The sequence below is a fragment of the Corapipo altera genome, unplaced genomic scaffold (genome assembly GCF_003945725.1).
Source record: "Corapipo altera isolate COAL_440 unplaced genomic scaffold, ASM394572v1 92, whole genome shotgun sequence".
In the NCBI taxonomy this organism is placed as follows: Eukaryota; Metazoa; Chordata; class Aves; order Passeriformes; family Pipridae; genus Corapipo; species Corapipo altera.
This window is the reverse complement of record NW_020884994.1, coordinates 1135224-1206063: the sequence shown is the minus strand read 5'-3', so window position 1 is coordinate 1206063 and position 70840 is coordinate 1135224. Positions and strand designations below refer to the sequence as shown.

At 50.5% G+C, this 70840-nt stretch overlaps 2 long non-coding RNA genes across 2 annotated transcripts; one reads left to right on the top strand and one right to left on the bottom strand.

Moving 5' to 3' along the window:
* Window positions 1–23319: 23319 nt before the first annotated feature.
* Window positions 23320–52438, top strand: LOC113958352. The gene is made up of 3 exons (XR_003531491.1): window positions 23320–23330; window positions 36155–36246; window positions 52389–52438. It is a non-coding gene; the product is annotated as an uncharacterized LOC113958352 (long non-coding RNA).
* A 13383-nt stretch (window positions 52439–65821) lies between these two features.
* On the bottom strand, window positions 65822–67207 carry LOC113958353. The gene is made up of 3 exons (XR_003531492.1): window positions 67015–67207; window positions 66823–66923; window positions 65822–66023 (listed from the first exon to the last, which is right to left on the bottom strand). It is a non-coding gene; the product is annotated as an uncharacterized LOC113958353 (long non-coding RNA).
* Window positions 67208–70840: the final 3633 nt, after the last annotated feature.

The following is a 70840-nucleotide window of genomic DNA, read 5'->3' as shown; positions in this document are numbered from 1 at the left end:
TCCAAACCTCCCTGGGCAGCCCCTTCCAAGGCCTGACCACCCTGTCAGTGGTGGGAGTGGGACCTGCAGAGCACCTTCAGAGCTCTCTGAGTGCTGGGGCTCATCTGTTCATCCACACCCTCCTTTCCTTTTGGGGTGGCACCTCAGCTTCTTGCAGGTCCAGCACTGAGTGCATGGACTGACAGAATGGTTTGGGTTGGAAAGAACCTTAAAGCTCATCCAGTCCCACTGGTCCCTGGGATGGCTTGTAGAAGATTTGGATTTCTGGGTTCTCCAACGCTGGCATTTTTTAAATCAAGATGATGTTTCTTTTGAACACATTCTCTGGGTCAGTGAGGAATGAAATCCCTCCAACCTTGGGGTCTTCATCATTCAGGAAGGCAGATAAGATGCCCCATCTCCTCCTCCTTTACAGTCTGTGAATCTCCAGGCAGAGCCCAGCACTTCAAATGGGTGTTGAGATGCTGCAGAGAGAACCTTGGCAGCTCCTGAAGGGCTCACACACCCTCCAGTCCTACTCATTGGCACAACCTCTGCCAGCAGGGAGCAAAAACATCCCTGGTGCTCTTCCCAAGCCGTGGGCTGGGCTGTGTGGAGAGGACAGGGCTGCTCAGAGGGCTCATCAATGTAAATCGATGTCAAAAATTGCAGGAGCTCCCCAGTTCCTGTCCCAGTCACCCAACTGGTTCACCAGGAACTGGTGCTGTGGGGTCCACAGCCTTTAACCTGATTGTTGGAGCTCCAGGGAAACTGAGACCTGCAATTATTAATTAAATCAGAACAGAGAATGAGTTCAGACCTTCAGATAAGTGAAATTCTCTGTGGTGAAGCATTTCTGGGGCACTCTGTCAGCTTGGCAGGATTTGTCTCCAAGGAAGGACAAATCTTGACACCAAAATTTATTAGGAAAAAAAAAAAACCAAATCAAATCAACATTTTTAAAGGGGGAAATGAGGTTTTTTTATTGTGAAAATGTCAGATTTCTTTCTCACAATCTCCTAAGATAAATGAAAGAAAAATATGCAAAATATTTCTGACCTGATGTGTTGGGTCGTGGCTTCACTTGGCTCCCCAAAAATCTGTAGGGATTTGTGCTGGTTATGGATGGGAGCTCAGGTGTCACTGTTTTTCTTGGTGCAGCCATCACTAGAATTGTTATTCCTGTGTAAATCATGGGCTTAGAACAGGCCTCCTGTTTCCACCTGGAAAGATAATCCAAATTCCCCGTGGAATCTGGTTCCGGAGCCCAGTTTCCTGTGGGTGTTGGGTGACACCAAGCACAGCTGGTGAGGACACTGAGGGTGCCCTGACAGTGACACTCTGACACAAGGATTACTCACCATGGAGCAGCTTTGTGACCACCACAGATCACCTGGTGTCACCTGAACCTCCTTCAGCTCCCAGGGTGGGACACTTGGTCCAACACAGGCCACTGCTCTGTGTGTCCCCAGGGATGTGATGGAACCACCCACTGCTTGGGCAGATTTGGACGGCAGATGGTTTTCTCCAGTCCCAGAGCCCACAACATCTCTGAAGTGCTCAGATTGCTCCACCAAACTGCAGGAGTGAGGGATCCCTCTGGCAGCAGGGGAAGATCTGGAGAGCTCCTCTCCCAACAGACAGCAAAGGGTGTGTGGAGAGCACAGAGACCCTGGAATAGGAATGAAAGCAATGCCTTCTCCAGCACAGAGACCCTGGAATGGGAATGAAAGCAATGCCTTCTCCAGCACAGAGACCCTGGAATGGGAATGAAAATAATGCCTTCTCCAGCACAGAGACCCTGGAATGGGAATGAAAGCAATGCCTTCTCCAGCACAACCTCTTCTCCAGTGGGCTTTGGTTCAAGCTCCTCCAGCACCTCTGAGTGAGAGCCAAGCAAAGCAGACCAGGCCCATGTTGCTTTTTGCAGCTGGTGATGGCACTGATGTATCTCCAGGAGAGGTTTAACCTGCCCTCAGCCTCCTAAAGAGCACCTTGGCATGCTTGGCATCCACATGGAAAAATGCCTGCTGTTCTCCAAGCCTGGCTCAGCCTGGCCCCGGGAACACCGAGCCCATGGCAGGAGTTGTGGCACCCACAGCCAGGCCATGCAGAGAGAAACATGAACCAGGAGCCAAGTCTGGTACAAAAGCTCAGCCACTGCTCCTGCCAGGCCCAGGAACAAGCACATGCAGATCAGCTGGAGCCCCAAATCCAGTTGTTGAAGACACACATTAACTCCACTGCATTCCCAAGGGATTTTCATCAGGCTTCCGTTTCTGTTCTGTCTGTCCATCACCAGCATCCCTCTGCAGGGACTGCCACTCCTGCCTGCTCAGAGGGGCACTGCAAGGAGCGAAAATATTATCTCCCAGCCTAACAGAGCAGCTCATTTTTCATTCATCTTGCTGTCCTGGCAGTCAGACCCATATTTTTCCATGGATGTAGAGGATGGATCATTATCTTTGCGAAACAAAGGTCTCAGACCAATGCCACAACCTCCTGCTATGTCCAGGGTTATTCCTGGAGCGACTTGAATATTCCAAGCTGCAGTCCTGAGTTCACTGCCCTTCGATGCACTTTGGCCAAGTCAATATTCAGCTGCATCCAGAAATCCATTGCTTTTCCAGCACTGGGCCACTGAGATCTGAGATGTTCTCCCTGGCCCCTGCCCCTACATGTGCCTGTCCCTGTGCACAGGAGTCACCAGGTAATCCCTCAGCTGCTCCCACCCAGCTCCTGGAAACTGGATGTCAGGATTTACCAAAACCTGGAATACTCCAGATTTTTCTTGGCATCTGCATGGCAGAAGGGCAGAGCTGCTCAGTGCAGCAGCCTGGTTCCAGGCTGGATTTGCATCCCCATTTCCCTCACTGGGCTCAGAAATAGCTCCATGGGATTTACCCCAAACAGTCACCTCGGGGATGGGCCCAAACAGCTCCACAGTCAGGAGTGCCTGACACTGCCACAAGGAAATGCTTTGTCACCTCCCTCTGGTCTCACAAACACTGTTCCTTGTCACAGCAAGTCCTTTGTAGACACTGTGACAAACCACGGGGAACCCCAGCAGGAACAGGAGCCTGCCCTGGAGAGCCCAGAGCCTCCCCAGCCCCTGCAGCAGGTCCTGCATCAACACAAAACCAGCTGGGGAGGGGCTGCTGAGACTGCAGCCAGCACAGCTCGGGGACTTCCAGGTGGGACCTGGCCAGCACTGGCTGGGGACACTGGAAAAGGCTCTGCTGGTGCAGGGTAAAATCCCTCCTTTCAGCCACAATCGAGGGCAGGAGGGGCAGAGGGCTCCAGGTGCCTTTGGCAGCAGCATCCGAGGAGTGGGATGGAAAGGACTGGGGTGCAGAGGGGCAGGGTGAGGAATGGAGATTCCTGCACAGGAGCTGGAGCTCAGCAAGGAGAGAGGACAGCAGGAGTGCTGGATCCTGAGTGCCCTGTCCCCTGTGGGCACCAGAAGGGGGGAGCTGGTGCAATAATACAAGCACTTCACTGCTCACTTACTGGTGGTATCAAAACACAGCTTCTGGTTGGGAAGGCCAGAGAGCTCAGCACCCACATTCAGGAACCCAACTGGCAAAGCATCTAGCCAGGCTTTGGCAGCAATTGAGCTGTAACAGAGAGGGACAGGGAACAGGGATAGGGAACAGAGACAGGGAACACCCTGATGGGAGAAGAAAATAGGATTGTAAAGAACAGTCAGTTTATGCATAAACAGGTGGAGAAACTGAGGCACAGGAAAACAGCAACAACTGTCCTGCAGTGAATCAGAACCATTAAATATCCTGAGTTGGAAGGGACCCCCAAGGATCATCCAGTCCAACCCTCAGCCCTGCACAGGCCCAGCCCCAAGAGTCACCCCCTGTGCCCCAGAGGAGCAGCCAAACCCTCCTGGAGCTCTGGCAGCCTTGGGGCTGTGCCCACTGCCCTGGGGAGCCTGGGCAGTGCCCAACCAGCCTCTGGGGGAAGAACCTTTGCCTGAGATCCAACCTGAGCCTGCCCTGACACAGCTCCAGCCGTTCCCTGGGTGCTGTCCCTGCTCCCCCAGAGCAGAGATCAGAGCTGCCCCTGGGGAGGAGCTGCAGCCCCCGCTGAGCTCTGCCCTCAGCCTGCTCTGCTCCAGCTGCACACACCAAGTGAAAACTCCCACAGAGAAACAACCCCCAGTGGAGACCCCAAAACTCCTCTCTGCCACTTGCAACTTCTCTGTGCCTGAGGAGGAGGAGGTGGACGAGGAAGGCTGAACTCCTGCAGCAGCCTGAGCCCTTTGCACCACTTCTGCAAAGGGCAGGCTGAGCTGGAGCAGGGCTGGGAGGGCTCCTCAGGGTACCTGTTTGGGTGCTGGGAGAGGCTGTGATTGCTATCTGGGCGTGAAGGCATCTCGAGACAGATTCCACAGGAGACTTCCTGCTAAATTGCAGCATCTGGGGAGGATTCTGCAGCTACTTGTACCCAGCCATCATCGGAGCAGAGAACTCCTGGCTGGGACCTGAGCTGATAATTGCTCAGAAAAATTAAGGGTTGGGTAATTCCTCCTGAAATTAATTGCCTTGCTGAGGAGCCCCAGGGCAGTTACCACGAGAGGGTTTGGAGCAGATCATAGAACCATTTCCCTCTTCAGGATTAAAACCAGGAAACAGGTCACCAAAGTCCACCTCTGTCACAAAGAGCTTTTAGCTTTGGGGATTTCTCTGCTCTGAAGAATTTCTGAGCTTTTCTGGTGTTTCTGAAACAGTTCTGAGTGTCCTGAGGAGCTGAAGCATCTATGGTCACTCCTGTTTTCTGTCTCATCTGACACTACAACTCAGTTCTCTTCAGCCCCTTGCTTTGCTCATTTTAACACTTTTTATAAGCAGACACTTCTTGCAAAATGTTTACTAACAGAGAAAGGATATTAGAAGAAATTAGAAGAAATTAGAATATTCACAGTGATCTTCAGTCTTTAGTTAAAGTCAGTCTTTCTTCCCCTTTGCATGTTCTGCTCTCAGTTACCTTCCCTCTCTCAGACTGTGCTGTTGATTTGGGGTAAAATCCTTTATTTTCCCTGTACGTGTCTTGCCTTTTGTGAAAATTTCTCATTGTTCCTTCTTGTGTCTTGGCTCTGTGGACAAAGATTCCTCTGAGGAAATGGATGCTTTGCTGCCTTCTTTCACCCCCTCCCCTCACCTCCTTTCTCACCTCCTTTATGTAAAGAATATCCCTTTTCAGCAAAAGAAACCATAAGACCAGAGATTCATAAATAAATGGGGCTGACACTCCCTACCTGAGGCAGATCAACTTTATTTGCACCTGTCCCTTTTAAAATACCCCCAACAAAGAAGTTTCCACCACCCTTCCAGGGAAAATATTCCCATATATCACTTTTTCACCCATGGCAATTTTCCCTTCATTTTGTCTTTATTACCAGCCCAAATCATATGGTCTTCCCACACAATTCCCATCTTCCAAACATATTCCAACTTCTGTTGCTCCTTGTGGATGATCTCCAAGTGTTCACAGCTGCCCTGAAGTGCCATGGCCTCATGGGCACAGGACCCCTCTGGAACCCTTCCCAGGATCCTTGCAGCTCCATTACGTGGAATTGTGGAATCACAGAGTCCTGGAATGGTTTGGGCTGGGAGGGACCCTAAAGATCATCACATTCCAACCCCCAGGGACACCCATTCCCATTTGCCTTTCCCACCCCTGACACTGGTACCTCACACTGACTCTGGGATCTGCTGCAGCCTCCAGAGCCTTTCAATGCTCCTGATGCTGTTTGCTCCAGAGGACAAGCGGAATTCCCATCTGGACACCCCTTGGTGAGGTGCAGCTCTGAGTCAGTTACTCTTTGGGTCCCTCCACTCTCCTGGGAGATAAAGGCATCTCCAGATGACAGTTGATGTCATCCAGGGAGAAGTCTGAAGGCAAATCCCCCCTGGAGGCACCTTCCCCCATAGAACAGCTTTCAGGGTGGGTTTTGGTGCTGGTGCTTTGTTGGTACTTTTTTCCCCCAAAGCGTTTCTTGAGCATTTTCAATTTTGATTAAATCTTCCAACATGTTTTCAATCTCCTCCCAAATTCTTGCCATCTTCAGGTTTGCATGTTCCATTCCTTTCCTGAGGTCACCAATGAAAATACTGAGCCAAGCCCTGGAGGCACTGTTGGGTAAATCCTGATGTTTTGGGGTGTAATGGCACCAAAAGGCTCTGCAGTGCAAAGCTGTCTCAGGTGTCCCTGGCATTGCAAGGATGGGCCATGAGACTGTGAAATCCTCACTGAAGACAAGACATAAGATCTTATAACCCTGGTACAGTAAATCTCACCTGAAAGTCTCCAGCCAGGCTGCTGAACCTCTGCACCAAGAGGTTTGGGTTCCTCCTGCCCTCACCAAGAGAGGAATCCACAGAAAATACAGTTTGCACCAAGTTCCAAAGCAGCTGTAACCTCCCCTGGCAAGATCACAGTCAGGAGGAGCCTCTTCACCCAAATCTTCCTTAAGGAAGCTCCCTGTGACATTCCCTGTCCCTCCTCCTCCCTCTCCCTTCCTTCAGAGTGGAGGATGGATCTGGAAGCAGCTCCTGGATGCCAAGGGAAAGCCCTTGGAGTAAGCAGATGTTGTTTTGACTGATATTTGGATGTTTCATGTAGGGAACATCCTGGAGTTGGGGTCAGTTTGGATCCCAACTGAGAACTTTGGGGGGAATCTCAAGGATTGTTTGCTCCCAAAGCACAGGCACTGACACAGGTGTGTTCAAAGAATGTTGGTACAAAAAGTGTCCAAAACCAGGTTGGAATTGTCTTGGAGCAATCTGGAAAGTGTCCCTGCCCATGGCAGGGGGTGGAACAAGATGGGCTTTAAGGCCCCTTCCAACCCAAACCAGTCTGGGATTCTCTGATCCTAATGACAGGCTGGGAGAGCTGGGGGGGTTCTCCTGGAGCAGAGAAGGCTCCAGGGAGAGCTGAGAGCCCCTTGCAGGGCCTAAAGGGGCTCCAGGAGACTGGAGAGGGACTGGGGACAAGGGATGGAGGGACAGGACACAGGGAATGGCTTCCCAGTGCCAGAGGGCAGGGATAGATGGGATATTGGGAAGAAATTGTTCCCTGTGAGGGTGGGGAGGGGCTGGCCCAGGTTGGGCAGAGAAGCTGTGGCTGCCCCTGGATCCCTGGAAGTGTCCAAGGCCAGGTTGGACGGGGCCTGGAGCAACCTGGGCTGGTGGAAGGTGTCCCTGCCCATGGCAGGGGGTGGAACTGGATGAGTTTTTAAGGTCCCTTCCAACCCAAACCAGTTTGTGATTCCATATATCTCCAGGATTTTGTGCTCCAAAGGGATCAGGTGAGACACAGGGAGAACATCAGAGGACCCTCTCCCCTGCCTGTCTGTGTCTGTCTGTGTGAGCTCTTCCTCTTCCTCAGCCCTTTGGAATTAGGAGGCTTTTTTGTATTTCAGGAAAAGTCAAGTATTCCTGAGCCTAAGAAAATAATGGTTGTGCTCCAAAGCTGAGCTCACTGGAACAGGAGCCAGCCCTAATTGCTGTGATTCACTGCAGGTCCCAGGTCCTCCTCAGCCAGCTCCAGTCCCCCGTGCTCCTCCAGCATCCTGATTCCAGATGCACTTCAGGGAGAGCAGGAAATCCAGCTCCAGCACACAAACCCAGCGGGGGGATGAACCCAGGCCTTCTCCTGGGCTGCCCTTGTTTTTCTCCCTCCTGGTTTGGCTCAGCCCAGGCTTAATCACCAACGGCTCCGAATTCCACCCGTGAAGAGGGAAAGGGAAATGAGCAGGAGGGCTTTGATGCAGCACCAGGGCCCTGCAGGCTGCCTGAACCCCTTGCTGCTTCATTAGCTGCTGTTCCATGTTGGGAGGCAGAGGCTGCAGGAGGGACACGGAGCTGCCAAGGCCAAGAGCCAGTGCCCTTGTTGGGAGCACACAAATGCACTTTGCATTGTTCTCATTTCCCCTCATATGAATAATAAAAGCTGTTTGACAGAATCGTGGCTAAAACTATTTCTGCTATAGCTGAACCTTCACAGTTTTTACCACTTAAACCCTTAAATCCCTTTAACCCTCCTCTGTCCATCTGGCTGTAAGGAGCACATGGATTCATCAGATCATGGAATTCCTAAGGCTGGAAAACACCTTTAAGATCATCAAGTGTAACTGTCAGCCCAGCACGACCACCATGTTCACCACTGAACCCTGTCCTCAATGCCACATCCCCTTCCATGTTTCTTTGAACACTTCCAGGGATGGTGATTCCACCACTGCCCTGGGCAGCTGTGCCAGTGTTTTACAACCCTCTCCATGATTTTTTTTTTTTCTAATCTCCAATCTAAACCTCCTCTGGCACACTGTTACTTAGGAGAAGAGACGGACACCCCCCTCACTTACACCCTCCTGTCAGGGGGTTGCAGAGCCAGAAGGTCCCCCCTGAGCCTCCTTTTCTCCAGGCTGAGCCCCCCCCAGCTCCCTCAGCTGCTCCTGCTGCTCCAGCCCCTTCCCCAGCTCCCTTCGCTTCCCTGCACACTCAATGTCTCTCTTGTCCTGAGGGCCCCAGAACTGCCCCCAGGATGGGAGTGCCCAGCACAGGGATGGGCACTGCCCTGCTCCTGCTGCCACAGCAGTGCTGGCACAGCCCAGGGGCACTGGCCTTTGTGCCCATCTGGAAAGAACTCAAAGGCAGAGGTGGCCCAGAGGTGATGGACATGACACCAGCTCCTGGGACAGAGCTCAGGTGCTGAGGGGACTCTGCAGGTGTCCCTGGGGCTGCTCGTGCTGTTCCTGCCTGGAAAGCTGGATGGGACAGTGTGGAGGGGCAGAGCCTCAGGGATACACATCAGTTTTTTTCACTGTTCTACTCTGGATTTATTTCTGGAACTAGAAGAGGTTTCCTTGAAGAATGATCTGTTTATACAAGACAGTTTTTAACCTCTCTGTTGCACAAAGGCTCACTGCAGTGTACAAACAAACCTAAAGCTGAGTGTTTGCTGGGTTCCACTCAACCTTCAGGGGAGGGGGAAAGCAGAGGATGGGTGAGCAAACACTGCTCCCATTAATGCAGAATCCTTTAAGGATTGTTGGAAATGAAGAAGCAACGTTTTCAAAGGTGAGTGATAAAGGCACCAGAATCTCATTCTCTACAAGGGTGGCCCAGACTCTCAGAAGGCTGTAGGTGTCCAGCATCCCTGGATTTAGGGGCACAGTTACTTGAAGTACCTACACCAAGAAGCTCCATTTTTCTGAAGCTCAAAACTGGCTTAGCCCTTCAGTGAATTTTATGGGAGTCAAATTCCTAAGGGGCTTGTTTTGCTCAGAAGACTTTCATCTGCTCTTCCCATTGGGAACATAGCTCTGTAGAAAAATCTCTGGGTTCTTGCCAGGCAATCACTGCACCCAGCCATGGAAAAGATGTTCTCAAACATCAAATCACCCTGGTTTAGGATACCACAGGACTCAGTTTGAATCCCAAAAAGCAAATTCTCTTGGCAGAGGGCAGTGGTGGGTAACAGCATGATTGGAAAACATGTTGGGAAAAGGAAATATTTGTTATTTTTCTGTTTGTTATGGAAGTTACTGAAAGTGGGATGTTTGTGGCTTCAAATGAAGTGTCTGCAGTAGAGTCTGCTGCCTCTGCCATTGGGAAACACAACTCCTTGGTGAAGAGATGGCAACTGTGGTGTCCTGCTGGTTCCACAGCTGATCTGGACAAGGGAAGCTCTGTGTGGTCTCTGTGCTGGGTCTGATGCAGTGACAGCTCCAGGGTTTGCAGCAGAGGAGCAGCTGTGGCTCAGAGGCCCAGCCACCCTCTCGTGGGGTGGAGTTTCCTCAGTCTGAAGCAGTACAGGTTTAGATTTTGGGGTCATTCAACCTCACCTGTTACCTCAGGGACACTGAGGGAAAAAACTCAAAACCGAAGAAGATCAAAGAATCTGGAGATCCAGAGCACAGCCAGGGCAGGCTGGAGGCAGTTCCAGCTGGAGAACAGATGTGGTTTTGCTTGGCCCAACAGCAGAGCCACAGGGCCAGGGTCTGAGTGGGTTTAGGTGCCCAAACTGCCATTGAAATCATCAATCCACACTATCTGTGGATTCAGGAGTAGGAGTCAGATGTTGGACTCCTTTGGATCCTTATCCAGGAGCCAACATCCCTGCAGAGCAAAGTCTGCAGGTTTTCTCTGAGCATCCTTTTAGGGCCCTTCCTTGGCCCCAAGCTGCTGATCCTTGGAATGCTGCAGGATGAGCCCCAAGCTGCTGATCCTTGGAATGCTGCAGGACGAGCCCTGGCTGCCATGGCTGTTCTCCCTTGTGCTGCCTCTCAAACAGCTCATACAGGCTGGCACCTGCCAGGGTCCTGCCCTGGGCTCAGTGTGGGACTGCCCAGGGGGTTGGGTGTTCCTGGGCAGAGTCTTTGCCCTGTTCCCAAGCTCAGCCTCTGTTCTGACACCTCTGGCTGGAGCAGAGTGGGCTGGAAGACTAGAAGGGACAAATAATTAGTTTAATTGGTGTTATGTGGTGTTATTCAACCAGAACTCAGAGGAGATTTTCCTCTTCACATACTGGGCTGCCTTCTCTGGGGTGGAGTCACTGAGCCTGGCCCTGCTGTCCCAGTGGTGTTGCCCTGCAGCTCCTTCCATGGAATCACAGGATGGTTTGTGTTGGAAAGGACCTTAAAGTCCATCCAGTTCCACCCCCTGCCATGGGCAGGGACACCTTCCACTAGCCCAGGTTGCTCCAAGCCCTGTCCAACTTGGCCTTGGACACTTCCAGGGATTCCAGGGGCAGCCACAGTTTCTCTGAGCAACCTGTGCCAGGGCCTCCCCACCCTCACAGACAAGAATTTCTTTCTAATAACTAATCTAACCCTACTCTCTGTCAGTCTGAAGCCATTCCCCCACTCTAGGCCCTTGTAAATAGTCTCTCCCCAACTTTCTTGTGGCTCCTTCAAGGCACAGTTTGGTCACCCCAAAGCCTTTTCTTTTCCAGGCTGAAAAATCCCAAATCTCTCAGCCTTTCAGCAGGATGGGAGAAAACATCCCAGGTGCTGGAGCTTTCTCTGCAGCCTCTCCAGGATTCTTCCCTGGTGTCTCTCCCACTGCACAGGTCACTGTGACTCTGTCCTAAAACTGGGCTCAGATAGGAAATCTGACTGGTCAGATGCACCTTCCTGCAGCTCTTCCCTCCCACCTCTGCTCTGGTGCCCCAAGCTTGTGAAGAGCTCAGGGGGACCCAGTGGCTGCCCAGGCTGTACCCCCAACAGATCACCCTACCTCTGAGCTGTGCCAAATGATTTTGGGGTAGAATAATCCCTCTTTAATAGGGAATAGGGAAAGTTCCCAGAAATCAGAGAGATTCTTATGGTTGTGGACAGTGAAGTGTTTTCCTTCTCCTACCACCTTTATGATGTCAAATAATGTGATTTTGATCATTGCAGGGTAATTTTGATCTCAGATTCAGGATTTTGATCCAAGATTAGGAACCTAACACCTGGGAGATGGGAGCCTTTGGTATGAGCAGCAGGCCAGGTGAAGGAGGAGGTGCATTGTGGTGCATTCGTTGAGAAAAGGGAGTTGCTGAGACACAAAAGGTGCAGGACCACATGAAATCCTTGGATACAGAGGGAGATGCAGGCTCCTGGTCAGGAAAGTGCCATATCTCCCTCTTCAGGCTTCTGCTCTTACCTCTGCTAAGTCCCAGTTTATCTGACAAATGTCATTCACTCTGAACAACAATGTCTTCAGGAAGGAGGGAAACATGACTTTGGATAAACAGCATTCCCTGAGTGAACTTGCCCTGGGACTTTGGAATTCTGCCCTGGAGAAGGCTTACAGGGCAAAGTTCAGGGGAAGAAGAAAAGAGATAAATGCATGTTATCACCTAGGAATTATGTAATAAACAGAGGTATTGCTACCTTTGCCTCCTCTGCACCCTGCCCTTCTGCTGCTTTCTCTGGGATTTGCACCTTCCCTCAGCTAGAACAGCTCCACAGAGTGGCCAGTTTTGCAAACCAGCTTGAATTCCACGTGTTTCCCTGTTTTCCAGAATTTACCCAGAACATCCAGCCCGCTGTCCCAGGTGGGCAGGTGGGCTCTGTAACCCACTGCTCCAGGTTTCCAGGCTCTTTGGCTCTGTGACTCCAGGATCTGTGCCATTCCCAAGGATCCATGTGGGCAGCACAACTCCTCTCTTGTTTTATGTTTTTGGGAGATGTTTCTCTGTGGCAGCAGGGGGGTCACCCTGGGCTGGGGCAGCCCCTGAGAGCTGGGACAGTGCAGAGAGTCCCTCTGGAGAAGGGCTGAGCCTTCTGGGGGAGCTGCACTTGGGCAGGAACCATCCCAGACCTGAAGGAGGTTTAACAGATGGATATTTAAGAGAAGGATATTTCAAGTCAGTGGAGATAACCTGGGTCATGTCTCACAACGTGTCCTGCTGCTTTATGTCGATGTATACTCATGTCTGGAACGTCCTGAGATGACACCCAGTGAGATGGAAAAGCTGTGGGTGGAATTCCCTGCCTGAGCACACACTCTGTGGGAAAGGCTGCTGTGCAGATGTTCCTGAGCCACCAGTGGGAATGGTGCCTGCAGAGGCTTTGGGGTGACCAAACTGTGGCCTTCTAGTGCCTGAAGGAGCTACAAGAAAGTTGGGGAGAGACTATTTACAAGGGCCTAGAGTGGGGGAATGGCTTCAGACTGACAGAGAGTAGGGTTAGATTAGTTATTAGAAAGAAACTCTTGTCTGTGAGGGTGGGGAGGCCCTGGCACAGGTTGCCCAGAGAAGCTGTGGTTGCCCCTGGAATTCCTGGAAGTGTCCAAGGCCAGGTTGGACAGGGCTTGGAGCAACCTGGGCTAGTGGGAGGTGTCCCTGCCTGTGGCCAGGTGATGTCTGTGGGGGTGAGCTGTGTCTTGCTTCTCTCTTTTTTAGCCCAAAGCAGCAGTTTGGAAGAGGGGAACTCCACTGGGCCATCAGAGGTGGAGCTGCACTCCAGGATCCCCATGGACACAAGGAGCTGGACTTGGATGAAGCATTGGAACTGCAGGGACAGGAGGGAAGCCCCACAGTCACCAGGAGATCTGCCCAGATCAGCCCCATAGGCACCAGTGGGGAAGATTCTGCTGCTCCAACTAACGTGTGTCAGCTCCCAGGAACCATCCAGGAGAGCCAGGGCCACGTGGGAGACCAGCAGGGGAAGGGGGGATGCTGCAGGGTGAGGTGCTGTGTCCTGGCACGTTGGGCTGTGAGTCACAACTGAGTCTGTGGATGCTGGAGCTGGGAAGGGCCTGGGACGGTTCCTCTCGCTGGAGACCCCTGGCTGTATTTTTTATATGGAGGCACCCAACTAATGCTCTCCTGAATTCCATCAGAGGTTACTGCATCTGTCTGACAATTCTGCCCCAAGGCTCCACTGGGAACCAGGGCCAGGCTGCACCTTTGGAATGACAGCATCAAGTGGTGGAGCAGGAAAAGATCTTCTGCCTTTTGATATCTGTGGGGGATCTGGCTCCGAGTTTGTCTTTTCCTGAACTGTGTCGATTATCTGAGCCCACATCAATCCTGAAGGAGACAAGTCAGTGACTTACGCATTGGAAACCTTGAAAATTATTCTAGAAACGTTTCCTTGTCATTACTGTCACCAGGTCTCACACAGAGCTTTCAACACCAGCCAAGGGGAGGAGGCAGCTCTTGGCTCAGCAAGAACTCGAGGTCTGAGGAGGCTGAAGACAACGACAAGGAAGCTGCAGGAGGGATCAGTTACTGGAAGAAACCCAAGGATCCCCCTGTGGTACTGACTCTTGTCATTTGTCTTGTTCAGGGCACTGGGAGTAGAGTCTGGGCCAGTTTTATTCCTGGAAGCTCCATTTCTTATGGCAGTTTGGAAAGGCAGCAAATTAAGTGTAATCATGCCTTGTGTGCCAAAGGGGAGGGAGCTGCACTCAGAGAAACGGCTTAATTAGGGTGCCCTTGGCAGAGACAGGTTCTGGGGATATTCTGAAGGGTAATTATAATTTACAGCTGTCTTTTAAGGGTGGGAGAACTGGTGTGTCAGTCTGGGACTGGAGTTCACTGCAGAGAGTAAAGAAACTTCTTGTAGGATAAGGGAAAAAGCAAAAGAGACAGATGTTTCCATGTCTGGGGAAGGAGACAAGGGGTTCCTGTTCAGCTCCCAGTGTGGGAAATGAAATGGCAAAGTGGCCTTTTGGAAAAGGTTGTGCTTCTTCCCAGGAAGGCAGGAGAAACCTCAGACTGAGCAAGAGCTCAGCTGGGCTGGTCATAGAATGACAGAATTTTTAAAGGTGGAGAAATCCTCTAAGATCATAAAGTCCAACCATCAACCAGCACCACCAACACAGTCACCACTAAACCACGTCCTCAAGTGCCACATCCACATTTTTTTTGAGCACTTCCAGGGATGGGGATTCCACACTCAGCTCAGGGCACCCCAGACCTGGCCCAGACCCGGAGCAGAACTGCTGATTTCTCAGGTAGTGTGAGGACAAAGGGCCTGAACCAACCCTCTGAGAGGCTCTTCTCTGAAACCCCAGGAGCAGCACTTGCCTTCACTGGGACTTGCTCTCCTAATGTTTGTTCTAATGTTTTGATAAGTGGGAAACATATTTGAAGCCTTTCCCCAGCCTGCTCCAGACACGTCTGTGAGCTGAAAAGATGACTTTTAAACAAGCAAACAAACAAACAAACAAACCAACACATAAATAAATAAATGAAAGGACTATCACTTGTAAAACCCCAAAAGAAAATAACTTAGATAAAGTGAATGTAAGAAACTCTAGATTTAGATGGGATGTTGGGAAAAAATCCTTCCCTGTGAGGGTGGGGAGGTCCTGGCACAGGTTGCCCAGAGAAGCTGTGGCTGCCCCTGGAATCCCTGGAAGTGTCCAAGGCCAGGTTGGAGCAACCTGGGCTGGTGGAAGATGTCCCTGCCCATGGCAGAAGGTGGAATGAGATGATCTTTATGGTCCCTTTCAACCCACAACCTCTGATTCTATGAGAAGACAGAAATTCTTGTTGCAAGAACTGGGCCTGGGACCTGGGGGGATCCCATGTGATGACACGGGACAGACGAGCTCAGGCCACCCCTGCCCAGTGACCCAGCAGTGCCTGTGCAGGAACCCACAAGGTTGGTTGAATGTTTGGACTTTACAGCCTTGATATTCCTCCAAAATACTTTGACAACCTGCAAGTCCTTCTCTGGGCCCTGGGAAGCCCCCACCAGCATTGCAAGGCTCAGGTCTCTGACCTGCCCAGGGTGAGAGAAGAAGTGCAGCTGGGCAGAGCTCTGAGCAGTGGGTTGGGATTTCCAGATCTTTGCTGAGTGAAGGGAGAAGGGTGTAAGGAGCCTCAAAGGGATTCTTCATTTCTCTGCAGTTCCTGTAATAGGCAGTTATGACTTGGACTGACATATTTTAGTGCAGCTTCATCAGAAACAGCTCAAGGGACAGCAAGAGTTGAGAGATTTCATTACTGTGCAATTCAAGGCTAAAAGTAAAATCATTCTTCTGATCTGAACTTCAGTCTCTGCGTGTCATGTACACTGGGGAAGTTGTCAATCAGAAATTCCTTTGAATTCCTTTTACTGCCAACATTTTTTTCCTTGTTCAAAGCTTTCCAGTTACCTCACAGTCCCCTTGAATGGACTTGGTGGTCCCTAGTTTGGAAGTTAAGGGTGGGAAAACCAAGAAATGTAATTAAAGGTTGAGGTGCTGGCAACAGCACCACACTCTAGACATAATTTGGGAAATGTCAGAGTTGTTGTCCAGAGTATTCAGACTGGTTTATCACCCTGCCATAAAAAATAGGATGGAGGGAGAAATAAACAGAGGTGGAAGACAGAGATGGACAAAGCAGGGCTGCAGAAAAGTTAATGACTTTGCTAGTATGAGACTGGAAATAACTAAAGGTTACTTAGAGGAATAGGGAGAAAATAGAGTTTTGTTATGAAGACTGATGAGAAATTAAAGATTTTAGTTCTGTCAAGCTTCTGTTGCACTGGAGATGGATGGATGTGCTGAACTCTGCATTGATATCCCCCAGATATTGGGGCACCAGCAGAGCAGCTGTGGCTGGGCTGGTTCTCAGAGCCCCTGTCCTGGCAGAGACCCCAAAGTGTGGAGAGTGCTCGGGGTGCCAGTGAGGAGGAGCTGTCAGACACTGCCAGAGCCAGCCCAGCACAGCAGGGATGAGTGGGAGAGGTTTGGGGAGAGGTGGGATATCAGAGAGCAGGAGCTGGGAGGGAGGATGGTTGGCCCATCAGTGGGAGCTCAGCCCTGTCCCAGCAGGTCACCGGGTCCTGCCCGTGCCCATCACACAGGGCTGAGCAGGGGCAGAGCTGCAGCTGGGGAATGTCTGCAGGGGAGGAGCTGAGGGGATGGGGAAGGTGAGGGGATGGACCCTGCCCTGGGAGCAGCCCATCAGTGCAGCAGCAGGACAGAGGGAGCCCTTCCTATGGTACCACTGCCCCATAAGTCTGTGGCCTCGTGCTGTGCCCTTGGCCAGGGCCAGAAATGAGGGGCTGGCCCAGAGTAACGAGGGGTGTTCAGCTCAGAGCTGCAGCCTGGGCTGTGGCACCCAGAGGCAACGGGCAGTTTGTCCCTGAGCCAGACCCAGAGAGACAGAGCTCTGAAGAGCACAGCTGAGAAATCCAGCAGAGGCTCCTGGTGAGGAGGCACTGCCAGCCTGAGAAGCTGCAGAGCTCTAAATGCAGCTGTAAAATGAGTCCAGGCTTGACAGACAGCACTGCCAGGCAAACCCCATGGAAGGGCAGAACAAGAGATCTCCTTCTTTCTTGTTCCAACCTGTGGCGACCTAAATATAGACAGCTCTGACAGGCCTGAGCCAATCCCACCTCCCTGGGCTGCACTTCCCAATCCCAGCACACCCCGGAGCTCAGCCAGGGCTAGGAATTGCTGCTGTTCACTTGGAATCACTCAATCATTAGAGTTGGGAAAGCCCTCTGAGATCATCGAGTCCAACCATCCCCCAGCACTGAGGTCCCCAAGTGCCACCTCTACACATCTTAAATCCCTCCAGGGCTGGTGATTCCACCACTGCCCTGGGCAGCTGTCCAGGGCTTGACAACCCTTTCTGTGAAGAAATTTTTCCTGATGTCCAACCTAACCCTCTCCTGGTTTTTAGCATTTGGGGTTACACTCCCTGGACCTTTCCTGGACCTGCCTTTGGTCCTCAGGAGCAGGATCACTGTGATGCTGCAGTGTAAGGAAGGGATCCTGAAAACAGGGACAGGAGCTCTTTGAAAGGGACAGTGGGGTGGTGCTCCCACAGTTCAGGGACAGATTGTAAGGATGTAGTGCAGGGAAGAGAAAGATCTTCAGCAAAGGCCCGAGGCAAAATAATTTCCTACTTTGACTGATTCTTCAAATGAATCCGGTGCTGCTGCCTGGCTAAAACGTGAATCCACAGGGCACAGGGGGAGCTGAGGGCCATGGGTTTCCCATGAAGGGAACCCTTTATAACAGGAGACACCACTGCAATGTTGCAGTTGACTGGAGAGGTTGAGTGGATCTGTGAATTTTGGCATAGCCCGGTCTGGAGTTCCTCCTACACCAGCAAAATGTAAAACAGCAGCAAATTCATTGCAAAGTGTCTCAGGGATTTTCAGTAGAGACTGCAGAGGAGCCTCCAAGGACCTTCAGTGCTGCAGAGCTGAGGGCACACAGGTCTAAGTGCCCTTTGGGAACATGATGATATTCTTTCCATGTTATTCTTTTATCATTTCTTTCCATGTCATTTCTTTCCATGATATTTTTCCCATTCAAACCTGAGTCTTACAAAGACAGGGGTCTCTCTTTCATGTGTTTGTGGGTTTCCCCACGGTTGGTAGAAGCAAATCAAACCCTGCAGTTTGCAAATATCAGGTGGGGGATCAGCAGCCCCTGTGGTGTCCCCAGGCCATGAGTGCACGTTCAGCCCCTCTGCAGCTGCTCCACAGCCAGCACTGGGGCACCAAGAGGGTTGTGAACCACCTTCCTCTGTGATAATGCATTTCCAAGGCTGGGGATCTCTGAGAAACCCTGAGTGTTTCAACAGATATTAGTCACAGTCACCTCTCCTGCTGTTCTTCACATGCAGCATGTGAGGATTGAGCCTCGTTCTGATCCTTGTCCTTGGGGTGAAGAGGCAAGGCCAAGGACTTGTTTGCTTGAGAGTCTGAAAGTTTCCTGGGTAGATTTGCCATTTTAGCTGCTCTGTCCATCTCTGTCAGCCCTTTGTACCAAGACAGTCCCTGACTCTTGTGTGTCACTTCGCTGAGACCTGGATGTCCAGCAGAGAAGAACTTATTGTTTTGTCCCTGACCAATCATTCAGGTGTAAACTGAACTGTGAAGGAGCAGCTCTGCAAAGCTGGAGCTTTTCTCCCCTGGCTTTAGATGTTCACCCTGCAGACATCTGTGTCTGCACCAGGGATTGCACTGACAGAACAGAAATCAGTTCTTTCAAGCCTTGGTCCACCTGACCTGTTTTAAGTCTCTGCTACAGGATGTGTCATGCCCTCAGTGCTCCTGGTTCTCTCCCAGAATAAGGACTTGAGGCACAACTCAATTGAATCTCATTCCATGGCACAAATATTCTCAATCCCACCCTGGCCCTCAGAGCATTGTCCAAACCCTCCTGGAGCTCTGGCAGCCTTGGGGCTGTGCCCACTGCCCTGGGGAGCCTGGGCAGTGCCCAACCAGCCTCTGGGGGAAGAACCTTTCCCTGAGATCCATCCTGAGCCTGCCCTGACACAGCTCCAGCCGTTCCCTGGCTGCTGTCCCTGCTCCCCCAGAGCAGAGATGGGAGCTGCCCCTTGGGAGGAGCTGCAGCCCCCACTGAGCTCTGCCCTCAGCCTGCTCTGCTCCAGCTGCACACACCAAGTGCCCTCAGCTGCTCCTCATATGGCCCCTCCAGACCCTTCCCCACCTTTGAAGCCCCTGGGGGGATTACTGGGGTTGTCTGTGCAGGGCCAGGAATTGGATTTCTGTGATCCTTGTGCATCCCTTCCAACTCCGGACATTCCATGATTCTCTGATTCTAGGTCTCCATGATGTTTCGCTATAATTCCATGTGGAAATACCCAGGTGATAGAGAATATTTGTCCCAGCCATTCTTGAGGATATTCAGCTCTCATGTCACTGCTTCCTGACACACAGAGGAAAGCAGGGCAGAGCTGGCCCTCCCACCCCCAGCAAGGCTGGGACCTGATGGTACCTCGAGCTCCTTGCCCTCAGGGAGCACAAGCCCACACTGCAAAGGCAGCTCTTCTCAGAACTTCCATCCTTTGCAGTCATTGCTCAGGGAGATAAACCCCAGCTGGAGCTGCTCCATTACTCTGGAACTCAAAGCCTGTGGAAAGGCCTTCGGTCCATCACCTCCATCACACTCCTTCTCCATCAGCTGATTTTTTCAGTGTCTTCCCTTCTGCCCAGTTGCACTATTTGCTCTTACCTGAAAATCTCCATCTGGCTGAGACTGAATCAAAGCTCTGCTCTGCTCCAACACCTGCAGCTCTGCCCAGGTCAGCAGGATCCTCTGAAAGCTGCTGCCCCTCAGGGTTGCCACAGCCTGGAGACCTGCTTTACCCACACCCATTGTGAGCCACCACAACCATGGAATCATGGAACCACAGAATGGAATATCCCGAGTTGGAAGAGACCCATGAGGATCATCCAAGTTCAACTCCTGATTGTCTTTTACTCTTTCCATGTAGGAAAACTAGAGACAACTCCAAAGATCCTCAAATCCTCCTTAGGGTGGCATATGTGGCTTGAAGCTTTGGTCAACCTCTTCAGCTGGCCCAGAGGAGGGTCTCAAATTTAGAACTGGTTCCCATTCAGGATCATGACTGAAGCCCCTCTCAGCTCACTCCCCTGAGCCTCCTCCTCTCCAGGCTGAGCCCCCCCCAGCTCCCTCAGCCTCTTCTCATAGGATTTGTGCTCATGTTCAGTCAGGAGGAAAAGAAATTAAATGTGGTTTTCACAGTGAGCCCAGGCTTTGGAAAGGAACAAATGGAGTTTGGAGAGAGAGATGAATGTGGGAGAATAAAGTCACCTCTGCATCTGCACAGCAGCTGATTGTACCAGGGTTCCTGCTGGAGGTGAGGTTGTTGTGTCAGAGGGAGAAGGGGTTGAGAACAGCAGCTCTTGGTTCAAGGGACCCACTCTCCCAGTCACTGTGTCTTCAACCTGTGCCTACAAGAGGCCAGGTTGGACAGGGCTGGGAGCAACCTGGGTTAGTGGAAGGTGTCCCTGCTTATGGCAGGGGGTGGGACAAGGTGGTCTTTAAGGCCCTTTCCAACCCAAACCATTCCATGATTCTGTGATTCCATGATTCTCAGACCCTCTTTGGCAGTGCTGTGGGTGGCAGGTCCTGTTTCAGCTGCTCCTGCAACGCAGGGATCTCCTCACCCTGCTCTGATGCTTTGTGGGATCAGCCAGCCAGCCCTCTCTCACTGCACCCCTGGAGGCACCAGGAAGCCCAGTTGCTCTCCCATCACTGGTCTCAGCCCAAATCCAAATTCTGAGCTTCCTGTCCATACTTCCCTTGCCCTTACTGGAGGGAGACCTGGCTACATCCACACAAAAAGAAAGGAAAAAGACCACCCCTGTCACATCCATATCCCATCCCAGCAACCTGAAGAGCCCACCAGTTAGAAACTGTGTTGATAGTAAATCATAAAGGGTTAAACACAGAGGGTTTGGGGTAGGGGAGGTGTTTTTGAGCCTTTGTGTGATACTTTAGCTCTTCACTGATAGCTAAACTCTGAGAACTGCTGAAATGTCCAAGAGATTACGAAAGAACCAAAGAGGATGTGGAGAGACTGTGCCTCCCAAACCCTTAGACCTTCCTCAGTCAGGGAACAGCAGAAAGAAGGTTCAGCATGAGATTTATCCTGATATGTCCCCTTGAACCCCTGGGCAAGCTGCAGGTGAGGTCTCAGGTGTACCCAGGAGGGATCCATGGGCCTGGAAATGCAGTGTGGCTTTAATTCATGGTCAGGCCCTGGCCAGAAGGTTGGTGGCTGTTCCTGGAAAGATGTGGCTGAGAAGGAAGCACAGCCAATGTGCAGGTGCTTTTTCAGAAAATTTTACTACATTTCAATTCCCAAGGTTAGTGTTGGTTAAAATGCTCTTTAGGTCAAACCTGAAGTTGAATTAACACACTGACTGTCCCCACGGGACAGCCCAATAGTTGAGTTGCTACCTTCCAAATTGAGTTCTGCAGCTGTAAAATTCCCCTTGTTACTGCATCCAGCACAGCAGGATGGAATAACTAAAGCTGCACTGGGAGGGCCTGAACCACAAGGAAATGCTGCCAGTTTTCCTGGCTGTCCTCAGCTTCATTTGGTGTTTTACATCTTGACCTTGTGGCTCTGAACTTCTGCTTTTAGGACCTCCCCTGAATTTTGCCTCTTGCCATGTCCTGCTGTCTCTGAAATCCAGAGATATGGAGGCATCCTGGTGCAGAAGGGCAGGGAAACCAGGAGTGATGCTGGACTGTGGCTCCAGGAGAGGACATCTCTTGATTGGCATCTTTTGAGGAGATGCCTGAACAAACCAGGCCTTGCTTGTCTCCCTGTTGGGGGTTTCATCATTTCAGTTCAGAGGTCATTTCAGGGGATTTGAGACTTCTTGGGAAGAAAGGCCTCCAGTTACTGAGCTGATCCCACCCTCTCCTCCTTCCCTGGTGACTCAACAGCTCTGTGGGCTTCATGAAAATGCACATTCCTGAGTGCTGACCTGGCTGATTGATTGTGCCCCTGTTTATCAATGAATACCATTTTTCCAACTCTTGCTCTGCTGTTTCTTCCTAATAAATACTTTTATTTGCACTTCATTCAAAAAAGCTGAAACTCTCATGACATAATCATGAAATCCTGTGGGACCTCCCCTCCCCTCTCCTCTCCTCTTCTCCAACTTCTGCCAGCCCAGAAATTATGTCAGAGTTTTTGGCCACTTTTACAGACTGACTGACACACAAGTTCTGTTAAGGACATTCCTTCATTATGCATGCAAATGTAAGAACGTGTTTTATTGGTTTATATTTCTGTAACTTCGTTCCATTATTACAAACTGATGTTTTCAGGTAAACACATTCTTCTGCCTTTAAATCCTCTTTTAGTCACACAGCTGACAGGGCCTCCCTTTCCAGAAGGCAGCACTGCCCTCAGCCCAGAGGACTCCAGTCATTCCTGGGCTCTCAGCCATCCCTCATGGAAAGCTGAAGAGCAGCAGAGATCCCACCACGGTTCTTGGACCTCCTTGGAGCTGCTCTGATGGTGGGAGTAGCGCTAAACCCAGGAAGGCTCCTGGTCAGACTTGGACCTTGGGGGTCCTGGGGTGGATTTATCCCACTGCTCCTGGTCTGTGGAGGGACACAAAAAGGTGCTGCCATGAAAATCTCCACCTGGAGATTAGTTCTCCTCCTCATCATTCATTATTAGCTGGCTGTATTTTTTCGGCATTTTTCCTTACTTTCAAGAAAATTGGATGCAGTGCACATGGAAGGTGCTCTGTGGGTCTGGAATACATACATACATACATACATACATATATATATATAAAAAATATATATATAAAGTTCCCAAATCTTCATTTGCAAAGCCTAGTCATGATATATATAAAACACAATATATATAATATATATATTATATATAAACATATATATGGCACCACTTTGGTGAGTGTGGGAATATATGTATATATCTCATATATGTAATATATTACATATATGATATATATGATATATATGATTATATATATATCATATATCATATATATATATATATTTTATATACAGAGATATATATTTCTGCACTCACCAAGATGGTGCCACTGTTTCTCCAGCTCAGAACCAGCTGTGGTTAAAATGAACAATTAAAATAGGCAAGAATGTGAGAAAACAGTTCTGCAGATTTGATGCCTCATGATCCCAGTGCGATTTGGAGCTGCACTTCTTCAGAGAGGGGCAGCAAGAAGTTGGTTTGAGGAGGAAAAAATGCAGGATAGGCCACAGGAATATGTTCCACTGATGGTGGAGATCAGGAGTCTGGTCTGCTCAGGGCAGCTGCTGAGGACAATCCCCCACAGCTGACACCTCCCTGGGGATGTCCCAGCTGTTCCACATCACCTACCCTGGGGAAACCAGGCCATGGCTTGGCTTCCCAGGGTTTGGTCATCAGTGCATGGGAGTGGAAATGGTTTAGTTTGGTTTGGGAATGACTTGGGAATGGTTTCTGAGGCTGAACCTCCAGCCAGGAGCTGGAGATGTTGAGGAGCTGATGGATGATCCCTGTGGGTGACCTGGCACTGCCCATGGCAGGACTGAGCCTGGGTGAGGGACCAGGCCCAGAAGCCCGTGACCAGCTGGGCCCTGTGGTGGGAGAGCTGCAGGGACCCAAACTCCACACTGCTGCTGTCACACAGAACCACACAAATGCAACTTTGTCAGAGAGCTCAGGCTCTGCCCAGATGCTGTGCCAGCCCAGGAGATGTTCCATTGCATTGAACTCTCCAAAGTGCCAGCCCAGGAGATGTTCCACTGCTTTTAACTCTCCAAAGGCCATTGTCACTTGTCCCCTCCTTGCTGGCTGTGCCCTTGTCCTCACTTAAAGCAAGACATCCACAGTAACACCTTGGACATTGAGGTTAAAAGCTGGTTATTTAGAACCACAACTGAACAAAAAAGGCTGGACTAGATAGGATTTGATTAATTAGTGTGTACAAATCGTATCACTCATGAGATACACAATAACAGCTTAGACAGAAGCTCCATTTCTGCCACCCCCAAGAAGAGCTCAGCCTTCCTATGCTAAAACTCATCCTGTTGCAGGTTTTAATGAGGATTGGGAGCAGATTTCAGGTGCAGCTGAGGGCAGGAGGAGCTCTGTGGCTCTTCTTTCCTTGTCACATCACTGCTGTGAATCTCTCTCACACAAGACAAGCAGATACACCTAATTTGTTACCTGCAGTTGGAATTAATTTTCTGTCTGCACTTTGGGGAAGTCCCAACCTCTTTTTCTCTTCTGACACATGTGCCATTTTTCCAACTATTCTCTTTTCTGTTATTTAGCCTAATTTAAGCCAAGACACAGCCTATGCTGTTGGCAGAGGTAATGCTGCTGCACTTTTTAGCATCTGTCCTATAGATTAAATTTACATTCAACCTCCTCCACTTCAAGGTTTAAAGTGTAAAAGTCACAGGCATTACCTAGAAAAAGCCAATTTGTAGGTGGTAGGGACAAGGTTATGCCTCAGGCTGCCACAGTCCTGTCCATGTAGCAGAGGAAAGAGTTTTGGGAATGAAGGAGTTCAGGGTCAGAAACATCCCCAGCACCACCATTGGCCTGAGCAGAAGCATCCCAGTAACAGTGAAATGCAATCTCTTCACTGTCAGGTTTTGAAACATGTTTCTGATGCTCAGTGAATTTGCAGGAGGGTAATAAAGAGAATTTCAGTGGTGTGGGTTGTGCAGAAAGGTGTCCTGATTGTACCCAAAGCCTCCAAGTGAGGGAGAATCCAAAGCTGTGCCAGTGGTTCCTTGTCTCAACTTCCAGCAGCTGTTGTTTGGGTCTCCCTGCCATCCTCAGAGACCTGCTGGTCCTCTCTGCTTTCCCTCTGCCTAATTATAGACTGCAATCAAGTCCAAGTTCCTCCTCAATCAGTTAGTCCCCTTTGTGAGCATGGACTCTGTGCCTAAATCCCCTTATTCCTTCACACTGGCAGCATCACTCATTGTTATTTTGTGGTTTCTGGAATGCTGGCACTAAGGAAAGGTGGGTTCCACTGGTGGGGACGGAACTTTTGGAGCAGTTAGTATTTGGTGTAGTCAGATAAAGGGTCTACTTACCCTCAGAATAATAATAAATAATACTAGATAACAGACACTGCTGTTATTTATCATTTTAGCAGTTTAGCTTTCCTGCAAAGAAGTGATGAAGAAATGCTGTTGTTGCCCCATGGGCAGCAACTTTGTCTGGAGGATTTGCTTGGCTTGCTGAGGAGTTCTTCCATGGATCCTTTGGCTGTGGACATGTGGCAAACACAGAGGACAATCAATGTCCTTTGGAGCTTCATCCAGGAGCAGAATGTCACAGAGTCACAGGATGGTTGGGGTTGGAAGGGACCTTAAAGCCCATCTTATTCCAACCCCTGCCGTGGGCAGGGAGACTTCCACTGGGTGACAGAGCCCCAGTGTCACTTCCTTGGGGTGTTTTGTGGTGGGTTGACACCTCTGCTGACTCTTCTGTTGAGCAACAGAGATGGTGAGAGAGGGACTGGGGAGTCCTTTGGGGTCTGGGCTGGGATCAGGCTCCAAACAGCTGGTTGCACATGGACAATACAAGTCTTGGCACCTCCTCGTTTATAACTGAATGCACAAGGCCAAGGTGTTAACTGGGAGGGAAACCCACTTGTCAAATGTTGTAACTTGAAGCATCTCCATGACATCTAGATATTCAAAAAAGAATTGAGTCCCTTCAGCTGGTTTTGCCCCCAGCCTGGTGTGAAACCCCCAGGGACCAGCTCCACCCTGCTCAGCAGGGGCATTTTCACATTTCCTTCTGTGCATTTAATGACTGGGATTTTCTCTTTAGTAGCAAAAAGGAAATTAAATCACCATCTTAAATCTGCAGGAGCCACTGTTATCTATCTTCTGCTGGGCTTGCCTTAGAACTGTTGAGTCATTAAGGTTGGAAAACACCTCCAAGATCATCAAGTCCAACCTTTGACCAATCCCCACCTTGTCAACTTGACTAGAGCACTTAGTGCCACATCCAGTCATGTCCTGAGCACTGGAGAACCTTGCCTTGCTGTTCCCCAGGCCCAGGACACCAGGCAGTTTGTCCAGGAATGGCTTTGTATCCTGAAAAAGGACTTAATTCCTGCTGAGTCTCTCTGGCCAATATTCCTTATGGGCAGGACAGAGCCCACAGAAGCAGCTTCCAGGCTGCTCTGAAGCCCTCAAACTCCCAGCTCCAGCTACTGGCACATCATAAAAAGTATTAAACCCCATAAAAATGAGAACTTTTGCCCTGTGCTTACTGTAGACACAATTTTCCCAGCTCTGCAAAGCTCACAGTGATGGGGCATTCCCATGTCATAGGTGTCATTATCTGTGTGAGTAACAGTTTTCTATAAAGGGCGATATCAGAGATTATAAACCTCACAATAATAATTTATAATATATGTTTTATATAAATTTATACATATCTAATATATAAATTTTTATATATATAAATTTATTGTTTTATATTTTTCTATTATTTTATATATTTTCATTATTTTATATATTTATCTATAAAAATAAATTTAGAGAAGACATTTGTAATTAACCTGTGGCTTTTCCTCCCAAAGCCAAGCAGGGAGTGCCATCATGGGACTGACTGGGGGCTTGGGCCCAGCACTTGTGCTGGAGCAGAGCATGAGGTTATTTCAAGAAATTCAGAAATTTCCTCACAGTTTTACATCTGTGGCCATGTTGACCAGCCAGTAACTCCCCCCGTGTGAATTAGTGTTGCCTCATGGATTTCTGGCCCAAAAAGCAGCTCCTGTGCTTCATTTTTTAAGGCAGATTAATCTGGGTTGCAAGTGTGAGCTCAGAGCCCGGTGACGTGTGTGTTCCTGAGCTTGGCACCAGCTGGGCTTTGCTGGGAGCACCAAGTGTGGGATGCAAATGAGCCAAGAGCTTAAAGAGCCTCGGAGAAGGTAAGAAAAATAAAAGTGTAATTAGCTGAGACCACAACAATGATGACAGGACTCAAACAAAGCACTCCTAGGAGCTACCAGAGAGCTGAGGAGCTGCTGGACAGGAGAAATAAACTGAGCAGGGCAATCAGAGAATTAGTTCGGGGATAAAAGACATTTAAGGTCACTGAGTGCAGCCATAAAATGGAAAAAGAGAGGAGAGGGTCGGAGAGGACAGAGTGGAGAAGAGAAGAGAAGAGGAGAGAAGAGAAGAGAGGAGAAGAGAAGAGAGGAGAAGAAAGAGAGAAGAGAAGAGAAGGTTGGAGGCAGCTGTTGGCAGGCCAGCAGGGGTTTAGGAAGAGGTGTCAGACAGGGCAGGTCACAGTCTGGGAGGATCAGAAGGATCTCAGTGGTTCATTGCCAGCAAGGGCTGAGGCTCTGGAGCTGGGAAACAGGAGTTTCCAGAGAATGCTGTTTTTTCTTCATTTTCAGGCAACAGAGTAAGACCTTTGTGCATGTTGGCAGAAAGCACAAGCATGAGACACTGAGTTGCAATATTCTCCTTGTCTGCAAGAGAAAAAAATGTGGGTTTTTGTAAGATTTCCAACAGTTTTACTCAATCCCTAATCCTTCAAACATCCTGCTCAGCAGTTGTTTCTGTTGCTATGATGGGTGCTGGGGGCACCAATCCTTGTGTCCCAAGGGAGGGTTGTCCTTCCACATCCATTTCCCATGCAGGAAGGTGGGTCCTTTGATAAAACACTTCATTTCTCTCCCTGGGCAAGTGGAAATTTCTTGCTAGAGCCGGTCCAGGACTCTTTACTATCATGTTTACTGGTGTTAAACCTGACTCTTTTGCAGGTGTGTGGCTTCTTTACCACCATATGAGCTCGGAATCCATCAACTCAAACAGGAAACTCTTCTCAGAGGGGTCACACCAGGGCCAGGAGGACTCATGAGTGAGTCCCTGTCCTAAAGGGGCTCCAAGAGACTGGAGAGGGACTGGGGACAAGGGATGGAGGGACAGAACACAGGGAATGGCTTCCCACTGCCAGAGGGCAGGGATAGATGGGATATTGGGAAGAAATTGTTCTCTGTGAGGGTGAGGAGGCCCTGGCACAGGTTGCCCAGAGAAGCTGTGGCTGCCCCTGGAATCCCTGGAAGTGTCCAAGGCCAGGTTGGACAGGGCTTGGAGCATCCTGGGCTAGTGGGAGGTGTCCCTATGCATGGCAGGGGGAGGGACTGGATGAGCTTTAACATCACATCCAACCAAACCAGTCTGTGATTCCAGGATTCTAGGACTTATTCCATAACATCTTCCATCCCAGCTCAGGCTGTCCCCATGGATCTCAAAACACAAAGATAAACCCAGACCTGTGTAGGACTCAAACCCCACAAACCTGCAGTGTTCCTGCCCTGCAGTTGCAGAGGGCATCACCAGCACTCTGCTGAGGACACAGCACAGCAGGGAGGGAAGGAGGAGAATCTCCTGCAAGTGCCAGTATTGGGACTTAAATAGTGGAATCACAGAGCCATGGAATGGTTTGGGTTGTAAGGGACCTCCAAGCTCACCCAGTCCCACCCATGCCATGGGCAGGGACACCTTTCCCTGTCCCAGGTTGCTCCAAGCCCTGTCCAACCTGGCCTTGGGCACTTCCAGGGCTGGGGCAGCCACAGCTTCTCTGGGTGACTTCAGACACTGGACAAGTATCTGAACAAATAAATCAGCAAGCAATTAAAGAAATTAATTAAAGGCAAATAACATTCCCATGGTGGCAAGCCTTTTATTTTTGTTTAAAGCCAGCAGAGCCCAGATGTGCAGCCTGCAGAGCCTCAGTGTGACCCACTGTTGCACAGTTTGGGTGCAGAACCCAGCCTGGACAGCCAAGCTGGCATGGGCACCCCTGCCCTGCTGCAGCTCCTGGCATGGGCAGGGAGGTGCAGCCTTCCCTCAGCATCCTGGGAAAGCTGTCTTTGCCTCTGGAGTGAGGGAGGTTGGGGAGGTGTCCCAGCAAATTCGAGCTGCCTGTCCCTGCCTCCACAGCCAGGCCCTGGGATCAGTCTGGGCTCAGAGGAAGCTGCAGGAAAATTCTCAGACACAGAAAAATGAGCTAAACCCAGAGAAACCACAGCTCAGCTCTGCTCCCATCTCATTCCAGGACGATGTCTGGAGGGCTCCTTTCTCCATCCCACACCAGTTTCTTGTCCTTCCCATGGGAACTGGAACTACAGAGTTTCATCCTTTGAGTGTCATTTAGCATTTGGGATCTTCTGCAGTTCCTGGATTTGTTCTCTTCTGCTCCTTTGGCAGAAAGGATCCTTGGATTTCAATTTCAAATCCTTGGATTTGAAGCTCCGGGTCACAGCTTGATGTTCCTTGGCCACATGGCTCAGAGCTCAGCAACTCCTTGTAGGTGAATGCTGAGAAATAGTTTTGGGGAAGTTCAATTAATTTAATTCTTCATGTATAATTGAAAATAGACTCTGAAAACATATGGAATGTGACAAAATCTCATTTCTCAAAGTCTATTTTAGTTTTAAAAAATCTGTTAATAATGATGTCCAAGATTTTTTTTTTTTGCAATCAAAATACATAATTTTGGAAAAAATTGCTTTATTGAACTTTTTGTGCTGAGGTAATGGAGTTAATTCTGGCATTTTACACTCAATGTTTTTCTCTAATGGGAAGATTTTTCCTTTACACTGTGTTTTGAAGGAAAAACTGAAGTGAGCTCATGGGCTTCTTGCAGTGGCAGGATAACAGCAATTCCCTTGTGGATGGGGACTCCTTGGCTGCATCCATGACACCACTGGGCTCTTCATTTCAACAGCCTGGATCCCAGACTGGTGTTGATGTGCTGTTTGTTCCTTCTCCTCTTCTGCCATATCCCCTTTGGAGTCCACTGTCTCCTCAGCTTTAATGTCAGGTTTTCCCAACTGTTTTTGAAGGCTGTGGAGTCTCTACTGTCACCATGGGAACCCAGAATGGCCCAGCCTGGTTCTCTGCTGTGCTCGAGCCCTTCAGCTGAGGTTCAGGAAGCCCTGGATGATACTGGGCTCCCACCTAATTCTCCATAAATACCTGGGAGTGATCACCAGAGGTTTGCAAAGTTCATTCCTTAGTTCTGTGAACCTTGGACTGAGGTTGTCCAGACTGGGTTGAGTTTGTTGTACAAAGTCACAGAATCATTTAGATTGGAAAGGACCTTAAAGATTCTTGAGTCCCACAGTTCCCCAGCACTGCCAGTGTCCCACTGACCATGTCCCCAAGTGCCACATCCACACATCCTTTAAACCCCTCCAAGGACGGTGATTCCACCACTGCCCTGGGCAGCTCTGCCAGTGCTTGACCACTCTCTCAGGGAAATTTTCCCAAATATCCAACCTGAACCTCTCCTGGAGCAACTTGAGGCCATTATCCCTTGTCCTGTCCCTTGTTCCCTGGGAGCAGAGCCCGACCCCCCACCACCCCCCCCGGCTCCCCCCTCCTGTCAGGGGGTTGCAGAGCCAGAAGGTCCCCCCTGAGCCTCCTTTTCTCCAGGCTGAGCCCCCCCCAGCTCCCTCAGCTGCTCCTGCTGCTCCAGTCCCTTCCCCAGCTCCCTTCCCTTCCCTGAACACGCTCCAGCCCCTCAAAGTCCTTCTTGTCATGAGGGGCCCAGAACTGAACCAAGAGTTCGAGGTGCCCAGCACTGTTCTCCCCAGCCCCAACATGCACTGCCCCAGCTCCTGTGCCTGCTGTCTCCAGAACAGGATCTGGCCTTTTATTGCTGCTCCTTTCACAAAGGCAAGGCCTGAACCCCTCAGGGCTGAAAACCAAACCTGGGCTCAGGCTCCTGATTGGGGTAAAAGAAATCCCCCCCTTCCATTCCCACTGCCAGGGTAAGGCCTGGAGGGGAGGAGAACCACGAGCCTCTGCAGGGAGGGGGAGTGTGGAGGCTCTAGTGTGGGACTTCTTGATTTAATGAAGGAAGAATCAATGGCTCTATAACAGCAAAGGACTTCACTGCCTGTTCTCCACCCGTCCACACTTTTCCCATTTTTTCTCAGTCTGTTTGAGAGCTTGTCCCACACACCACCCTGGGCTGTGCCAAGAGCTGCTCAGTGGGTGACCAGCTGCTGTGATATTTAGTTGTCCTCAGTAGAGTGAAAATGAGAAGCAAAGATGACTTTCTTCCTCCCTTTTCACCCATTGCCGTTGCTGCCGGAGCTCCGAGGGCCCCCGGTCCAGCCTGGGAGGTGTCTGCAGCCAAGGCTCAGCTCTTCATCTGTGCTTTCCACCTCTGTGACCTTTTCACCTCTGTTCTAAACCAACGTGCCTCCAGGCCTGCAGAGCTGCAATGACAGAGGTTTTGTCCCCTGCAGGAACTTCAGCCAACAGTGTGAACTTGTGGGAGCAGCAGCCCAGGAGGGGCAGAGGCAGAGGGCAGCGAGCAGCTGATCCTGGCTGCAGATCATCCCTACCAGCCTGCAGGGCCTGGCTCCTCTCTCCTGCCAGACAGGCTGGCTCTGGAGGGTGACACAGGGACTCACTTGCCCGTGGCACCTGCCCAAAAGAATTAATCAGAGTCACTCGGCAGCTGCCTTGGAGGAGTCCCCACTGTGCCCCCTGCCAGCAGCTCCTCAGACAAAGGGACACTGTTTGGGCAATTTGCTGATGCCAAATGTGTTCATTACTTGTCTTCTCAGAAGTGTCTGGAAGGGCTGGGCAGCAGCCACGGGGATGATGCTCTCTGGCAATGTCTGATGTCCTGACAAGGGCAGAGAAAGCCCTGGGGAGCTGCTGCACAGTGAAGAGAGGAGACACAGGGAGTGCAGGGCCAGGATGATGGGACTGCTGGACTCACATCCCACAGGCGCTGAGCCCTCCTTCCCTCTTGCTGCCTGGCAGCAGGAGACTCACCATGGGATGTGTCCTGCACTGTGGGATGTCCCCTGTTCCAAGGGGAAGAGACAGCAGACCCTCCCCACCTCCCCTCCCTACACAGAACCTGGGCAAGAAAAGCACCTTCTGAGCAGGGAAGGGGCAGCAGAGCAGTGCATGTTCCTCACCTGCACCTTTTTATTCCAGTTTTCTTATCAGCCCTGGGCCCCGCAGATAACTGCACCCAGCAGCCAGGCAACAGTGTCCTGGCAGTTCTGTGGTGTTCTGGGAATTCTGGAGCCAATAAAAGCAGATAAATATAAGGATTCTCCCCAAGTGCTCGTTGCATCCAATTAAAAAGGAGGGCGTGAAGGCATCTCATGAATGCTCAGCATCAGCAGTTGTGCTTTGAAGCCTTCCCATCTTCTGCATGAATGGTTGGCTTGTGGTTGAGCAATTGGTGAAGCATCTGGAGGCCAGGACTCCCACCTCTGCTCTGGCCACATCTCTTTGTCCTCTCTGGCAAAGGAGATGGCATTTCCTTTGTCTGCCCAGGCCTTTGGGTGGGGACTGGAAGCAACTGGGATTCTTCACACAGGAAACTGTTGCTGCTCCAGTGTTTGCTTGTCAAAAAAGGTCCAAAAAAGGTGTCTCTGGGAGGGTGTGGAGGGGATAAGGGGATTAATCACTCCAGAATAACCCAGAGGTCTGGGCAGTAGCAAAGGCACGTCCAGCTCACGTCACAGCTGAGCTTCATTTGAAGCAGGAACTGGAATTTGCTCTTGTAGGTGTGTGATGAACGTCCCAACCACAGGCTGTTCCAGAAGGGACTGATGTGAAACATTCCAGAGACCTCAGTTATACTGAGGACACACTAAAAACCAACCCTCCATTTTTTCAGGGCTTCTTCTTTCTCCCTAAATAAAACTGATCTCTGTCCCTGTCTTGCCCTGGTTCTCTCCGCACCCCGGCAAAGGGGTGTCCCCTCAGCTGGGGACATCCCAGGGCCAAAGGCCAGGCAGGGGTGTGATGTGCAGGCCAGGGGAGTTCTCCCTCCTGATGCTCCCTGGTACCACAGACTCACCCAGTACTTCTGATCAAAGAGTGCAGGAGCTGAACTGGCAGTAAGTTGCTATTCCTGGAAAGTGGAATTGGTGCCAATATTCGGTTCTTTATGGAGCAAATTCCCACTTTCACATGGAAAATATGCCTCACCTGGAGAAAAATGTACAAGGGGTTTTCTGATCCCCCTGAACTTGTCCTGCTTTGCCATCTTTGAGGGCATTTTGTCTGGTGATTACACTCCAGCGTTTGCCCCTGCTGCACACCACGGTTCCCATCTCTGAGGTTCACCCATTCATTATCCTCCCTGCCTGGATCTGGGTTCTTGGGCACCTGGGGAGCTGTGATGTTGATCCCGCCCCTTATTTACCAGAGTTTTTGCCCCAGTGCAGCCTCCCATGTCTGCAGGGGAGCAGTGTCAAAGCAAAGGCCTTCAGTAAGTCCACCATGGCCTGTCCAGCCCCAGGAATCCAACGTGGAGCTGGGTGGGGAGTGCAGGAACCAACCCCAGCAGGGCCCAGGCAGAGCTCTGCTCATGGGCAGGACACCAGTTCTGGGGACTGAACACTCAGCTGGGTAAAGAGCCCAGGGACTGTAAATTTTAAGACAAGTTGGACCACCTCAGACTACTGAGAGAAGCCAGCAATAGCCCTAAATAACCCTGAAATAACCCTAAAATTTGCACTTTGGAAGGGATTCAATTCCAGCTACCACAAAACACAAAGAGCTGCAGAAATGTATAACATCCCAACAACAATGCATATACATTATAAAATAATGAGCTGATTTAAAAGAATACAAATGAAGCCTTTAAGAAAGTCTTTACTCCTTGCATGTTACTCCTCATTAAAGAAAGATATGTCAAAAGGCCACTGGTAATTGCTTTGTATCACTGTAGAAAATGCCAGTTCTCTGGTCACAGGCACCACTTGGGTAAAGAGCCCAAGGACTGCACATTTCTGAGACAAGTTGGACCATCTGAGACTTCTGAGAGAGGCCAACACTCGCTGGCTCTGTCTTTAGTTCTGCACCCTTCTTTTTTTTTTCAGGGGTCACTTATTGGCTGACAATTTTATCTTGGTCCCCACTGATCTGTTTGTCCCCTTGGAACCAGGCTCAGCAGCCAAAGGGACCTGCTGACAGATCCAGCTGTTTAAATTGGGGATGTCTCCAGGATGGCACTGCCAGGCTTTGTGAAAAGTGCAGGATTTTCCCCACCAGCCTCCCAAAATCCTGGCAGTGGAGCTCTGGTGCCCTCTGAGCAGTGCTGGGCTCAGGCACTGCCCCCACAGCACCCTTGGGCAGGACCCCAAGGGAGCAGAGAGGCCTGGGCTGAGTCCTCAGGGCAGCACATTCCTGGCTGGATCTCTGGCTGCTCCACTGCCTGATGGAGGAAGGGAATTCCACAGCTGCTGCTCCCATGGAAAATGCTCTTCCCCAGACACCACACCTCCAGCCCAGTTCTCCAGACACAAGGGGCTCGAGGGGGGTTGTTTCTGGGAAGGGCTGTGCATCTGCCTGTGGGAAACTTGGCTGCTGGGAAAAATCTCGAGTTAGGCAACCAAAAAATGGACCTTCTAGAGGTGCATGGGAATCTCAGCTGAGCCCTGGGTGCTGCTCCCCAGCCTTATCCAAGGTGCTCCGAGCTGACAGTGCATGAGCAGAGTCTCCAAAATAGCTCAGCTCAGCTCAGCTCAAATCAGGAGCTGGACTTTGCTGATCCTTATGGATCCCTCCCAACTCAGGGTATTTTGTGACTCTGATCCTGTGCTAGAGGAAGTTCAGTGTTAGTTCCTTTGAGCCAATGTTCTTCCCAGGCAGAATGTCTTCCAGCCTTGTACAGAATATAAACCCTTTGCATTTCAGGATATTCTGTGATCCTATAGGAAAAGGCTGTTGGTGCCCATGAAAATAAAAACAGATTAGTTGAATGAAACCTTTATCTTGGGGCTGAGCCTGTGCAGGGTTAAGGGTCAGACTCAATGATCCTTGTGGGTCCTTTCCAAATCAGCATATTCTGGGATTTTGGGATTCTGTGATAAATCCCCACGTGCCCTTTAACTCCTGACAAATGCAGAGCAACACACACTTGGTATTCAATCCTAGGGAAGTTTTTTAGTGAGAACAACGTGCTCTGGTACTGTAAAAGAATCACTCGAGTGATGTTAATGAACTGACAGATCAGAAATTGGAGCAAACAGAGGCTGAAAATGCTCACAAGGCTGCAACAGCTCTGCACGTTGTGTCAATCCAGACAGTTAACTGGAAGGAAGAATCCAATTTATTCTGAGGCCCAACATGATGAATAAGTCATTTCCCAGGATGGGAGCAAGGAGAGCTCCTCCAAACACACTGGACAATTCAGAGAGAGCCTGTTGGCATTGAGTAATAAGTGGAGAGAAAAAAAAAAAAAAAGAAGGAAAAAAAGATCAGCTTTGAGAGTGATTTTCTTGTCTCTTTTGAGCAATTTTGTTTTATCTCTACACTGCTTGTAGGGTAGCACCTTTTGGCTTCTCTTCTTTTCCATCCAGAAAGGTGTCAGTGCTAACAGGAAATGGGCCTGAGTCACTTTATACAGTGGGGGGGGGGTTGTGTCTCCTATCAAGAGGCACTTACAGCAATATTCTGTGAGAGGTGCCCACCAACATGCACATGGTGCATTCAGGATAGAGAATTTCCTTTGTGAATCCTCAGAGGGTGGACTTCTGCTTGATAAAATTTATATATTTTATATATAATATAGATAAATATATATAAAATAGATAAATAAATATATATAAAATAGATAAATATATACATAAGATATATAAATATATATATAAAATTTTATATATAAAATACTTTTAACCCTTAGTGTTTGTTGCCGTCAAACAGGTGGGAGAGAAAATGTCCCTGCTGACTTTAAACACCCCTGATCTGTGTCTGCACTGAGGTGTTTGAACCCCTGGGGGATCCTGTGATCCTGCCTTCTCAGAGCTCTGAGAAACAGTGACCTGCTCAAACCCCAGGGCTTGGCCCAGAGTGTGGATGAGGAGCCCACTGAGCATCACATGGGGTTTGTCACCATCATGTTCCCCTGAGGGGTCTGACACTCCCTCTGTGCTCTCTGCATCTTCCCCAGGAGGGTGGGGAGGCCCTGGCCCAGTTTGCCCAGAGAAGCTGTGGCTGCCCCATCCCTGGAAGTGTCCAAGGTCAGCTTGAAGCAACCTGGGCTGGTGGGAGGTGTCCCTGCCCATGGCAGGGGGTGGGACTGGATAAAGTTTAAGGTCTTTTCCAACCCAAACAATTCTGGGATTCCATGATCTTGCCTTGCCTTCTGCAGACAAAGGGAAATGTCCCAAATGTCCAAACACCCCTGGGCATTAGGTAGGTTTTGTCCTGGGTTGACCTTGTGCCTGAGGGTTGGGGCACCAGTCACTGGAGGGAGTGCAGAGGTCAGTTCATTGAAGAGTTAATGGCAAAGAAAGCCCAGTAACTCCTGGGCCAAAGCTTCACACCTCAGACTCTGGGAGCAGAGATGGGGCTGCTGAAGAGTGAATTAGGAGAGAGAAACACAACTAACCCTGATCCATTAGAGAAACACATGGAATGGTTTGCGTTGGAAAGACCTTAAACTTTATCCAGTTCCACCCCCTGCCATGGGCAGGGACACCTCCCACTAGTCCAGGTTGCTCCAAGCCCCGTCCAACCTGGCCTTGGACACTTTCAGGGATTCCAGGGGCAGCCACAGCTTCTGTGGGCAACCTGTGCCAGGGCCTCCCCACCCTCACAGGGAAGGATTTCTTCATGTCAGAAACAACACTGGGATTCCCTCTGAACTGGGAAGCAAATCCTGCCTTCCCCAGACCCTTACCAGGGCAGCTGCACATCCCACAGGGTAGGAGCTGCCTGCACAGGGTGCCTGGGACCTACTGAGTCCTTTCTTCAGCTTCCCAGCCAGGCAGAGCCTGTGCCAGCCCAGCAGGGCAGGCTGACCATGCCCGGCACACCTCAGACGTGATTTCAATGACTTGATCTTTTTTGTGTCACCGAAATTATGCCAACCAGCTTTTTGATGCCATTACTGTCTCTTCTGCTTCCCATCATGCCTGGAAATATCAGAACAACCAGAAGTGCAGTGAGGAGCAGAGTGGGCATGAACCAGGGCTTGTTAAACCACAGAGAGCTTCCCCTGCGTGGGGAAGGTGGGTGAGCTGCCATTTCAGCCCCTCTGCAGCTTTAGCCTGTTTCACACTTGTGAAAAGGAAATATTGAGTAATACCCAGGGGCAAACTGATGTTCATTCCCTGATGTTCATCCTTCCTGCTGCTCCTGCACACCTTGGTGTTCAAGCCTGGGAGAGAACACCCCACTGTGAGCACCAACAGGGAGCCCTGGCAGCACCCACTGTGCACAGACACGGTCACTCACACACTCAGGGGTGTTTTCACCAGATCCACCCTAAAAACTCAGTTTTCTGGGGCAAAACAAGCTTCAGTTCCTGTCTCTATGGTGCTCCTCGCCCCTGGTCATGCAATGAGAGCAAGAGCTGCTTTGATCTTTATCCCCTTCCCCCTTTATTGTCCTTCAGCCACACCAGCATTGCACTTATTGATTGATTATATAAAGCACCCTCAGCTTCAGGCATTATCTGCCCCCATTCTATTTTTAAAGCCAACCTCATCTTTATGGCTGATTTCTTGAACTCTCTGCTGTCAGACACGTGTGCATTTTGCAATTTGCATTGGGAGCTAAAGCCATTAACCCCTCTCCTGATGATCTCACAATTAACACTGAAGCACTCTGGGCAATATTTCAGTCTCAGCTCACATCAGAGACATGGGGCTGTTTTTCCCCACACCAGAATTAAACACACTGAGCACGTCAGCTGCTGGCAGCTCTCAGCAGCACCAAAGGGTTTAAAATAGTCATGAATATTTTTAAGCATTAGTACCAGCAATCTTTTGGGATGAAATGTTTTTTCCTGCACAAATGTAGGATCCTCCTGTAGGAACTTCCTACATGGAGCAGATTAGACTCCAAAGGAAGGACTTTTGCTGGAGTTCTCATGTAACAGGCTGCAAAATATCATTAGTCTTTAAAATAATGTGTAATAATGTCCTAATACAAAAGAGATTGTCACCAAGAATATGTGACACAGCTCTGGATGGCCATGAGATGGATAAAGGAGAATTAATTACCAGTTGGTCCTTGAGTGGATTCCAGTAACAGTTGATAAACTCACAGTGAGGGCACTGGCTTTTTTAAAGAGATACAGAAGGTTGAAAATTCAATTAGGAAGTTCTCTAAGAGGAGTTCACTGAACCCACCAAACCCCACAACTTCTCAGGCAAGAGTTTCTCAGTCAAGTGTTTCTTTTTGCAGAAACACTCATTTTGTCATTGGCATGGAGAAACCTGCACCTAGAGGCAGAGTAGATATTACTGATGGATGAAGGAGAAATAACAAGGAATATCTGTGGCATGATTTATATATTAAAAAATCAATGTCAAAGGAAGGTAAAAACAGTGGGAGAAAAAGCAATGCTTGAACCAAAAGCTAGAAATATATTCAGGTTTCAAAAGCATCTTCAGAATCAAGGAATGGAAAAGATTGACATCATTGACACAATTTGTAGGAAACAAACAAATTGAAATTACACTTTTTTTTTTCTCTTCAGATAAACAAAGTTTTCAGGTGCAATTTTTGGTCTAACAAGCCCAGAGCTGCTCTGACAAAGTTATTTTCCCAGGAAACACAAGACCAAGAGAAAGCCCCAGAAACAGCCAAGGAATTCCTGACCCACTTGGACATCAGACACTTTGTGTGGAGTCACCATCCCTGGAAGTGTTCAAAAAATGAGTGGATGTGGCTCCTTAGGGCAGGGTTAAGTGGTGACCCTGGTGTGGGGCTGGGTTGGTGGTTGGATCTTAAAGGTCTTTTCAACCTTATCAAGCGATTCCAGAGAGAGGCTTGAGAAAGCTCCTTGAAAATCAGGATTGATTGGGTCACAAAGGGTGGGTGCCTTCAACTGTGGGGAAACAACTTCCCAGGAGAGGAATCAGGTGTGAAAGTGGAAATAAGGGAAATGCAAATGAGCAGGAAACAAAAATTGTCAGGAATTGCTGAGCACGTGTGGATGAGGAGATTCCAGCAGCAATCCTGCAGGAAAGGCAGTGGACAGCCCCAGGAAGTGAAAGGGGTGTAATGTGACTGCAAAGACACTGCACATAAAGAGGAGAGGATGTGTGTGTGGGGTGGGGGCAGAGAGGGGGGAGAAAAGCCAACCTTCAGGGTAGCTGGAAGGTCATTGTTGGAGACACATCCCAGTGTCACAACCCAGCCCTGGGGGGACAGGGCAGGGAGAGACCTCCAGGATCCCCAGGACCCCTGGGCAGGTGTGTCCTGCAGGCCTGGATCAGCTTTGCTCGATTCAGGCTCCTCCAATTGCATTCCATCTAATTTCCCATTTATTGACAAACTTCACCACCGAGTCAGGGGAAGTTCTCATGGAATCCCAGACTGGTTTGGGCTGGAAGGGACCTTAAAGATCATCCACTTCCACCCCCTGCCATGGGCAGGGACACCTTCCACCAGCCCAGATTGCTCCAAGCCCTGTCCAACCTGGCCTTGGAAAGTTCTGCTCTTTCTCCCTGCCTGTTGTGTTTGAATCCTCCTGTCCTGGGGAGCTGGGAATGAAGGGGCAAAGTGTGGGTGTGGGGGCTGCTGTGCAGGGGAAGTGGGGAAGAAAAGTGAGTCTCAAAAGTGTCCTGTTTGGGGAGGTGGGTGGGGAAATAGATTTATTTTCAGGAAGGAATAATGTTTTTGTCTGGCATTACAGGAATATTTACAGGGAAAACTTGTAAGAGAGGTGTTATTTAGAGCTCTTGGTTCATACTGCCATTTTCACTCTGCACCAATCTGAAACAAAAAAACAAAAACAAAAACAAAACCAAACAAACAGACAAAAACAAAACAAACAAACAAACAAAGCCAACAACAGAAAAGGCGGAATTACTCTCTTTCTAAGAATGGCATTGTCAGAAGCAGGCACCTCACCCAGGGCTTTTGGAAACCCCATCTAGATGTGTCTCTGGTTGAGTCATGGGAACAGTCTTAACCAGCTGCATCGCTCTGTCCCCAGTCACAGAATCACAAAATATGCTGAGTTCTCTCTGTTACTGAATAGAAATCAGGGAAAAACTGTTCCCGAGTCCCTGTGGTCCCATCTGACACGGCCTGTTAGTGGTTTTGTGATCCCCTGACTCCCATTCTCACTTGCCCAGTGGCTCAGTGGGAGAGCTGGAGGGAACAGAGGGAAAACCCTCCTGGATCCAGCCTGGTTGTCCTTACAAACAATGCCCTTGTCAGTGAGTCTGCCCAGAGCTTGGGTGCACAATCAGGAGAAGACAATCCTTTATGAGCAGAACAATTGCCTTTGTCTGCAGGATGTCATCATTTGCCAGCAATATTTACAGCTGGAGAATGGGTGGGTTTGCACTCTGGGTTTTGTTGCAACATCATGTGCATCAAAAATATAAATAGATGGGGGGATGAGAGGAGATATGGATGAGTGCAGCAGGGACTGCTGAGGGATGGATTTAGAGCTGGGAGCCCCTGGAGGCAGACATGACAGAATGCCACAGGATCAGGAACATTGGAAAAGACCTCCAAGGTCATCAAGTCCAACCTTGGACCAAATTCCACCATGTCACTAAAATATATCACAAAGTGCCAAATCTACTCATTCTTTGAACACTTCCAGAGGTGGTGACTCCACCACAGCCTGTTCTGAAGCTTAACCACTCTTCCAGGGAACAAATTTTCCCTAATATCCAACCCAAACCTCCCCTGGTGGGCTCACAGGAGGCCCTCACATGTGGGAGACAAGGTGATGTTTTCATTCTCATTTCCCTGAGTGGTCTTTTTCAATTATTAAAATCTCTTGATCCTATTTGGAGACCACACTCTGATGCTGAAGAATTCCTCTCCTGAGCAAGCATGGAGTTGGCAGAGCCTGGTCCCAGCGTCACCTCCTGCTGCCGCTGGAGCAGAGGCTGGAGCAGGATGAGCAGGATCAGCAGGATGAACTCTGGCAGCTCCCACCTGCTGAGGAGGCTCCTGGGGGCTGCAGGCTGGGCAGGCTGAGCCCCTGCCAGGCTCAACTGCCTTCTTGGGGCACCTTCTGCTGAGCTGCCAGGTCAGATTTCGGTGAGACACAGGGATGTGAGTGCAGGAGGGAGCCTTGTCTGTAGGAACAACTCCTCAGGGAGCAGGGTTTGGGATCTCCAGGCCTGCTGCCCATCTGTTGGATAGGAACAACTCCCCCAGAGAGCAAGCACGGGCACCTCCCCGGAGCAGAGGCAGGAGCAGCTCTGGGCACACATGTTCCAGCAGCAGCACCAGGTCCTGCTGCAGTGGGGAAGGTGCCCACGAGCCAGGGGCTGGCAGGGAGCAGCACTAATGCCCGGGAATGTGGTGCTGTAGCCAGGAGGGAAGGTGCAGCAGCATTAGTTCAGTGAGAAGGTATGATTAAGTCACAGGGTTTTATGAGAAATGAGCAGAGCTCTGAGGGGTTGAGTCACGGCCCTGAGTGAAATATCTGAGCAGGGCAGAGATGGCAGGGCCTGGGCTCTGCAGAGAGAGAAAGGGGAACTGGAGCTGGAAAGGTGCCTGAGCTGAGGGCTGTGAAGATGCTGAAGGGTCTGGAGGGGCCATGAGGAGCAGCTGAGGGCACTCGGTGTGTGCAGCTGGAGCAGAGCAGGCTGAGGGCAGAGCTCAGTGAGGGCTGCAGCTCCTCCCCAGGGGCAGCTCCCATCTCTGCTCTGGGGGAGCAGGGACAGCACCCAGGGAACGGCTGGAGCTGTGTCAGGGCAGGCTCAGGTTGGATCTCAGGCAAAGGTTCTTCCCCCAGAGGCCGTTTGGGCACTGCCCAGGCTCCCCAGGGCAGTGGGCACAGCCCCAAGGCTGCCAGAGCTCCAGGAGGGTTTGGACAACGCTCTGAGGAACAGGGTGGGATTGTTGGGGTGTCTGTGCAGGGCCAGGGGTTGGACTCAATGATCTTTGAGGGTCCCTTCCAACCCATGATATTCTGTGATTCTGTGATTCTAAGCTCAGGTACCAAGAGAAAGCCCAGCTACGAGAGATCAAGAGCTTTGAGGACACTTGTGAGCTCAGCGCTGCTGTTCCCTGTCACTCCAGCCCCACTTCTGCTTCAACACCTGCAAAAGAAAAAGGGTTTCATAGTCCATGGACAATAACTGCCAAAGGTGGCTCCCCAATGACTTAATGCTCCAGACTGTCCTTCCTCCATGTCCTGAAGGAACATTCCAGTGCCCCACAAGCCGTGTGCTGCTGCCACACTGACACTGTTGTGTGGTTATGGTTCTAATCATTAACCAGTCAGTCCCTCACCCGAGCTGAGCACAGTTCCCATCCTTTAGCTCAGGATCTCAGCCCTCTCCAGCCCACAGGTTGAAGTGCTGGGCAGGGAACGTGCTGTGGGCCCGGCTGGATTTGGGTTTTGCTGCCAATCTGGGGTTTAAGTGCTGGCAAATTCGGCGTGTTCATAATCCTGTGGTTACGTGTAACAGCACTGGATCTTGTGAGCAACAGCTGGGAAACTATTACTTAACTTGAAACCAAGACTAGGAAGTGTTTCTAAAAAGTCTTGCTCAGCCAGAAGAAATGGGATCACCTGTGGCACCCTGTGGTCCTCGGGATTTTTCTGTAAAAGCAAGGCATTTCTGGCAATGGCTGCTCAGCCTCACTGTTCCCTCATTCCCAGTGTTTCCCAGCTTTGATTCTCAGCTCCCAGCAGCTGGAAGTTTGAACCACAGAGTCATCTGCTCTAATGCATCACCACCACACCAACCAACATCTTGAAAAGACCAAGATCTGGGCTTTGCTGGCAGCTGAATCTCCCCACATGGAAGATGTCACTGGAAAGTGTCTCGTGGTTGCTGCAAAAAATAAATCTTTTGCAAATCTGCCCCGGGAGTGTTGATTTGAAACAACTGATGTTGGTTGCAGTTTCAAAGCCCCATGACACAAGATCTTAATTGTCTTGGGATCCCTCCAGCATTGTTGGGCAACTGATTCAGCACAGTCTTATAAAAACTGGGGTATGGTTGTGGGTGAGAACCCTGGCACGGGAATCAAACCCCTGGCCACGCTGAACCCTTGGCACAGGCAATCCCTAAGGGAGCTCAGGGGCCACAGGGGTGGCAGAATCAGTGCAGGGGAACCATCCTGTGCGAGAGACACTCCAAAGACCTGGAGGTCAGGTGAAATTGTAGAGCAGAATGTGTGTAATGGGTGAAAGAAAGAGAAAAATATAAAAGGAGGGGATCAGCCCCCTGAAAACAGGCACAAATTGGAGGTTGGTCCCTGTTTTGTTGGGTTTATTTTCCCTGGAATGATCTCACAGCAGTTGGACAAATAAACCCTCTCTGCTGCAGAGGTGACCCTCTGTCTACTCCTCCCCACCCTCCTCCTGGGTGGGTTTTCCATCAGCACTGATGCCTGGGGGGCCTCTTCAATCAGAGAGGCAAACAAGTTACACAACTCCACTGGTCAGCAGAGAATTCCAGGGACATCCCTAGAGACATCCAAGGCCTGTGTGATGGGTGATTAAATGGGAAGGACTCACTCTGTGGGCACAGGGAGGCACCTGCTCCTTCTGGGCCACTTCCCTCTGGGTCTCAAGGTTTAGTTCAGGTGACAGCAATGTTAGTTTTGTGAGACAGAGAACCTGTGTGAGGTCACCGGGTGAGGCCAATGCCAGCAGGGGCTGGGAGAGGGTCTCCAATATCCTGGGGCCACAGCTTGAGGGAGCTGAGATCCCTCTGTGCTGTTCTTGTGGCTGTTTCTGGTTAAGGAGAGTGTTTGTGGTTTGCTCTTTGCTCTGGCAGGGTGTGGGAGGAGGAGGAAGTTCCATTCCTTCCACAGAAGGGGGTCTCTCCCCTTTTCCAGAGGCTCTGCAGGATAGAGGTAAATCCTCTTGTCTTGCACATCCCAGAGCAAAGATGAGGTCAGGGAAGAGACTCCCTTCCTTTCCCACGTCTGGGATCATCTCTGGGGCAGGTACCAAAGTGTGACAGTGCCTGGCTTCTTCAGCCACAACATCCATGGCCCACCAAGGCTTCTTGGTGGAGCAGAGGAAGCAGAGGGAGTTGGGATGAGCCCCTGTTGTGCTGGAGGACAGTACTTGAGATGTCACCTTTCTGAAAGCCAACTTATTGAGTTGTGGCTTATTTATATGGTGGAAAATGTTTGTAGGAGAGATACAGGATGGGACCTTTGCAGGTGAACCGCTGGGGAGCCGAGCGAGCCTCCCTGGAGCTCCACACAAAGGGAAGCTGGCTAGTCAGGGGGTTATTTTCTGTCTCAGAGGTTGAAATACTCCCTGAGTGCTTGGCCTAAATTTTCCTTTGCAGCTTCATCTCCCTGCAGGCGGTGGGTGGAGGTCCCTCCTGAAGGTGTGAGGATGTGCCAGGAACATCAGTGAGCTTTTGTGGAGAACAGAGTGAGCAGGGTGTCCCCTCTGAATAATCCCTGGGAGTGCAAAGCTCAGGCACTTGGGTGAGAGGGAGGATTTCTGAAGAGAGCCCAGCAGAGCCTTCAGAACCCACTGTGGACCAAAGCATCCCACAGAATTCCATGGATAGTCACCTCCTTTCTTCAGTTTTTTCCTTCACCAGTGTTTCAAAAAGATTTCCGGCTCCATTCCAGGCTTTAAGAAGACACAGAGAGGATCTCATCCCTCATAAATCCTGGGATGTGCAGCCTCCAAGAGCAGGACTGACTTCACCCTTATGAAAGGACGTTTTCCCCCTCCTGCCCACGCGGCCCTGCAGGTTTCAGTGACTCTTTGCTTTCATACCACACTGCCCTCTCATGGAAAAGCAGGGATTTGTCGTTCCCGGATTTCCCTCTGAAAGGGGAGTAGGGGTGGAGGAATACACCCTATGGTGGGATGTGGGGAGGTTGTTTTGGAAATGGAGGGTTCTTGCCCAGATACCATTAAAAGAGGTGATTCCTCCACCACTTTCTTCACCTGTTTTTGTTCTGAGAACGAGGGACACCAGGTGAGCAGGACCACGAGGGTGGGAGGGACCACTGGGACACGCCTGGGGCTGGTACAAGAGGAGCATCATCTGAAAGATGGAAACTTTTTAGGAAAAGGGTCTTATCCTGAAGAACAGAGGTGAAGGCTGGCAGGGGGGAGGTTCATTTGTCAACCTGGAAGTTGCTGGGAACTGCAAAGTTCCTGTTCCAAGAGAAACACTTCTGTGCCAGGTATCTGGAGATCCCTGATCACAGAGCAGATGGCCAGAGACAACAGGGCAGAGGATGGCATGTAACACCTGAGCAGCAGGTCTGGAGACATCCCAGGGTCCCTTCCCACCTGAATTATCCCACATCCCCAAACTGCAAGCCTGGGGTGCCCATTGCAGCCCTGGTGGCCTCTCCCTGTTGGGGCTGTAGCTCTTTTCTGTGGGCAGTGGTTCATCTGCTGGATGTTTGAGAAGGTGGGAGGATCTGCTGGGAATAAGGCCCAGGGCCAGGAGGTCTCTTGGACACTTCAGAGACAGCAAGAGCAAGTGCTGCAGGAGGGACAAGCAGTGAAAGCACTTTGGTTTGCAGGTTCCAGCTGATGAACAGTTTGCTCCTGGTTCCTCGTACTAAGGCAAGACAGAGGAGACCTAGGAGGGGAAAGGGCATTAAAAAAGACTCCTTCCACTCAGGGCATGCCAGCACTTCCCCTTTCAATGGGAAGTGCTCAAGAAGCTCAAGATCCTTAGAGACTCCTGCAGCCAACAGCAAAGCAGCTCCTGCTCTCACAGTCAAAGGCTCCAAGTGCTGAAAAATCCTTCAGCTTCCCATGCTGGGGGGATAGGAACATCAGCTGCTCCCAGGACAGGTTTCCCTGAGGCTCTCAGGCTGGGTGGCTGGGACAGCCACCTCCCTGAGGCTTTTCCCTTCAAATGCCTCCTGTCTCATTCCACAGAGCCAGAGAAATGAGAGATGGAAAGCACCTTGTGAGGTCATGAGGCTCCGCCCTGTCCTCCCCAGTGCTGAGCCAGGACAGGCAGATCCATCACATTCCTGTCGTGCTTCAGGCCTTGGCCACGAGTTCTGTGGCTGCAGTCAAAGAAAATTGTTAATTTGGGCACAAGCCAAAGTATCTTCCCTTCTCATCCAAGTCTTCATTCCCAGAGAATTATTAACATTTCCAGCATGAGGAGCTGGTTCCCTTTCCCTGTTTCAGAGCATCTGGTAAAGAGGCAGCTGAACTTCTCCTGGCCTGGCAGGTGCTGTCCCTGCCCTGGTTCCCATGCCTGGAACTGTCCCAGGTATTCCCAGTCTGTTCAGCTGTGGAACCAAGTGCTGTTGGAGTCGTTCACCCACGAACAAATCCTGCCCACACCTACTCCTGCCACTCATGGACACTCTCCTTCCCATGGACATTCATGGACACTCATGGACACTCCCCCTCCCATGGACACTCCTGGCCATTCCCCCTCACAGCAGCTCTCCAGGCCCACCAATGTCTCTCCCTCAGAGAAATCCTCCCTCGTGTCCCATCCTCCAGCATCATTTTAACAAAATAGAGCAGATGCTGATTGAGTTTTACCTTCCTAAAAGTTGAGAGAATGCAAGGCTGGCTGGCTTCATGTCTCCTGAAGGTTTTGTGCTGCCTGGCTCACGAGATTCCTGCCTGGAGCACAGGGAATAGCCAGGGAACAGTGACGTAGTGAGGGGGACACTCACAAATACCCATATTAGAGCACACTCCAGGTTTAATGGCATTGACAGGGCTTTCTAAAATACATTTCTGACCATCCTGTGGCACAACAGGATGGCAGGTGGCTCCTTCATCACCGTGTGTGAGCTTCTCTCCCCACAGGATGGTCGAACTCGTGGGTACCCTCTCCTGCTCCATGTCAGGAGTGAGTGCCCTGAGCTCAGTGATGGGATTGCTGGGGTGTCTGTGCAGGGCCAGGAGAGGGACTCACTGATCCTCATGTGTCCCTTCCAGCTCAGGATACTTGGTGATCCTGTAGTTCTGGGACACCTCACCAGTGCCAGGAGGAGCAGGGAACAGAGAAGGTCACAGCACAGGGCACGGGGTGCCACTGCTCTGTGCAAGCAGAGTCACTGTGCTCGTTCCCAGCTGACCCAAAGGGTTTCCATATGGACCTTCTGGAAGTATTTCTGCCCCCATGTCCCAGGGGACACCTCAGTGGGGAATCAGGTGACAGCTCCCCTGTCCTACTGGGTGACCCAGGGAGGGGACAGTGCTGCAGCCACCCTGGCTCTGCTGGGCTGAGGCACAAGAGCTGCTGGTGTCACCCCCTTTTCTGGCCCTGGAGTCCTCAGCCAAGTGTGCTACAGCCCAGTGAGCTCTCACATCCCTGAGGGTGAAGAGGTTCCAGTGGAGAAGAGAAGAGTTTATCAGCTTGGAAGTTGTTGCCCAGAGAAGCTGTGGCTGGCCCTGGATCCCTGGAAGTGTCCAAGACCAGGTTGGACAGGGCCTGGAGCAACCTGGGCTAGTGGAAGGTGTCCCTGCCCATGGCAGGGGGTTTAAATTAGATGGTCTTTAAAGTCCCTTCCAACCCAAACCAGTCTGTAAGTGAGCTCCTGTATATCAGGCACTGCTCAGGCCATGAGCACTTCTCTCCCCATTCAGGGAGAAAGAAATAAAAATAAAATTAAAACAACCAAAAATCTCTATCCCAAATTTTCCTTGTCCATTTTCCCAGTGCACAGAGTGAAGACAGAGTACCAAGGACAGCTCTGCAGTGTGAGGACACAGAGAACAATTCTGTGTTTTGCTCTAAATCTATTATTATAAACATACATTAAAACATTTGGGGGCAGGAGTGGATGATCTCCAGAGGTCCCTGCCAGCCCTAAGTGTTCTATGATGCAGGTATGGACACAAGTAGTGCCAGGAGATGTAATTCAAGTCACCTCTCCCACTCTGAGGGGAACAGAGACCTGGAGGGCTCATCTTTGAAGGCATCCCTCAAAATTTTGTTTCAAAACTTGTCCATTGCCTGGAATTCTACCCCTGCATTCGGCTCTTGGAGCATCACTAACAGCCACAAATGGTGAAACCTGGTTCCAACCCACATCATTTCTGGGCATACTGTCCCAAGTGCTGAGCTGGGGCCTGAAAGAATTTAATTTTCAGTTTTCCACGGCAGAAGGGGGTGCACTGGAAGCTCACACCCTCCATGGGCTGCCTGTCCAACTGAACCTTGTGTCCTCAATAATGTGACTTTGAGCTGTTTTCCATGGCAAAGCTGGTGGATGCCAGGTCAGGGACTGTAGGGAAGTGCAGAGCTATTCCTCCATTTCAACCCCTCTGCCACAGAGGTGTTTCCAGGAGATGAAAAAGAGACAAAAATGATCCAAGGGGAGATAAACAGGCCCAGCAAAGGGTGGTTGGAGGAAATATTTGGGCTAAACCTGCTCAGGTGGCAGCAAAGCAGTTGAGGGGGGCAGTGGGGGCAGCCCTGGGGGTGCCTGGAGGTGACACCCACGGGATCAGTGTCCCCACACCAGAGTCTGGACTGAGCTGCTCCTGGGGGTTGATGGAGAAGTCAAGGATGTGTAACCACCCCCAGGGCTCAGGGCTGTGGGAGGACTGGGTGAAAGGGGGTCTCTGGGTACAAACTGTGGCTGGGAGATGCTGTGTTTGGGTAGTTATTATTTATTCTCACAAATGCTGTCAAAGCATCTTTGCCTGGGGAGCACGAACCCCAGCCCTGCCCCCTTCCTGTCCAAAGTGCCAATGTCAGCGTGGGGAGTCTGGTACCAGCCCTTGGATCTGAGTGTGACAAACCCTGCAGGACCCCCCTGCCCTTGCAGGACCAACTCTGGCTCTCTGCAGGAATAACTCTCAGCTGTGGGAGGCAAGGCTCAGCCTTGGGAACAGCTGAGTGGCTCAGATGAGGTCTTTTGACAGGTGAACTCAAAGGTAACGTCATAAAGGGAACCTTTGGCCAAGCCAAGATGAGGACAGAAGAGCCAGGGCTCCCAGGGCCACATCCAGATGGGAGCTGCCTCCCAGCAGTCAGGAATTCTTTTCTGGAAAGGACATTCAAAGAAAGCATCTGGAAAATCAAAGCCAAAGCAATAAAGGGTGAACTCTGCACCCTGTCCCAGCCCTGCAGCCTGTGCTGGTGCAGACAGAGAGAAGAATCATGCTGAGAGATGTTAAGGAGAGGACAAATTAACACCCTGTTTGCACTGCCCCTGCACCCTCAGGGACCTCTCTGGTCAGCTCAGAGAAGGGCTGTGTGTGCACACTTGGCACAGCCTCAATTGCCCCCTGTCTCCCTCCACTGGGAGCAGCTCAGTGCTTCTTCCCTTTGCACTCTGTGGCAGAAACTGAGATTCTGATGGAGGGTTTTCCAAGACCTGAGCAGGGCTCCCATTCTGTACTGCCCCTGCCCGTGCCCAGACACAGGAGCAGGTCCCTGACTGAGCAGTTTGGGTGATGCAACACCCCCCAGAGCTGGGCTCTGCTCCCTGTGCTCCTCAGATAATGCTCTGAGCAGGTCCCAGCACAATTTTGGATGCCACACGTGTGAATGAGTAACTAAAAATACCAATATATTCAAATGTGAGATAATGTCAGATGGCACATCCAACTGGGATTTAAAACCTGAAGCCAACAGTGCTGAGAGATACACATTTGCCATCAGGAGGGGAGGGATGGAGTCTGCTGCCTGAACTCCCACAGAGCACAGGGAAGGCAAAAAACCACTTCAAAATACCTTTCCAAAGGCAATCTTGCCTGCAGATGAAGCTCTATATTTTCCAAGGCTTATCCTGAAGCACAAACATGTTGAATGTTGTTTTCAACATGCAAATGACATTTATCTTCCAGTGTAATTTAATTATATATATATATTGCTGAAGAAAACATACAAAATGTTGTTTAAGGACCTCACCAAATAACCCTTCACCACCTGGGTGCACAATTGCCCAGTTGTCAGTTGTCCCAGGGTGGCACCTGCAGAGTCCAGCACATCCTTGTGCAGGAACATCTGGAACCCTGGAACAAGCCCCAGTGATGGGAACCTGCAGCCCTAAGGCCACTGGGGATCCCTGGCTTCTCATGGATTTCACATGGATTTAGGGGGCTCAGAGGAGCATCCAGAGGTCTCAGTGACTTGAGGTCTGAAGCCAAGATGCCCAGACCCTGCACTGGGGGGCATTTGAGTGGCTGGCAATGAACATGTCACCATGGCACAGGGCAGGCAGGACACACAGCCTGCCCTGCAGTGACTGTGTGCCCTCTGTGCACACCCTGGGCATGGAGGAGGAGAGAGAATGTGGGGAACACCCCACGGGGCAGCTTTGCTTTGGCAGGAGGGGCCGAGCTCCCATCTCACCCCAGATAAGATTGTGCTCCTGGCGGCTCCTTCAGTGGCTGCTGTGCCCGTCCCAGCCCTGCCCACGCCTCGATAAGGCCTGTGCCCTTTGGCTCCTTCCCTCCATTTTCACTGGGAAAGCGTGTTTGTTGTCCTTCCTTCCTCACCCAAGCAGGGTGCTGAGAGCTTCTGCTCCCCCTGGCCCCAGTGCCCGAGCTCTGCTGGAGCTCATGCTGGCTCTGGGCAGCAGATCCCCAGCTCAGTGTCCCCTGGGGGGACCTCAGTTCCAGGGGCACTGAATAGTCAACCCTGTTATGGTACCTTCGGAGAGAAATGGAGGCCAGAAATGGAGAAATAGAGGTCGGTTCTGTGTCCAGAAAATACCACTCTAAGATGAAACATCAAAGTATTTCCCTGACAAATACTGGGCAAAGTATTTCCATAATTTCGAGGCTGCTCTCCAGGGGTGCGGCCACCAACACAGGCACAGAATCAGAGAATCCCAGAATGGTTTGTGCTTGAAGGGACCTTAAAGCCCATCTCATTCCACTCCCTGGCATGGGCAGCAACACCTTCCACCAGCCCAGGTTGCTCCAAGCCCTGTCCAACCTGGCCTTGGACACTTCCAGGGCTGGGGCAGCCACAGCTTCTCTGGGGAATGAATGTCCTCAAGAACTTTTCTCTGCAGGTCCAACATGATGCTGTTCCATCCTTCCTGAAGAGAAGTATCTCCACCACTGGGGACAGTACACATTTTTAAACTCTCGGCAGCATTTAGATACCAACTGAAGACAGAAAACCCTTTGAGGCTTTAGGCCAGAGGTATTTGAAAATGCCTTGTAGGGCACTGTGGTTGATGCCACTGAAGTCTCTCACAGCTGTGGACGTGGCACTAGAGCTGGTGACTCACCTCCAAAGTTTGAAATTACTCCTGCAAGTGAATTCTGTCCTGACAGTGCCACAAATGCACTCTGGTTCCTCTGCACATCACACAAACCTTGCTATGATTCTATGAAACATCAGTGAGCTGGTAGATACCTTGTGGGAGTGAATGAGGTTGTGGCTGCCCCATCCCTGGAAGTGTGCAAGGCCAGGTTGGACGGGGCTTGGAGCAACCTGGACTAGTGGAATGTGTCCCTGCCCATGGCAGGGGATGGAACTGGATGGGCTTTAAGGTCCCTTCCAACCCAAACCAGCCTGTGATCCTGACGGAAGCAGCACCACTGAACCATGTCCTGTATCCTGAGCTCTCTCCAGGCCCACCCCAAGGCATGGCTGGAGGGGACAGGACTAGACCTATTCCCTACTGCCCTGACCCGCTGGATGCTGGGCTGCAGTGGGTCTGCTTTGTTTCCACAGGGTTCTCAGATAAGTAATCTCTCTTGCGACCTGATAAATATGAGAAAAATGAAGGAAGTAATTTAAAATCTTTTCTGTTGTTACAAAGTTCAAAGGGTTTGTGTGGTACCTAAAAGGGACCACTCGGTTTGGTCGGTCACATGTCTCTGGTCCTGATGTTCAGTATTTTTAGATAAGGACACTTTAGCATATCTGACAAATCTTTGCCTCACTCTCAGGATGTTTAACTTTGGGGTTTTAGCATCACTCAATCCCCAAAGCAGCCCATGAACCCCCTCTCAGCACAGCCTTTCCAGCCTGGCAAACTGTTCCTGTTGCTCACCCACATTCCAGGGCAGAGCATCCTGAGGACACCAACTGGTTTCATGGCCATGACCAACCTCACCTGGGACCCCACCCACACCCACAGGCCCAGCTCAGCCATGGCCTTTAGTCCTGAACTGGACTGCAGGAGTGTTGGGCTCCAACTCAGCCACAGCCACAGCCCTGCAGGGACCTCAGGGAGGTCCTCAGAGCAGCTCAGCCAGCACAGGAGGACACCCCACCCCATCCCATCCCACACCACCCCATCCCATCCCATCCCACTCCATCCCATCCCAACTCACAAGCAGTTCCTGTGCAGCTTCTGTACTCTTTTGTTGTCAATTAAGCAAATTTGCCTTAAAACTCCACATTGCACTTTTTTCAAAAAAAAATATTCTGAAGAGGCAGAAAAACAGTTTTCTGGCCTCATCTGTCTTATGTGAGCTTTAAACTGATAAGATTTACAGGTGGGTCTTCCTGTGACAGGTGAAATTAAAGTGGCACAGAAACCAAGGTCAAAACATGAGGAGCAAATTTTGTCAGGCATTTCTAAATATCTGGTCTCTATTTCTGTGGTTACCTGTTATCTGTGCTTAGGACATGCGTGCATGAAATATAATTTCTTAAGTGCACTTTGACAGTCTACCTCAGGAAATTCTGCTCTGCTCTGAATTACAGAATCATGGAATCATGGAATGGTTTGGATTGGAAAGGACCTTAAAGATCATCTTGTTCCACCCCCTACCATGGGCAGGGACACCTCCCACCAGCCCAGGTTGCTCCAACCTGGCCTTGGACACTTCCAGGGATCCAGGGGCAGCCACAGCTTCTCTGGGCAACCTGTGCCAGGGCCTCCCCACCCTCCCAGGGAACAATTTCTCCCTAATAATTAATCGAAGCCTCCTCTCTTTCAGTCTGAAGCCATTCCCCCTTGTCCTGTCATCTAGTTCCTATCTCGTTAATAGTCTCTCTCCATCTTTCTTGTCTCCCTTGGAAGGCACAACCAGCAGACAGGAGGCAGTTTTTGGAGCTTTCCAGGACTCGGATCTGCTTCTCTGCACAGTCCCAGCATTTCCCTGCTCACACAAATGGCAGCATCCTGGAGGAACTTCCCTGGGATGAGGCAACTTGAACCTTTGCTTGTCTCCACTTCCCCCTCAGGTCACAAGGGGCACAGTAGGATTTTTTCCCTTTGAAAAATCCTTTGTCATGTACATCCAAAGCAAGAGGGGAAATGTAGCTCAGACCTCAGAGCAGTGATTTCTCTCTGTCCCTGACACCTTTTATCTATTATTCCTGTGTTTAAACTGTTTCTTGCAGCCACCTGAAGGAATATGAATAATGCTCTGGTATTTCTATAACCTTCCTCTGACCCATTTGCTATTTTTACTCCAGTGCTTCATCTTCCTGGGATGCTGGGGGTTACCAGGGCTGGAATTTCCAGGGGCTGGCAGCTTGTTAACCAGGGGCTGTCCTGTCCTGCTGATACAGGTGCAAAGGCATGAGATTCTTTCCTTTACAAGTGGAAAACATCTCAGCACATCCCTGATGCTGCTTTTGTGTGATGTCCAACTGGGCGGCCTTCTCCTTGCCCAGTTCCACCACTCCTGTCCCACATGGAATGGAAATCTGGGCTGCTGGGGCTTGAGGGGGCCACACTTGGTGTGTTTGAAGCATCATTTCACACTTCTTCCCTGTCCTCAGCAGCACTGTGGCTGCAGTGGGGATGTGGGAGAGCTGTTGGCCATCTGCTGAGGGAATGCTGCTCAGTTTTATTCCAAAGAGACATTATTGTATTCCAAAGAGACATTGTACTCCAAAGAGACAGTGTCAGAGACCTTTTGTCTCCCTGCACTCCACTGGCGTGGAAATGTGCTCTTTTCTGGCCTTGGGGATGTGGTTTTGCAGCTGAGTTGGGCCAGTTGTGCAGCTGGAGAGAGAACTGGGTATCAGCCTGTGCTGGAAGGAGCCCTGAGTGTTTTCCTGAGGAGCTGCCTCAGCAGGAGGGATTCAAAGGTTGATTCCTGCGCTCCTGAGCTGGGAGGTGACACATGATCCATGTCCCCTTCAGCAGAGGAAAGGTCTGAATGCCCCTCAGGATGGACCCAGAGCCCTGAGTTGTTGAGGCAGGATGGTGCAGACTTTGTGTGCTGCCAGGAACCTTTGGGACTGGGACAAGTGTAGCATGACCCTGTTTGTGACCCTCCCTCTGGGGTGTGTCCCCTGACAGGGTGCCCAGCTCAGGCTGGAGCCCCCAGGGTGGGGAGATCCTGGCAAGTTGACCATAGCATGAGCTGAATTCCCACAGCTCACCCAACCCAGGCACTTTGCTGCCTTTCCCAGTGACTGAGCAGCTTCTCACCAGCGTTGCTGGTTTTGCAAAGCCCAGTGCTGGGCTCTGCTGTGGCTCCTGGGGAAGGGGCTGAGATGGAGAACAGCCCTGCACAGATTCCCATGTCTGATGCCAGCCCTGGCAGCTGCACTGGTTCCAGTGAACTGCTCCTACCCTTACAAATGCAGCACGAGGCAGCCCCACTGAACTGACCCTTTGCTGGTTTATTTGCTCCCCACAGTTTTTAGTTGCTGCCTGAGCAGACAAAACCCCTCGGGACACCCCACCTACCTCTTGCACTCTAAAAATGAAGGATAAATCCACTGCAACTCCGGGGGAGTAGAAACATTGAATCACAGAATCATTAAGGTTGGAAAATACCTTTAGGATTGTCAAGTCCAACCATCAACACCACCACCACGTTCACCACTAAACCATGTCCTCAAGTGCAACTCTTCGTGCTTTTTGAACACTTCCAGGGACGGGGATTCCAACACTCCTCTGGGAATCTTGTTCCAAAGCTGAACCCCTCTTTCAGTAAAGAACTTATTCCCAATATCCAACCTGGTGCAACTTGAGGACGTTTTCTCTCATCCTGTCACCCAGGGGCAGAGCCCGACCCCCCCCAGCTGCCCCCTCCTGTCAGGGAGTTGTAGGGAACAACGAGGTCTCCTCTGAGCCTCCTTTTCTCTAGGGAAAAGCAAGAGCCTTGCAAAGCTCAAGGAAAGGCTGGTGCTGCTGGCAGAGCAGGAGTTTGAGGGAACAATCTGTTCCATCTGCATCTGTCGTAACCGAGGGGTTTGATCATCGTTTGTGGTTATTGGAAACTGGCTCTGGCCGGGTTGTTCCTCGTGAGCTCTGCAGCCAAATCCCTGAGCCTGCTGCTGCATTGACTGGCACTCACTCCTCCAGCCTGATTTCTAGGAAATCATTTGTTATTCATAACTACTTGATGATTATTGGGAGTGAAATGATGTTCTCTGGAGAAAGGTGCCAGATTCCAGCACTGCCAGAAATGTTCTCTTTCCTGTTGGGGTTTGGACGTCAAACTGTCAGAAATCCAACTGGACTCCAATGTATGAAAGGCAGATCTTCTCACTCATATGTTCACAGGGACCCTTATCCCAGTAACTGCATCACTCCATAGCTCTGGGACAGTCAAACACACAGATGAAAGTTGAAATAATTTTAGCATGACTGCCTTGGCTTTGGCTTTGATAAGAGCTGTGCTATCCGACCCAGAACACAGCCAGGAACCCACACTGTGGATGTGCTCACTGGGAAACAAGCCTGCCTTGTTCCTCTCCACCTTAATCCCTTTGAATGGGAATTAAACCAAACAAAGCAAAGATTTTTGGGGGATGTGATATCTTTCCTGTGATAAATGGGCAGAAAGAGCTCGTCAGCTATTGGACACTTGGGCTTCCTCTGCGTCTGCTTCCGTGTCTGAAAGTTTGTCTGAATTTTCTAATGCTGCTTTTGGTCTAATTGAAGATATTATCCGTCCTGACAAGCCTTGCCTATCTTGTGCTCTTTGGCTTTCTTATCTGTAGAACAACTTGCCTTTAACAAGAACAAGAAACCCGGGCATCCATACCTGGCATTCCTAACAATAACAATGGCACTTTCTAGACAAACATAGTTTTGGATAAAGGACTTTGCTTGGCCAAAGTCTGGTTCTCTAGACAAGGCCAGCAAACCTTCTGTGGTGGCTTTGTGACAACACCATTAATCAGCAGAGATTAGCAGTCAGCAAATTCTTTCTTCAGATATAAAATCTGGGTTGTGAATGTGCCCATTCACGGAGTGGGAGCTCTGCTGGTGACGTGCCTGCAGGACTGGGCCTCAGCACCCTCCTCCTGCAGCTTCCCAGAGCTCAGCAGCTGTTTAGAACCATGATTTAAAACCCAATTACAGGCTGTGTAAAATCCCTCTTATTTAGCTCAATAATGTGTAATGGGCTCAGCTGGGATTTCTTTTGTTTGTCTAGGCTTTTTTTTTTTTTTAGTATCATCCTCTTTAAAATCCATTTAAATCTATTTTCAACAAAGCTCCTCTGTCTGAGGAGAGACAGAAGATGCTGGGGGACAGGGAAGGGCTCTGCTCGTCCCCTGGAGACCTGGCAGGTCTCAAAGCTTGAGAAGGTGACAGGAATGGCAGGGAAGGTTGGGTTTGGGACCATCTGGTTCCTCTCCCAGCAGTGTGCAGATGCTCTGCAGAGGGGATGTGTCAGGAGCACCTGCCTTGGGTTGGTCTGGCTTGTCTGGGTCAGACCAGTGAAGCTCTGTCAGGCTGAGAACTGAGCTGAGGGCTGACAAGGCAGCTCTCAAAGCTGCATTCTCACTGCTGCCTCCAAAAAAGAAGCCCCAAAACTTGACTCATTCAGCAGAACAAAGACTAAAACCTTCTGTAAACACAGCAAATCAGGAAGATGTGCAAAGTGATTAAAGTCACTTTGCACAGCGATGCAAAGAGATGAGTACCAACATGAATTACAAGGAGGTTTCCTTCACTCCAGGCAGTGGGGAGGTGGGGCAGGAGCTGTGGGACCACCTCATCTTAAACCAGAGCTTGACTGGCTCCTGAAAAGGATCCTGCAGTTTAACAGCCTGGAGGGAAAGGAGCCAGAGGAGCTGAGAAGGTCCCTGGAGACCCCATGTGAGAGGGGCTGATGTCCAGGTTGGAGCCCTGCTTTGTGCTCCAGGGAGAAACTGAGCTTGAGTCTCTGTGGAAATGAGGGTTGTGAGAAATGAGGCACTGAAGGAGAGGTTAAACACTGGAACAGGATCCCAAGGGAAGTGTTGGAGTCACCACCCCTGGAAGGGTTCAAAACACACATGGCTGTGGCACCTCCCAATGTGGTTTATTGGCCACACTGGGATTTGGTCAAAGGTTGGTCTTGATGGTCTTGGAGGTCTCTTCCAGCCTTAAGGAATCTGATTCTGTGAAAGCCAAATGACTTGGACTTGGATATTCCTGTTTTCCCTTCTCCTCCTTTGTTTTTAATCCCCTATCCTGGAGTTTCATAATGTGGAAACAAGAGAAAAATTCCCAGCACAGTAGGTGAGAACTGAAGTGCAAAAGACCAGAAGTTGTTTACAGGTTATTTATCTCTTCTTTTCTGCCCATTTTGCCCCATTCAGCACCGAAACAGGGATTTAACCCAGCAACAGCACTGCAGGCACAGAGCACCTGTCCTGAGGGTGGAGAAACCTTCCCCAACACCTCCCAAAGCCCTGAGCTGGCTCAGAGATTTCCTTCTCACATCACCCAATCCACCCAGAACTGGAAATGTCTCAGGGCCACAGACATGGCAGGAAAGAGGGTGTTTTAGGGAAATTAAATGCTAAACCCATTACACAGGCTTAGCTGATTTCCTAGGGGTAAACATGGAAAGAGAAAAAACAAAGTGGTTTTAATGACTTCACTGAGCAAACATAACAAGAAAGTGATGAAATGTGAGAAAGATAAGACAGAATAAATAAAGGGAGCTACCAGGAGCTCACTGTGCAGGAGCTGCACTGCAAGGGAGGAGCCAGTTCCTCACATTGGCAAAGGTGCAGGGTGGGATGGGGAGGCCCCTCCTGGGACACTGAGGGGTTTTTGTCCTGCTCCAGTTTTTTCGTGGAGAAATAAGTAAAAAAAAAACATATGTACAAACCTGAATAAAAATGTCTAAAATAAAGTGAACAGGATTTGCTTCTCTTCCTGTAGAAAGGTTTTGGGGTTGGCATTTCAAATTAGTTCTTTAACTTCACAAATAATAATAAAAAGGACTCTTTCAATAATTTTTTTGAGGTCTACTGAGAGCAGAGGTTTTTCTTGGAAAGCCCGAGCGAGTGGGCACAAAGCAGTGGGAGCTGCTGGTTTCTGTCACTGTCACAGGAGTGTTCCCTCCTAACTGGGACAGAGATGCTCCAGCCCAGCAGTGACTGCTGAGGGCACCTTTGTTCCCCTTCACGGGAAGATGCAGAGCCAGGTGAGAGCAGAGGGCTCTGCTCCAGAGCCCAGGGATCCCCAAACCCTTCAGGGTCCCTGTTTTCCAGGGATCCCAGGGATCCCCAAACCCTTCAGGGTCCCTGTTTTCCAGGTGTGTAAGGAACCCTCCGTGTTGCACCCAACTCTCTGTGTTTCTCTGCCACAGAAAATTCCTCCTCCCCTGGCTCTTGGCAATCCCTGCATGATTGAAGGTGCCCAAGGCATGGACACATTCCAGGAGAGTTGTTTAACTCCTGATTGAATATTTCTGCTCCTCTGGGGGAGACAAACCAGGAAGGACTCTCTGCTGACAATCAGCTATTTCTGGACAGCAACACCTTCACAACTGCCTTAGACATTTTGCTCTTTCATATTCAAGATAAAACTCACACAAGACAGAGAAAGGCCCAGGACAAACAGGAGGTGCCTGTTGAACAGTTTGTCCATGGCAGGGGGTGACCCAGCTCCACCAGAGCTCTGCTTTCCACCCACCACAGCCCAGAATTCCAGCCTGGCAGGAGGCAGGGAGAGCTCAGGGTGCACATTTACACTCCCAGAAAGCACAGGAGGCAAAGCAGGGGAAATTTGTGTTGATTAAACCAGTCCTGCTGTTCCTGGAAGAGTGGAGTGGAGGCAAAGGGGTCATTTGGAGAAGGGAGGGGCTTCCCCCCAAAAATAATGACAGGGAGAGGCTTCCCCCAGAAAAATAATGACTATGGGAACTGAATTGTTCCATTTGCATCCTTTTAAGGAAGAGAAGGAGGAAGGAGGGAAGGAAGGAAGGAGGGCAGGAAGGAGGAAGGAAAGGTGGAAGGAAAGAAAGAGGAAGGAAGGGAGGAAGGAAGCAAGAAGGAGGGAGGGAGGAAGGAAGGAAGGAGGGGAGGAAGGAAGGAGGGAAGGAGAGCAGGAAGGCAAGAAGGAAGAAGGAAGGAAGGAAGGATGGAATGAAGGAAGGAAAGGATCTCTCAGCAGTGAAAGAAGGGCAAAGCCTACAGCCAAGAAAAAAAGCTGTGGGGATTGGGGTGAGGAATGGGCTGGGAGATGCAGATGAGTGAGGAGACATAGACCAGTCATGGGAACTTTGGGAAGTTTAAAACCACTTCTTTAGATGCTTTCCGAGGTTAATTAGGAAGGAAGCTGCTCAAGGGACCACTGGAGGGGTCAGGAAGTGGAGGTGGCATTTGCAGTGCTCAGACAAGGGGGCTTTGATAGCAAAGGGCCTGAAGATCTTACTGAGACCCTACTATAGGTAAAACTTTCTTCCCAGCTTCGGTTCCTGCTGCCAGACAAGGGAGTCTGGTCTTAAAAAATGCATTTCAAAGATGCTAAACATTTTTGCGTGTGTCTTTACCACAGGCTGATAAAGAAATACTTCCCCTGAAGTGAGTCCTGCTTTCTAAAGCTGCTGTTGCACAGACAGGAGCATTTAAAACAATGCTGTGCTGCCCCAGGGCCAAGCAGTCAGCCAGGAGCAGCTCCTGGGAAAGCTGCTGTGAACAGCCCCAGCAATGAGAGATGTGCTAACCTTGTTTTAGGATCACTGGAAACAACTGAGGGAATGGCTGATCTAAAGTGACCTCCAGGAGAAGGAAAATGAACTCATCTCCAGGCAGATGCTGCTTATTTAACCTGTGTGAGCTCTTAAAGCTCTCCCACAGTGCAGGGTGGAGGGCTGGAGGCAGTGCAATGTATTCAGAGTTCCTAAAGCTCTTCAACAGGTGCTTGGCCAGGTGGTCAGAAATGCTGGATGACCACAAACTGAAGGAGGAAGACCCACCATGGGTGTAAATTATGATGTGGCAAAGGGAATTAAAAAAATCCTGATTCCTTCACGTGCCCCAAAAGTCTGAGGGGCCTCAGGTTTTGGTTCTGGGCTCTGCCAGGCACCCAAACTGTCCTACAGGAGAGTCATTGCTGGGTTGAGTTCTGTTTCCATTCAGAGTTCTGCTTCTGCTGGGAGTCCCTGTCTACCTGCTCATGTCTCCCTCCCTTCCCACCCTCCCAGGAGCAGGGCCAGAGGAGGTCAGGAAGCACAAATGATTTAATGAACTTCACTTGAGTCTTGACTTTGCACATGATTCCACAGTTTGCTTCAGTAGAACTATTTATATTTATATGCTTCAAATGCCAAGAGGAGCAGTGGCTCAGACTGTGGCCCCTCTTGCCCAGGGCTCTGTCTGTGCAGCAGCTCTGCAGCTGCTATTTCAGGAGAGCACAGGGGCAGAGCTGCTCTGTGCTGTCCCTTCCCTTCCCTTCTCCTCACCAGCAGCTGCAACTGCTGGGCTAGAAATCCCTGACAGACACCCAGCCTTGTCCCTTTAAATCTGTGTTTCTGGCCTGGCTGCCCAGGAATAGATCCAATATATATCTATACAGATATTTATCTAATGATTTCTGAGCTTGCTGACAGGGGCTGCCTGCACAGCAGTGGCAGCAGTTTGATGCCACCAGGACAAGAATTGCTCTGTTTGGGTGGACACCCCTCCTCTGCCAGTTCCTGTGGTGCCCCAACCCCTTCTAGTGCAGTATTTGGTCACCAGCCCAAGTCAAACATTGCTGTTCATCTGCACAAAGCTCAGCCCTGCACCGGAAACCTCCTGAAGCAAATGTCTCCTCCTCACTTGTGTTTATCCATTACCACAGGATGGGGATCTCTGCAGAAGGATGGGACTGGTGGGATACATTTCACCTGGGGATGTTCTGGGAGAACACTCAGTATTGTTTGAAGAGGCAAAGCAGCCCATGAGCTTTATGTGCTTTCCTAAGCCCTCTGCCATGGATGCAACGTGTGTTTAGGGCTAAAATCTGAAATATGGCTTTCTTTGCTGGTATTAATATTGCAAAGTGAGCATCTGCCCCCTGCTTGGCTGTCAGAAACACAGGAGAGAGATCTCTGGAAATACAGCTTGGGGACACAGAGAATGTCCTCTCAAAAAGTTTGTTTTGTCGTGAATCAGAGGGACTGGAGCGTGTGCAGGGAAGGGAATGGAGCTGGGAAGGGTCTGGAGCAGCAGGAGCAGCTGAGGGAGCTGGGGGGGCTCAGCCTGGAGAAAAGGAGGCTCAGGGGGGACCTTCTGGCTCTGCAACCCCCTGACAGGAGGGGGGAGCCGGGGGAGGTCAGGTTCTGCTGCCAGGGAACAAAGGACAGGAGGAGAGGGAACAGCCTCAAGCTGTGCCAGGGGAGGCTCAGGTTGGATACTGGGAGTAATTTCTTCACTGAAAGGTGTCAAGCACCAGAACAGGCTGCCCAGGGCAGGGGTGGAATCACCATCACTGAGAGTTTCCAACACCTGAGCAGATGTGGCACTTGGGGACAGGGTTAGTGGTGAACATAGTGGTGGTGCTGGGAGTTGGATGTGGTGCTCCTAAAGTTATTTTCCAACCTTAACCATTGTGGGATTCTAGGAATAAGCCAAAGTAAGTACCCCAGGCAGCCAAACCCAGAATTCAAACCTCACTCAGCCGGAGTGGAAATCACAGAGCAAAACTGTGGTGGTGGATTCCTCAGAACTCCTGGTGCCAGAGGAATTACTGGGGATGGTGATTGCACAGCAGAGCATGAAGCAGTCAGGAAAATCCCCCAAGGGTGACAGTTGTGACAGTTGTTCCAAACTGCTGGATCATGAGCCAGAAAATATTGTGTTGCCATTGTCTGGGGTGCCCTCACTGTTCCATTCGGGATCAACCAGCTCAGCTCCAAACCAGTGAAAGAGGTGTGGGAAATGTCCAGTGAGGGGGAGGTTGGCAGAGGCATCAGAGCTGGAGGGAGAACAGCTCTTTGGGCAAGGAGAGCCTGTAAAGCCTGGGACCAGAGGGAGGGGAAATATGGAATCATGGCATGGTTTGAGTTGGAAGGGACCTCAGAGATCTTCCAGTCCCACCCCTGCCATGGGCAGAGACACCTTCCACTAGCCCAGTGTCATGGGTAAAACCCCCACACGCAGGTTGCTCCAAGCCCTGTCCAACCTGGTCTTGGACACTTCCAGGGATTCCAGGGGCAGCCACAGCTTCTCTGGGCAACCTGGGCCAGGGCCTCCCCACCCTCACAGGGGAGAATTTCTTCCAAATATCCAACCTAAATTTCCCCTCTTTCAGTCTGAACCCCTTCCCCCTTGTCCTGTCACTGCAGTTCCTACCACAGGGTCCCTCAGAAGGGACTCCACCTTCCCTGGAAGGTTACTATGAGGTTTCCATGGAACCTTCTTTTCTCCAGGCTGAACACCCCAACTCTCCCTTCCTGTCTCCACAGGGGAGGTGCTCCAGCCCTCTTATCAAATTCGTGGCCTCCTCTGGACTTGCTCCAACAGCTCCAAGTCCTCCTCGTGCTGGGGGCACCAGGACTGTCCCGAGTGCTGCAGGGGGGCTCAGAGCAGAGCAGAGGGGGACAATCCCCTTCCTCAGTGTCCTGCCCACACTGCTCTGGGGGAAGCCCAGCACAGGGTTGGGTTCTGGGCTGACAGCACAGTGTGGCTCACGGGGAGCTTTTCATCCACCATCACCCTCAGGGCTGCTCTCAGACACCTCTCTGCCCAATCCGCAGGAGGGCCTTGGTACAATCCAAGTCTGTTCTTGAGTTATCCATGAATATAAAATGCTACTGAAAAAACCCTCCTTCTGTGGGCAGAACCAGAGCAGCAGGGCCTCAGTCCTGCTGGCAAACAGTGGGTGCCAAAGGATGACGTTTTGGCAGAGATTGGAAGTTCAAGGTTGGTGTGCAACACACAGCTGGAATTCTGCTAAAGGTGTTCAGCCTCTGGGTGGTTGTGAACAGGTTCAGGAGCTCCATGAGGGTGTAGGAACATGGGAACAGACTCCCAGCCTGGCTCCATGGGCATCAGGAGCAGCCTGGAGCAGCACAGGAGGCCCTTCCCCCCCACCACTCTCATCAATCCCTTTGCAGGTCGGGAATGTCCCTCTGGACCAAGCCAACCCTTCCCAGGAGTTCAAGGCATGATCATGCTGTCACTGAGATGAGCTCAATCTTCCCCCCTCTCCTGAGAAATGAACCAAATTCCTCGTTGTATTTGCACAAGGGGGGGTAAAAGTTGCAGTTTGAAGTGACGACCCAAGGTCTGGGTCACGAGGGGCCTCCTGCCAGTCCATCCATGGAGAAGGGCAGAGCTGGGCTGTGTCTGGGATACCTCTGGGGGGTGGAGTAGATCAGGTTGGTTTTGACTGGGCTGGAAAGTCCTAATGAATGTGTGACCCCAAGGAAATCAAAGCACTTTTCCATGCAGAAATAACATTCCCATTCCTGGGGCTGGGGTCCAGCTAAATCCCATTGCCCTGGAGGCACATGGCTGATGGGAGGTTTGGAAAGAACCAGAGGATTTCTTCAGCATTTGTGGGGCCTTAATAAGACTCCTGCAGGCCATGAGTCACTGCTCCCACATTATCATTATTATTATTATTATTATTATTAATTACTATTATTATTATCATTATATTATTATTATCACTGCCAGGAACGCACAGCAAAGTCATGAGCTGGAACTCCCAGTCAGGACTAAGCCTCCTGCTCCTGGGTAAGGCTGAGTTTGTCATCTGTGTTTTCCTCAGATGTGTGTTCACTGAGAGGGGCCTGACTCCATGTGGGAGACAAGAACAGGCTGTGTCTTCCAGCCCAGAGCTGGTCATGCTATCGGCAGGAGCAAATTACAGGGTAATTCAGCTCAGAATTACTCAGTAATTTGGAAGATAATTACCAGGAAACCTGTGACAACCTGCCCCACATCCTGCAGGGACAGTGTTTGCATGACATTGGCTGTGTAATTAAAGAGCAGGTCCCTGGATGTGCTCCCAGAGATAAAGGGATACCTGAGGTGTGAGTAAGAGGAATTCAGAGTTACTGCTCAGTGCACTGCAGAAGAACATCAGCTGTGTCATCTTCCCTGACTTCAGGCCAAATCCCAGCCACTTCCAGTCTGCCTCCTGCAGCTGCCTGAGTGAAAATCACATTTCTGTCAACTGCAGCTTCAAGAACCAACAATTTCTTGAAGAGGCCTGTTGATGGGAGCCTTCGAGGGAATCACCTCAGCGTTCACCTTCCCCTCCTGGCAGGGGAGGGACCTGCCTCCGCCTCCCCCAGCAGCTGAATGCACAGAAGTGCCCCAGCCCTGCAGAGTCACTGCTGTCAGTCCTGGGCTGCATTTTATAGGGTCTGAACAGCCAGAGGTGACTCCACACCCTGCCTGGATTGGCACTGTCAGTTCAGGAGAATCCCACAATCATTAGGGTTGGAAAAGCCCTCCAAGAGCAAGCCCAGCCTGAATCCCCCCACGTGACTAAAGCACAGCACAAAGGGCCAAGGCTGCTTGTTTTGTGAAGACTGCCAGGGCTGGGGACTCCACCACTGCCCTGGGCACTGTGCCAATGTTTGCCCACTCTTCCAGACAAGACCTTCCTCCTGTTTGTTGGAATCTTCATTAGAGACCCTTGAAGTGTCCCCAACCAATGCCTTCCTAAAACCTCAGAGTCCCAGACTGGTTTGGGTTGGAAGAGAGATTAAAGCCCATCCAGTGCCACCCCCTGCCATGGGCAGGGACACCTCCCACCAGCCCAGGTTGCTCCAAGCACCATCCAACCTGGCCTTGGACACTTCCAGGGCTGGGGCAGCCACACCTTCTCTGGGCAATGCAGGTAAACAGGTAAATAGTCCTGCCCAGGTTCAGCTGCTGTGACAAGACATCAAGGAGCACAGGAATGAGCTGAACTGCCTCCTGGCCCCCCTGGGCTCTTTGCCAGCCCAGATCTGACTGTTGCCTGTCTTTCCTGTGCCAGTTGTACACAATCTGAGTCCAGGACCAGCACCATGGCCCGTCCCTGGGCAGCTCCAGCACGGGGAGGTCCTTGCTGATGCCAGAGCTTCTCTGTGCTCTGACAATAATAAACACAACTAATACACAGAAACACATCATCTAAACTTAACAGCCTGAGATATGAACACTTCAGGACTCTTTTTTATGAAAGGGAAGCCATAGCAACTATTTACTACAAATGAATCTCAGCAGCCCCTTATCTGGGTGATGATTCAGAAAGGCACAAATGTGTCATGAGGAGCATTTTCCTGAGTCAGACCTATCTGGAACCACACAGAGCAATTGCCATCATTTTCCAGGTGAACTTCAGAAGAAAATTGTGTTAGTTCAGCTGTCCACAGGCCAGCTGATAGGACACCACCTCTTCCACAGAAAGGCAGGGCCTCATCTGTGTCAGGACATCCAGGGCTGGTTCCTTGAGTCACAGAGGAGGAGCTGGAGCTTCTGCAGGCAGGGGATGTTCCCCCAGGACACATTTTCAGGCCCAGGGATCCTGGCTGAATGCAGGTGCTGACAAGATGCTCCCCAGACTTGTAAGACCATGTGTCCAAGGAGTTTATAAGCCCCTGAATCCTTGGAAGGCAAACGGGGGAGCCCCAGGGAGGCACTGGGGAGTCCTGAGTGTGGTCAGGGCCAGCTGGGCACAGGGACTGTCTCTGGGGAGCTCCTGCAATTCTGGGAGGGAAGAGGGAGGTGGTGCCTCCCCCCAGGACTGAACTCAGTGTCTGGAGTGAGCTGGAACTCCAGCCCTGGCCATGGCAGAGAGAACCAGGGAAGGATGGAGGGAGGTCACTGCAGAAGCAAAGTCCTCAGGATTTCAGTCCTGGCTTTACCCTGTGTGTTGTGTTTGTGTTTCCTCCCCTTGCTTGGGGTTTTTCTGCTTTATTAAAAAAATTCAGACAGAAATTTATACTTTATATTCCTAGCTAAAATCCTCCAGGTATTTAGCTGGCATTAGTAGTCACCACATGTTATTTCCACTGTCCCCTGAACTACCAAAGCTGCAAATGATGCTGTGCCAAACTTCTCCTCAGTGCCCACATGGCACTCAAAACTCAGGGTCATTGCAGCATAATCTTCTAATAACAAACATAAAGATTTATTCAGTGACATTTCAGTAAGTTTCTAAGCCAAGTATTTCTCTGGGGGTCATCGATCAACTTTCTTCTTTTCATTCCAGAATTTTTAGTGTGTTCCATTTTCCTCACTCTCATTAGGAATTTTTCTTTCTTACAATCCCATCACTTGGCTTAACAAAACAAATCAATTGAAGAAGATCAAGCTAAAAAAGAAGGAATAATAAACCCTTCAAATTACTGAAGTAAATGTATGAATGGAAAACAAAAAAAAACCCCAATCATTCTGATTGTTTGATAACTCAGTTGTTCATGCAGCTGACAGGAAAAAAAAATAAGGTTATGATTTTTGGAGGTGAAATATTGGCTTTTGACAAAAAAAACCCTGTCCAAACTCTATCAAAAATTGTTTTAAGCAAAGAGCTTTGAGTCTTTCCCTCTAAAATGCATCTGCAGATGTGACCAGACACTAAGTGGGGTCCTCGTGGTTTCCTCCCAGCTTGGGATGTTCTGTGATCTGAGGTTTTCTTGTGTTCTTTACTTCACTGGTGAAACACTCCCAGAGGAAACTGGGTGCCTTTGATGAGTATTGAAGCCTCTTTCAGGGCTGCACTGAGGGACAGCCCTGGCAAATGCAGCTCCAGGGGCATTTTCCTCCCATTTTCCTCCCGTTTTCCACAGCTGAGCTCCCGCTGCCTCACCTGTTGCTCCAACACATTCTCACAGAGGGGAACCAGGAGCTGAGCAAGCTCTGGGCTTTCTCAACTGTGTGTCACCTCAGTGCAGGGGGAAACAATTCCCAAAGCAGAGCTGGCCAGGAGGAGGAATTTTCCACCACTTATTTTGAATGAACGATTTGGTTTTGTTTTGTTGGAAATCTGTCACAGAATTTCTTTATCCAGTGCCCCGACTTGGATATTTTCCTGTTATTGTCTCTTATCTCAATCCCAGAAGTATGAAAAGAAACCAAACTATCTGAAACAGAGGGTTTTTTTCGTTCTTTACCTTGAAAACGTTTCAGCTTGGCACTGCAGGGAGCCAGGAGCTTTTCCTGGCTGCACCTCTTGCTCCTTTGCCAAAGCTCCAAACTGGCAGGAGTGGACTCCCTGTGTTTGGATGAAGGGAAGCACATTTGCTCAGCCACAGGCACGTGGTACCTCCAGCCCTCTCCCTCTCCCCCTCTCCTTTGCCCTTCACCTTTTCTCTGTGTTCCCACTCCAGATTTAGCAAATCCTTGGAAGATTATTTGCTGGTTTTGAGGGTGACAACAAGCACAGAAGCCACTTGGTCTGAGGCAGCGAAACAAGAGCAGCCTTTGGGGAGACAAGGACTGCAGACAGAGCTCTGAGCCTCCCCCTGTTCCTTCAAAAGCTCTGTGTGGTCCTTCCAGGATGTGTCCAACTGGCCCCATGTCACAGAGTCATGGAGTCAAGGAATGGTTTGTGTTGGAAGGGACCTTGAAGATCATCTCATTCCACCCCCTGCCATTGGTAGGGACACCTTCCACCAGCCCAAAATAGTTGGGAATTCCATCCCCTTGGAGACAAGGGCTGATGGTGCCCCAGATATGGAACCCTCCTCTGGTTCTTTCAGATCCCTCTGGAGGAGGCACAGACAGCAAAGCAGCAGCACAGTGATGTTTTAAAATAGGGTGCAGATGGCCTGGGCACAGCATCATTCCCTTAATAAAGGGCAGAGATCTAAGCTGGGACTTCAAGGCCTTTGGTAGAACGTACCTGTGGCTCTTCAATACCATCCTCCAGAGGATTTTCCCTTGTCTTGTGTCCTGCTGCAGTCCCTGGTGGTCCCTGCCAGCAAGCCTGGCTCGTCAGGCAGCACCTCAGTCCCTCTGGTGACCCAGAACAAATTCCTGCACAGTGGGGGAGAGCTCGAGCCTTTCCTCCAACTCAGCATCAATTTGTGTAACAGTTCCCCAGTTGTCCCCAGGAAGGAGTGTCTGTGTCACCTGCCTGGAGTGCCACTGCAGCTGGAGGTGCAGATCCTCAGCTCCAGCCAAGCTGGTTCTCCCTGGAACCAGGCAGTGCTGAGCAGGGCAGGGGCTGTGCCTTGCAGCAGGACAGTGTGTCTGTGGACACAGCAGCAGCAGGTTCCACATGGCTCCCAAACTTTCTGCGGGGAGAGGTGGGGGAGATGTTTTGTGCTTGACTCTTCTGCGTTCATGGAACTTCAGAGGTTAAAAAATGCTGCTTTGTTGGTGCCCCTGCAGGCTCCTCTGGAGGGACAGAGCAGAGGCAGCTGTGCCCTGCTGAGCTGAGCCCAGGGGTGATGCTGGCAGTGCCTCAGGACACACAGGAACTCGGACTGGAACCTGCCCAAACACCTGAGCAGCAGAAACCAGCCATGGTGTGGCTTGGGTGTTCAACAGAACCCAACAGCACCGTGAGCTGAACCTCAGCACAGGCAGAACTCAAAGAACAGACGCTTCAAAAGACAAACTCTTGGGATATTTTATTACCAGGATTCTGTAGGAAGAGTCCAGGCCCTGAACCAAGGAGATCCATTTTGTTGAGTGGAAAGGCCCCGTCTGACACAGAGTTGGGCCCAGAGAGACACAGCCCAGGAACCCCCCTGAGGAGGAGGATAAAATTAGAAATTGTTCCCTGGGAGGGTGGGGAGGCCCTGGCACAGGTTGCCCAGAGAAGCTGTGGCTGCCCCAGCCCTGGAAGTGTCCAAGGTCAGGTTGGAGCAACCTGGGCTGGTGGGAGGTGTCCCTGCCCATGGCAGGGGGTGGGACTGGATGAGCTTTAACATCTCTTCCAATCCAAACAATTCCATGATTCTCTGAGTTTTCTTGGAGCAAGTGGGATCTTCCTACTGCTCAGGCCCATGGAAATGAGATGCTCAGGGAGACACTGCCCTGAGAAGTGAGCCCTGGGTTTCTCTGGGATGTGGATTTTGTTCTTGTGTTCACCTCCTGCACAGGCTGCACTGCAGGTCCTGCTGCTCCAGACAGCTCCATGATAAATCCTGTTCTGTGCTTTTGTCCTCCTCTGGGAAGGTGTCACTTCTTCCAGAGAGCCAGAACCTCCCCACACAGCCCCAGACTGGGAATGTTCCCGTTCACCATGTCCTGAAGTGTTTTTCCAGCTCCATTCAGAGCTGAACAATGCCCAAGGCAGACATTTCCATCATCTGTGTCTGCAGATACCAGCAGACATTTTCCTGCATGTGCCCTGAGAGCTGGGGAGCCCTGGTTCCTTATCAGGCCTTTCCAGGCATGGAAAAACATCCCATCCCTGGTGCAGGTTTCCTTGCTTTAGGAAGAAGACACCTTTGCAAAGTGTGTAGCAACTGGCAAAGAGCCCAAAATGCACCCCAGGGGCCTTTGCAGAGCTGTCCTTGTCACCAAGGAGTGTGAACAGCTACAGGAGGTGACTTTTAGAATATTTCCCAAAAAAGAAATATCATCCAAGGCATCCTGGCACGGTGCTCACACGTAGGTTTTTATAATTGCTGGCCAAATCTTCCTTCAGCTCCTCTTCATTTACATGCAGCATTTGATCAAGTAGTTTGTACTAAAGTTAATGATACTTTTGCCTTAATTAAAACCTAAATGAGGACTCCAACTGGTTTTGTTGCAACCAATTTGTATGTGGGGCTGGGACTTTGGGGGATGCTTTACAGTGGAGCGGCAAAATCCCTGCTGGGAGTGAGTGCCTGAGTCGCACACAGTGAGGGCAGAGCTGGGAGGAGGAGGGAACAGGAGGAAAAAGGGCAGAAAAACACAGATTGGGTGAAGGTTCTCCAGTTTCTGGGAGCACCTGCATGGTCAGGTCAAGGCAAGGTGAATCCTAAACTGCTCCTGAGGCATCCACAGGCTCCTGACAGGGAGTGTTTAGGTAGATCTGGGCAGACTTTATCCTTCATGTCCAAATACAGCAGAACCCTGAATTTAATTTTGGGGGACATGGTGTCTGGGTAAAGACCAAGAAGTGTGTGCCTGGTGTCTGCTCTCTGCACTGCCCATCCAAGGACACGGGGCTGCTGCAGGGGCACCTCTCAGGACTGGCACCTCCAGCAGGAAAGATTGCCAGGAGCAGTTACACAGAGCCAAACATCTTAGATCCACAGCCCTGAGCCACCCTCCTCTAGCCCAGCAAGATGGGCATACATGGGAAAGCAGGAATGGGCACAGCTGGTAAGGCTAAAATTCGGGAGCAGGAACATCCTGCTCATCACCTGGTAGTGCCCAGAGAGATTCAGGTGGGATATTAGGAAAAATATCTTCACTGACAGAGTGGTCAGGCATTGGCACAGCTGCCCAGTGGTGGAGTCACATCCCTGGAAGTGTTAAAAAATGGCCTGGATGTGGCACTTGAGGGTGTGGGGTAGTGGGCACAGGAGAACTCAGTCAAAGATCAGATTTGGTGGTCTTGGAGGTCTTTTCCAGCCTTAATGGTTCTGTGGCTCCTGAGAGAGAGGAACACAGTGTCTCTTTTCCCTTCTCTGGTCACAGAGCACGACTCCTCCACCCTCCACCTCTGCCAGTTGTCCCCAGGCTGGACAAACCCTGACCAGGGACTGGTTCTGTGCTCGGCAGTGTCACTGAGCCTCCTCAGCCCCCCAAAATCCCTTCTCCTCGGGGCCTTTTGTTCTGCCCTTGGAGAGCCAAACCCAGCTGCTCTGAGTGGCTTCTCCCTGTCCTAAAATTGCCTGGGAACAAATGATGCCTGCAAGGAGGCTCAGCAGAGCTCTGTGCCACAGCTCAGGAGCCAGGAGGAGACACTGCTGGGGAAGAGCCTTTGGCGAGGACAAATGCCAGCGAGCTGTGATCGATGGGCTGGAGCAGCTCTGGCTTGTGAGGGGCTGTGTCTGTACATGTGTATGACCTGGGGGTTCTGTCATCCCTCTCCTCTGTCACACTGTGCTCTTCTAATCCATGTGGTGAAATGAGTTTGGAGATTGCTGAGGGCACACACACGCTCCAGCGATCGAAGGGAGAGCAAGGCATGGATATGAAATCCCGCCCCAGGGGGAGAATTACATCCCTGCTTTTGTGCAA